This window comes from Populus alba, chromosome 11 (genome assembly GCF_005239225.2).
Source record: "Populus alba chromosome 11, ASM523922v2, whole genome shotgun sequence".
NCBI classification, from domain to species: Eukaryota; Viridiplantae; Streptophyta; class Magnoliopsida; order Malpighiales; family Salicaceae; genus Populus; species Populus alba.
In genome coordinates, this window is record NC_133294.1 from 19,098,168 (window position 1) to 19,169,802 (window position 71,635).

The 71,635-nt window shown below is 33.7% G+C and overlaps 6 protein-coding genes across 7 annotated transcripts; 3 read left to right on the plus strand and 3 right to left on the minus strand.

Annotated features, from left to right (window-relative positions):
• Positions 1-5,488: 5,488 nt before the first annotated feature.
• Positions 5,489-7,047, minus strand: LOC118031528 (uncharacterized). The gene is made up of 2 exons (XM_035035959.1): positions 6,232-7,047; positions 5,489-6,148 (listed from the first exon to the last, which is right to left on the minus strand). The coding sequence occupies exons 1-2, from the start codon at positions 6,406-6,408 to the stop codon at positions 5,597-5,599; spliced, it is 729 nt and encodes a 242-aa protein (XP_034891850.1). The 5' UTR covers positions 6,409-7,047; the 3' UTR covers positions 5,489-5,596.
• A 117-nt stretch (positions 7,048-7,164) lies between these two features.
• On the minus strand, positions 7,165-8,983 carry LOC118031527 (trans-resveratrol di-O-methyltransferase). The gene is made up of 2 exons (XM_035035958.2): positions 7,903-8,983; positions 7,165-7,721 (listed from the first exon to the last, which is right to left on the minus strand). The coding sequence occupies exons 1-2, from the start codon at positions 8,674-8,676 to the stop codon at positions 7,419-7,421; spliced, it is 1,077 nt and encodes a 358-aa protein (XP_034891849.1). The 5' UTR covers positions 8,677-8,983; the 3' UTR covers positions 7,165-7,418.
• Positions 8,984-10,728: 1,745 nt separating this feature from the next.
• Positions 10,729-12,190, minus strand: LOC118031665 (trans-resveratrol di-O-methyltransferase). The gene is made up of 2 exons (XM_035036152.2): positions 11,302-12,190; positions 10,729-11,199 (listed from the first exon to the last, which is right to left on the minus strand). The coding sequence occupies exons 1-2, from the start codon at positions 12,130-12,132 to the stop codon at positions 10,897-10,899; spliced, it is 1,134 nt and encodes a 377-aa protein (XP_034892043.1). The 5' UTR covers positions 12,133-12,190; the 3' UTR covers positions 10,729-10,896.
• An 11,023-nt stretch (positions 12,191-23,213) lies between these two features.
• LOC118031641 (syntaxin-61) lies at positions 23,214-26,227 on the plus strand. Its single transcript, XM_035036127.2, has 8 exons — positions 23,214-23,348; positions 23,811-23,890; positions 24,054-24,167; positions 24,482-24,595; positions 24,866-25,056; positions 25,415-25,505; positions 25,661-25,726; positions 25,836-26,227. Exons 2-8 carry the CDS (start codon positions 23,837-23,839, stop codon positions 25,944-25,946), a joined length of 741 nt encoding a protein of 246 aa, XP_034892018.1. The 5' UTR covers positions 23,214-23,348; positions 23,811-23,836; the 3' UTR covers positions 25,947-26,227.
• A 4,945-nt stretch (positions 26,228-31,172) lies between these two features.
• On the plus strand, positions 31,173-34,494 carry LOC118031640 (uncharacterized). The gene is made up of 4 exons (XM_035036126.2): positions 31,173-31,513; positions 31,647-31,781; positions 32,606-32,692; positions 33,971-34,494. Exons 1-4 carry the CDS (start codon positions 31,385-31,387, stop codon positions 34,124-34,126), a joined length of 507 nt encoding a protein of 168 aa, XP_034892017.1. The 5' UTR covers positions 31,173-31,384; the 3' UTR covers positions 34,127-34,494.
• A 13,127-nt stretch (positions 34,495-47,621) lies between these two features.
• On the plus strand, positions 47,622-52,832 carry LOC118031278 (transcription factor VOZ1). Of its 2 annotated transcripts, none has more exons than XM_035035630.2 (5): positions 47,622-47,786; positions 48,649-48,909; positions 49,078-49,227; positions 51,055-51,577; positions 51,713-52,832. In XM_035035630.2, exons 2-5 carry the CDS (start codon positions 48,682-48,684, stop codon positions 52,279-52,281), a joined length of 1,470 nt encoding a protein of 489 aa, XP_034891521.1. In that variant the 5' UTR covers positions 47,622-47,786; positions 48,649-48,681; the 3' UTR covers positions 52,282-52,832. The 2 variants fall into 2 exon arrangements, with proteins under 2 accessions (XP_034891521.1, XP_034891522.1); XM_035035631.2 differs by lacking the exon at positions 47,622-47,786 and adding an exon at positions 47,808-47,962.
• The last annotated feature ends 18,803 nt before the right edge of the window (positions 52,833-71,635 follow it).

Here is a 71,635-nt window from a genome sequence, read left to right on the forward strand (position 1 = left end):
CCCCAAATCTTGAGTTGGTGGGAATTTTCTGTCCACATATATCATGATATCAGGCTGCGATATGCTGGGAGACTTTAGGCTGCAATGTATCGACGTTTTTCAATTATTTATTTTTTAAAATTCAAGTTTTATAAATTAATCAAATCCAACTTTTTGCCTGATTGAACATTTGTGTTTTTTTCTTTTTTAAACAATCTTAGGGGTAAATTAGAATTTCCATTCAAATATATACATATTTTTAAATATTTTATATTTAAAATTAATTTTTTTTATATTTTTAGATTATTTTGATGTATTAATGTTAAAAATAATTTTTTTAAAAAAATTATTATTTTAATGTATTTTTAAGCGAAAAATATTTAGAAAAACAATCATTACTATATTTTCTAACACCCTTTAAATAAGCTCTATTTTATAATTATAGAAAAAAAAATAAACAAAATACACATGAGAATTAGTGTTGGTTCTTGTAAGGGGAGAAGATACACATAAGAATTAGTTCCGATGATAAAATCATATAAACATAATATTAATTTGGCTTTAATTCATAGTTTTGAAACCTCATTTAGCTCGGCGGGTCGATCTGGAATCTAGCTGACCTGAGACTGGAACCAGGTCGGATTTAAAAAAAATAAAGGAAGTTAAAAACTCGGATAACCTAATAAGACTCGATCAAAAACTCAGTTGCAACCTGTTGAATATTTATATTTTTTAACCAAAACGATTTTATTTTAATTTATTTAAAAAAATTGGGATTAATTCGAATAAAATTCATGATTCAAGTTTTAAACTAGATCAATCATATGTCGGGTTTAAAAATTCTGCTTTAGATTATGTTTTTTCCTTTGGAATGGAATACATTCAAGATGGTAGATATGTTTCGGGCGTTATCTAGCCAAGTTTTACGAGGCGGGTGAGGTCGATCGACAAAAAGATGCAATTGAATATTTTTCATTTTTTTTTTAATAAATCCAAGATATCCTGGCCATTCCGGCAGAAACAAAATGAGATTGAACCTCCCATCTGGAGAGGTGTGGCTGCGGATCAAACTGAATTTACAATGTATCTAAATTTGCTTTTGAACAATTTAATGAGCTGAATCATATAATGTGCAATGCGTCTCGAATGTGTGTGTGACTCAATATCAACAGTATTCCTCAGATTTTTCCTCAGTGGCGAAGCCCTTTTAGACCTCCTTGCTCCCCGGAGGCCTATGCTAATTCAACGGAGTCGAATTGCTGCCAAGGAAATGGAGGATCATCACCATCATAATAGATCAAACAAACCCAAAGTATCAAATTAAGAGCAAAACTTAAAAAATTTAATGAATATACGAGATGATAATGAATAGACACTTAATATAAAAACTTAAAAACTGTATTGCAAGTTACACTCTTGATTTAATTGTATTTTAATCGGAATTGTTTCTGTTGAAAATTATTATTCATTATTTTTTTTAAAAAAACATTTTTTTCCTGTAAGAAATTCTACCTATCTTATTGTTACGTACTATTTATATGAATTTACTACTTAAATCCTCACATTATAAAAACATATAAATCCACATAATTTATTTAGCATCATTTATAAATATTTTTATCATTATAAAAACTTATAAATCGCATAATTTATTTAGCATCATTTAGAAAAATTTCTATAAGGTAGTATTCACGATTGATTGATTATGTTGTGTTATAATGATGATTTTGTTATATTAATGTATGATTTGTATTTTAAGTTTGTTTGGAATTCAAGGAAAAATGAATTTAATTTTTCATTTAATGAAATTAAATGTGATTTTATAAATTAGGTATGTTAGAATTGATGAAATGATGAGTAATTTAATGGCTATCAAATTATTATTTTTTGTCAAGTTTATGGTTAAGATAGGAATTTAGAGAAAATTAATTTTGTGTGGAGTTGATAATGATGTAAAGGTATTAATTTAGGTTGAATAAGTTTGAATTAAAAAAATGATGGATAATTAGTTGGGTCCCAATTAAATTTTATCAATTATGGATTTTGTTGAAAATTTTAAAAATAAATTAATTAATATATGCCAAAATTTTGAATTACATTCATTGTTTTTTTTTTTTTTTTAGGAACCATGTATTCAAGAAGAAATAAATCCAAGTCCAACAAAAGCACTATCGCTTCATTAAGTAGTAGAGTCAATGATCGTGCTGTGAATATACAAGATGATCATAAAAAGACACTTAATATATAACCTAATAACTGTATTGACAAATTAAATTATTGATTTGATTGTATTTTAATTGGAATTTTGATAGTTTCTGTTGAAATTTTAATGTATTATTCATTATTACTTTTTTTTTTTAAAAAAAACATTTTATGTAAGAAATTCTACCTATCTCAATGCTATGTACTATTTATATGAATTTGCTATTTAAATCTTCCCATTATAAAAACTTATAGGTCCACATAATTTATTTAGCATCATTTAGAAATATTTATATGAGGTAGTATTCATGGTTGATTGATTCAACTATTTTTAATTTATTTTATTAAATATAAATAACATCTTTATATTTTTAAATTTAAAAAATGGTATCATAAAACATATCCTTAACATTAATGTATTTTTTTTATTAAAAATTAATTTAAAATCGTATCCGCGGCTTTTAGAGCTAGATGGAGCTAAGAAAGTTGCTGCTGATGCGTTGCATGCAATCACAATTAGATATGTACGGTCAACATCCTTGTCATGATCAGCCTGCAAGTATCTACTAATTTCATTTAATAAAACAACATTAGAATAATCTTAGTGACTACATTTTATTCTATATAATAATGTGGTAGAGGATTGGATCCTACTAATGACCAATTAAAAAAAAAACAAAGGGTAAAGGCATAATTATTTGATTGTAACTAGTTTTTGTGTTTTAAAAATTAAAAAAAATTAATTTTTTTTTCTTTTAAATTAATATTTTTTTGGTGTTTTTAAATTATTTTAATGTATTAATATTAAAAATTAAAAAAATATTATTTTAATACGTTGCGTGCGTGTGTGTCTATATATATATATATATATATATATATATATATGATTGAAATGGGAAATTAAAGTCCTTTGTCTTTGTTTTCAATTTCTAAAAATGACTTTCAAGGAGCAAAATTAGGCAAGTCGGTGGATAGAAATGCGGTTTGCGTACATAATAGAATGATGGAAAAACAAATTGATGACTGCCTGCTGCCGGCCAACAGCAAAAGACTTTCAAATTTAAAACATTGCTTAGCGTGATAGAAATTGGAACTAATATGTCTTCAGCACGTCTTTGCCAACGCAAACCGTATACATGAAATTCATCTCGAAGTTCGATGATGCCAAATGGCGATTTATTTATTTATTTTTTTTAATGATTTGGCTTAAAATTAATACTTCAAAAAATAATTGAACTCCTTGCTACAAAAGTAATTACCTAGAATAAAAAACTGTAGCACAACGTTAATTAATTTTTGTGGAGGACTTTCCAAGCAGATTAATTTTGATAGGATGATTTTGTTAGAAAACCATCTCAATTCAATAGCTTAAGTTATTAAGTGAGGTTTTAAGATATAATTTATATTATTTTTTAAAACACTCCCTCAAGTGAAAGTTTTTTGGGCTTGAAATTTCTACAGATCCATATTATCTTGTGCTTGATTTTTTTATCAAATAAATAAGGATGACGAGATTCGAACTCGTGACCGCTTGGTCATAAGGCTTTGATACCATGTCAAAGAACCATCTAAATCCAATAACTTAAGTTATTAGATGAGGTCCCAAAATATAATTTATATTATTCTTTAACAGATTTATGTCATAGTTGTTAGATTTGATTCAAGAAATTACCTGGAAAAAAATTTGAATCATCAAGTTATTGAGTTAATTCATGGGTCATCAGGTCAACTTGAATTAATTACATTTTTTTTTATGGTTGATTCACTTATATTTGAATCTTGTTTGACTAAATTTATCAAATTATTAAAAATTCAGTTAGGTAAAATAAGTTTTGTTAAATTAATATTTTGTCTAGTTAATTAAAACTCGGTTGTGGTTAGGATCCAAGTTTCAAATTTCCTAGGCCCTTCTTACTTAGTTTATGTCCCCCTGTATAGATAGAATAATCCTAATATGAATGTGTGCTAATAAATGAATGAGCATACTTATATTTGTTGTCCAAAAAACTACTAGAGAACTAGACAAGTGAGCATATTTATTTAGTTTAGTTTATAATCATGTAATATAATAAGAATGTAGTACCTTACAATCATACAAAATCCAGCATAAAGCCAGCATGCATGCTTTATATATAAACTTGCATAAAAGATTAAAACACAATCTTAATATGTATACTAAACAAGATAGAGTTTATATGTAAACAAAATTAATTTGGGATACTTGTGAAACTCTAAAAATATAACTTATCTAAAATTTTTATTATTGTCAAGGATTAAATTTTTTTTTTAAGGTTTTATCATTCCTCAAGATTTTTTTTTAATAAGCATCCCTGAATTTTAATAATATCACCTTGTTTGGTTGAACTCGTAAACAAGTTTCAATAAATCAAGAAAATATTACTTAGAATCTCTATACCAGAACTGATCCTCAACTCTAGACTAGAAAGAAAATAAAGAGAAAAACAAGATCTTGCTATTGAGGAGCAAAAATGAAAATATTGGGTAGAAGAAGAGTAAAAAATTCTGCATCAATATTGTTCAAAACAATGTAGAAAAACCAACCAGAAATTTTAGAAAATTTTAGAAACCAAATTGATGGAATTCCCTTGACTAAGAACTTTTATTAACCTCTATAAAATAAGAATTAAACATGACAATTTTCATTTTTATTTTAAAGAGTTACAAAAATTATAAAAAATTATTCAAGTTATAAAAAGTAGTTAATTCTAGAAAACACCGAGGAAGCTTTTTCATACTTATTTCATCGGTTGAATTAAACATTGAGTTGAAAAAAATAATTTTTCAATTTAATTTTAAATTGATAAATTTTTTTTTATAGTCCAAAAAATTATTTTATAATAAGCCTAGGCACAAACACCAACATGAACGGGTGTCCTCTGCCTTCTAAAAGTTTAGATGATATTTGGATCAAATTTTAACCTTTCACTTTCTCAATAAATAAGCCATTAGGAAAGTTTATGTGGGGTAGAAACTTTTATAGGATTTTGAGTTTTTTCAAAACATGTTAATTAAACTTTTATAAGGAAACAATAGCAACAAGCACCAGTGCACGATAACTACATAAGAACCTGGTCTGTGCACATGGCTCTAAAACGCAAGACAACTGTTAAAGCCAAGAAAACAAAGATTCACCATGAAGTAAATGCAAACTGGAGGTGGCTTAACATGGAACCAAACCTAAGAAACAAGATGAAAAATGCAGATGAAACGAAAATATGAGGTAGACAAAATTGATGATCCTGAAGTTCCGATAAATATAATTAAATGAACAAATTGCAGTACTTGAACATGTGACCATATAAATTGCAGTACTTGAAGTCGATTGTATGGCAATTCAATTGGGATAGATGAACATTCGGACTGTAAACTAATAACCCTGTACTTGTGACCTTTCTCAATAGCTAAAGCTGCCACTGGCGCCTTGTGCCCTGCTCTTCTGACAATGTAGCTCACAATAGAGATCATGCAATAAAACTGTATGAATGTCATGGTAATATAGGACTATCACCATAACAATAGAGGCAACAAACATGGGTATTGGACCGAAAAACCAAAGGAGCATGTTAAGAGCAAAGTAAAGAGCTCTGAGCCCGAAAAAGGAAAGTTCACCTCCTTTCCTAACCGCAAACTCAATTTTCTTCGCTGCCCTCTTCTTGTCCGGGGAGCTCAGTAGATAATTTGCATGAACCAAGTTCTTTGCTGCTTGAACAAAACATGAAAAAGCAATAAGAAAAGCGACGAGGAGGCAGACGTTCTTGATGAAAATGGTGAATGGCCTCGTGTCACCGTAAATTCTCTTGCTTTCAAGGATATTATTATTAGAACTACTTCCAAGCCAAGTTCCAATAAGAGAACTGAGAGTCAAAGAGACGGTGGCTAAGTAAGTCGCTATGTTTGTGTCGCTCGAAATCACAGTTACAGCTCTGTTAATATCACTTTCAGCACCCTGCACACACCAAAGATCAATAAGAAATGAGCTAATTTTGTTCTAAGGAAAGTAGGGAAACAAGAGGGAGAGATCACTCTGACCTGCAGAACTCTTTGAACCCAAAGTTTCTTGTCCTCGTTCTCCAGGTCAAAGATGGTAGTGCCAGGATGTTTGTGGTATCTGTAAAGAAGGAACAGATGATAGGCAAACATGATCAGAAGCCCACAGGGGACTAAGACCAGATCAAGGTACTCCTTATGGAAATCTATGCTTAACATTCTTTGTTTGAATTTCTGAATCACTCCATTTAAATATAAGTTTAAATTTAAAGATCCATCTAGCTTTTATTGATGTTGTTTCATATGAGAACGTGCTATCTTTTATTTCCCGCTCACATGGCCAAGTAGACGGATCATTGGCGTCACGAGTTGGAGAATGCTTAAAGAAATGTTATTTGTTGAAGAGTAACTGCCAAGAGGATATCCAATATGCCTTGGAGTCTTGGACAATTAAAAACCGGCCTCCAAGAAAATGGATTAAGCCACTCTTTCTTGTTTTTCTAATTATCTTCTAATAAAATATAATCACAGCCATAATTTTTAATTAGTCATCTACATCTGTTTCTTATCATTTATCTCTAAGTTTATGGTGTTCAACTTCCCTCCCTCATCTCTACTAGACATGGTTTCTCTCCATCATTTCTTCAGTATCTTTAATTTATCTTTGTTTTTCCAGCCATATTGCAGAATTTGGCGGAATAATTTATCTTGGCATTAATAAGAATACTTTCAGTTTTCTTTCTTTTATGGATGACTGATGTAAGCGATTTAGATGTAATGGAGTCACGTATTTCTGGTAAGTCATAAGCAGCAACGAATTTTGTTAATTTTTTCTCATTCCTCTTCCAATTCTGTGACTTGTAAGATACGGAAACTACGGTAATTTGATTAAGTAGGTATTTCTGTAGACACGCAACATCAAAAGTTCCCATTGTCTTAAGCTAGACAAGATGATGAGACAAAACATATACCAAATAAGAAAATAAAAGCTGTTTAGCCACTGCTTTCCGGTTTATGTGACAATAATTGAGAATGAGACAGTAACACATAGCCTTATCTAAGTTATCTTGGATGCCTTATTGTATCGTGCTGTAAATATTAAGTAGGAACCCAGAGATATGAAGTTCCTAGGCCACAGAGATCATGGCATCTCAGAGCTAAAATTACACAAACTAGAACACATTCTTGTAGAAAAGGAGAAAATAACATCCCGAGTTCGGTACTACTACTCAAGGATACACCTCAATAATAGAATTTAAACCAGAAGTGGCTGTGATTTTGTAGTGACCAAAGCCAGCCTCCAGGAAGAGTTTCTTCCATTCTATCTCATTTCTTCCCCTTCCGTTGCATAAGAGCATCATTTCCATGTCAACAAAGAGCCTTGTTTTGGTCAGTTCCTGTTCATCTTTCTGGTCGTTAATCACCATTTCTACGAGCACAAGTTTTCCTCCATCATCTTTGCTTGGGATTGCTTCTCTGCATCGCTTCAATATCTTTATGCAGTCCTCATCACACCAGTTAAGCAAAACAGACTGCAAGGAGTTCAATTTCAAGAAGAAAACTGAAGAGATGAGAACGGTTTTAATTTCCCCACTTGTCCTTCAAAGATTTTATACCATCAGAATATTTTCAAACTTCAATGCTCTCAATTAGTGTTAATTGATCAAATTAAGAACCAAATAATGGCATTGAAAAACTTGGCATTTATTATACCTTGATGATAATTGCATCTGCAGAAGGGATGGACTTGAACATGTCACCTCCAACAAATTTCAAGTTTTCACTTTCTGGCAAGTTGGCAACAACTTGTGGGAGGTCCAAGACTGTGCATTTCATATGGGGGTATGCATCAGCTATGCTCCTAGCAAGAGTTCCAGTGCCACCCCCTACATCAACCAGTGAATCCACTGACTCGAAAATTTCCTTATGCTCTTTAACAACCAAACTCACCAATTTGGAATCACTAGTCATTCCTTCATTCAAGTTGTTGATAAATTTGAAGTTTCTCTTCCCATATTCCCCAAAGCTCATTCCATGGTAAGTTTCAAATGGTGTACGCTCCTTCCCTTGGATCCACTCGCCTAGAGAAAACCATGGATTCATCAACACAGGATCTAGCATTGTGAGAACAACTGGGGACAGGCTGATGGGGCTATCTTTGAGCAGGAGCTTAGAAGAAGAAGTGAGAGCATAACCTTCTTCGACTTCTTCTTGGTGATCATGGATTTTGATTGTCTCAAAGAAACCGGAATGCACCAGTACGCGCATAAGGCGCTGCAGGAAATTTGCTTTTGATTCAGGAAAATTTAGGGCTGAAACCAACTGTTGAAGGGAAATGGGCTGGTTGTTTTTTTGGATCACATCAGGTATGCCAAGCTGAACAGCACATTTTAGTGACATTGATTCTATGAAGTAGTAGATATGTTTATAAAGGTGACATTGAGCCTTAAACAGCTCACTGACTCCATTCCCTTGATCTACATCCATCTTTGTTTGCAGGTCTCTACCTTATTTGCTCTCAAAACATTCTGACGCGGTTGGTTCTTATAATGCAGTCCTGAGTTCTCTTGGACGGTGCATCACGTGGATGATAGGCCAACGAGGAAATTTCATTGTGTCAGAAACTACTACTTGAACAATTAAGACCGCTAAACTAACTTGACAGTTGGATATTGCTAGGTAGTTTAAAAAAATAGGCGTAGAAAAAGGAAAAAGTAGAAAACAAAGGGTAGGTTGAGCTTAAGAAATGGCTCTTGACTAACCAGAACAAAGACTGGAATCATGGAGTTAATTTCTTGTTCCCTTGATCTAGTATTTTTATCATTCTAAATATACAAAGGATGTTTAATAAAATCTTCTCAGGAAGAATCACTTGTGATAGTCCCGTAGAAAACGTGTTTTGCAAAGTCCACAATTTAGGCTTCAATTAAACAGGTTTTATTTGATAACTTGGCTTCAATCAAGACGCAAGCAAGAATAAAAAAACAAGGAATAATCATTCAACAAGCCATGTTTTTCACCAACTTTCGTGTTATACATGAAGAATTGGTCGAGAACGTTTCTTTATTCAAACATGGGAGTTTCCATGATCTTGTTGATTTCTTAGAGCTGCAGGATTTGACTGCAAACGTTACTTGTAGCGTGGGGCGTGTGGTGTGGATTCCCATTTCGCATTGATGATGATATTTTCTAAGATGCAACAAAGGATGAGTCCTGGACCAAGCAACCGAGGAAACAAAATTACAGATGTTCGGTGGAAAATATATTCAGAGTTGCCCTAGGTTGACTAGCATTGAGTTGAGTCCCTAAATTCTCGATTAGGTTTTGTATTCTGAGGATAATTCTTTGTAATCTCCAAATAGGAAACTGGCCGGCACTCAGTTTCGTTGCAGATCTAAAAAGAAACTCGAATTTCACGACCCCGTCAAGTCTAAGTTCAAGGCCATTGGATGATAGGTCTATTTTTGTTCTCTTTAGCCATAACCAGATCAGGACTAAAGACAAAAATCTTCAGCTAACTGTGTTTTTAATGGTTAGACTTTCTGTTGTGGGGTTAGTCAGAATACAATAAAGAGAAGCAACGGACACAATGCTGGCCTTTTCCTCTGACATAACAGCATCTTAATATTTGTGACAAACGAGACTGCTAAATACCAATATATTTTTTTATGAACGACAATATATTCTTTATTATGTTTTTTTATTTAAAAAAATTAAGGTGGTGCGACCCATAATAGTTAGGGTGATAATGATGATGATAATAATAAAAATAATAATTGTGATGATATAACAACAATGATAGTTTAGATATGTCGAGGAGGTGGTAAAATGATTATAGTGTTAATTAAAAAAAATAGTAATAAAGTGATTATTGGTGTGGAGGTGGTTCTGGAGTGATTATAGTGGTGTAGGAGGATGAGGTGTGGTGATATAGCTGTGGTGGGGGAGGAGATGGTTGTGAGGTGATCATGGCAATAATAAAAAAAGATGTAATGTTGGTGAGATATAGGTGATGGTTAAATTAATTTTATGATATTATAAGTGAGTTGTTATTCATAAAATATAATTATATAAAATTTTATAAACTGAAGATACTTTTTAATAAATAAAACTAAGTTTAAATATTGATTACAATATAGATTAATTTTTCACTAAAATAATTTACTTCAGGAAAAATTTTAAAAATATTTTTCTAATAAAATATTTTTACATTGAATTCCTCCGCTATTCATTAACAGGACAGTGTTACTGTTAAAATCATTTTCGTAGAAGTTTTAGGTGGGTCATTATAATTTAATGTAGAGGCATACATAATTTTTAATAACTTATTGATGGTGTGGTTGTGGTTGTTTAAATAACTTTTCGTATTAAAATACATGTTAATAATATTTAAAAAAAAAATATTTTTGATATCAATACATTAAAATGATTTGAAAATACTAAAAATATATTAATGTGAAATTAATAAAAAAATTTCAATTTTTTTATAAAATATTTTTAAAACACAAACAAACAAATCCTAAACATGATCAACCCTTGCAAGCTCAACGATTAATCTTTGAATTAAGGCTTAATAAATCAACATAGAAGGTTGGTGCTTGGACTTGTGCCATCAAAGCAACTTCTCAAGCAGGATACATAAATTTATTCAGCAATCATACTAGCTAGTAGCTAGCTATATAGTTTACAATACATAGTTTCTTCGGCCTAAGGATAAACTTCAATTAGGGACCTGAGACCAAACAAGGATGTGATCTTGTAGTGACTGAAACCAGCCTCCAAGAACAGCCTTTCCCATTCTCCGACACTTCTCTCTTTTCCGGCAGCCACAACCATCATCAGCATGTCAAAAAGGAGCTTTGTTTCGGTTAATTCATGCTCATCTTTCTTCTCATTTATCACCACGTCTACGATGATCACCTTTCCTCCCTTTCCTTTGCTTGAAATAGCTTCTTTGCATTTCTTCAGTATCTTCACGCAATCCTCATCACTCCAACCATGGAAAATTAACTGCCAAAAATTGATTCAGCATTATGCAATACAATAAACATGATCCAATAATCAAATTCATAGATGGAAGAGCAGTGTTTGAGTGCAGAGAGCAGCATATACCTTGAGTATGACGGCATCTGCAGAAGGGATATTCTGAAACATATCTCCTCCAACATATTTCAAGTTCTCAGTGCCTTCCAGGGTGGCAATGACTTGTGGAATCTCAAGTACTGTGCAATTCATGTGAGGGAATGTCTCGGATATGATCCTGGCAAGTGATCCAGTACCTCCTCCTACATCAACCATTGAGTCCAACCCCTCAAAAATTGGCTTACAGTCTCTAATAACCAAGTTCATCATCTGAGAATCACAGGCCATTGCTGCATTAAAAAGGCGATTGAGTTCAGGATTTTGGTTATTGTACTCCCAAAACGCCATCCCATATGCCTGCTGAAATGCAGTTGGCTCACTCCCTCGAAACCAATCTCCCAAGGAATGCCATGGTGTCACAAATGCTGGATTAATCAATGACATAAACGGTGACAAGCAATTGGTGTTATCTTTGACAAGTAGCTGGGAAGGTGGTGTCAGAACATAGGCTTCTCCTCCTCCTCCTCCTCCTCCTCCCTGGCCAGTAACAGCTTTTGTGGTGGCAAAGAAGCCTGAGTGCACCAACATGCGCATGAGCCGGTATATGCAACTAGTTTTGTTTGGTGGAATGTTAAGTACTGAAACCAGTTCAGGTAGAGTGATGGGCCTGCCATGGTTGTGGATTATGTCTGGTATGCCCAGCTGAGCTGCACACACTAGTGACATGGAATTTAAGTAATTGAACATTTGGCCATACAAATGAGTGTGAGCTTGAAACAACTCTGTTGCTTTCTGCTCTTGAATGGGATCAATAACATCGCAAATCCCTTCACTCCTAACAAATGTGTCTTGCACCATCATGCCTTCGAGGTGGAAGAATTCTCCTTTCCTCTGTATGGTGGTAAGAATCTTGATAGCAACGGGAAATCTCGCCCTATTTAAGGTGATCAGCTAGCCCACATCATTTACCTGATTATACGTACTAAGTTGATAAAAGTATAGTCAATAACTTGGTCACCTACACTGGATGAACCTACACGGAAAGAATGTCCTTGTCATCGGATCTATAATAGTGAGTCTTCGTTCCAAGATGATCAGATTTTGAATCACAAGTCAAGAGAAACCAAAATTATAATGAACAAAGAATTGCAGCCAAAGACCTTTGAAAAATGAAATGTTTCAAAGCAAGCATACACAGGCAGCTTTTGGTGCTTGTCATGACTCATGACTTCAAACGTGTCGTCGTTGTAACTTTCAAACGGGGAACCTAGCTATTCCAATTCCTGTCCTTTTCAATTGTAGTTGCTTGGGACCTGCTTGGTAGCCTGAAAAACAACGTTATGATGGTCATGCTTCAACTGAACATCTGACTACATCGAAGTCACAATTAATGTCAACCAAGATATTAATATCAAACAACCAATTAATTTAATAATTTAATAATTTAAATTATTAAATAATTTATTAAAATTTAATTTATATTATTCTTTAACACATCTTCTTGAATAAAAAGTCTCCTGGAAGAACGTGATGACAAAGAATTTTTGAAATCTGCATAATAGGTCTCAAGTTCGAGTCAGGATGTGCATCTTTTGTAAGAGCCTGAGACAGCTAGGGTTTTACTCGCTCACCTGGACCCATAAAATATGCTTTTCGGGAGGTAAAGTTTCTTCAAATCTAAAAATAAAAAAATCTTCTTGAATAAAAGTTCTTTATACTTGAAATTTATATAAACACATGCTATCTTACATTTAATTTTAATCAGATAAATATAGATATTAAGTTTCAAACTTGTGATTACTTGGTTATTAAAATTTTGATATCATATTAAATAACTATTTTAATTTAATAACTTAAATTGATAGATGATGTTTTAATTTATATTATTTTCTATTGATATAGAAATATATCACGTACTCTTGTTGTTTTTTTGTAGCCATTTCTTACTTGTTGATAAAAAAAAAAAATTAATATCAATCAATAAACCATTTCTTACTCAAACTTGCGACTGCATATTTTATCAAATTCATGTCTGACTATTTATGCACCCTTTCATACACAAGCGTGTCTATGTCTCCACCGACTGATTTCGGGTCTTTTCCTGCATGGTTTTAGGGCCAACTTGACCGGTGTTGCTTTCTTGAATCCCAGTCATTTCGTAAGAACACCTTTCCGAAACATGCGAGCCAAAAAAAAAAAAACTTTGAAAATATATGCTTCTACGATGTGATGCATGGGTTTACTATCGATCGTGTACTTTGAATTTGTCTTACTTCCTCCGTAAGTAAAACAAGGACTCAAGCAACATTTATTTATAAAAAATATTATGTTCCTTTTCTATTGAGGTAAACTCTTGCATTTAATATTAATCAAGCAAATTGCAGAAGCACTAAATATTCAAATTCGTAACTTTTAATTTTATAAGAAGGGTTGTAATCGATTGAGTTGTACAAGACCCTCAAATTAGATTAGATGGTGTTATTTGAGTTAATTTTGTTATTTTTTATCTTGGATTTTTAACTTATTTTAGATTTTGTGTTATCTTTTCTATTTAGTTTAAAATTATGATCTTCTTAGTCTGTAAATGTTAATTTTAGTCTATTGAAAAAATTATAAACGTTTTTTCTTCTTAAAGAGATGGAATACATAAAGAAAAAATAGACATCAATCGCTAACATTATTAATTCTACGTGTAAACAGTAAATGATTTTGATTTTGTACACGATTTCTAGCCAGCTCTTATGCGTAATCTTTTCTTTCATCAAGTAAGAAGCATGCCACATTTCTTGTGGTTATTTGGTAAAAGAAAAAGAAAGAAAAGGAAGTTGGGATTAAAACTTACTTGATCGCTTAAACAACTGCAATAAGAATATGAGTTTGCATATGGTACATAAACAAAATGAAAAGAAAGAAAGAAAAGGAAATGAAATATGGCATGCTCATTGAATTTTCAATGTCTCTAAATGGATTTCTATGTCTCCAATAAAAACATCAATCCCTAAAACATATTCTTGCACAATGTTCTAAGAGAAAGCTTTCTCTACTTTTTAAATAATAATGCTCTTTACTTAAAGATCAATAAGCTAATCAAACCCTCATATGTATGAGTCTATCCCCGATGACAAGGAATGACTTCAGAGAAGTTTAGTGGGATTCATAGCCACAGACGTGGACTATGCTCACCTTGAGCATATGGTGCTAAAAAATGTCAAGCAGACAGTTAGGTTTTGTTTTTTGGGAGCAAGCCAAGCAGTCATCACCTTTACAAATGGAGAATCTATGGAGAAAGAGCTGGTAAATGGATCCTCTGTTTTGGAAACATCATTCTTTCATCTGAAACCATGGGAAAAAGGAGCTAAAGCCATAGACAGATTTGTGTGGGTGTCCATATTAGGATTACCTTTGATAGGATGGAATCGCAGATGTATTGAATCCATTATTGAGAAAGCAGGGAAATGCTTGGATATGACATTACCAGCGTGAGCCAAGGATCTCTCACAGGAGTTAAAGTGCTGCTGAGCACAACCTCATTTGAGACGTTAAATGAACATGTTTTGTTGGTTCTAGATGGCGACGAATTCGAAATCTCAATCATGGAAATGAAACCGGATTTTAGTCCCCTGCTATCTACAATCAAACATTCAATGGGTGCAACAGGTATTCAAACATTAGATGAAGAGTTATACAGTGAATTTGCAGCTTCAGATGAGGCACAAAGATTACTGACACTGACGGTGATCATTGTGCAACAGACATTATTCTAACACAGTAACAAAAGGCGGATACGAATAATGATTTCTCTCTCATTCTCTATCAAGGGTACACTGGACCAACAAACAACTTGGATCATACTGACACAAGTTCAAAAATAGCCTGCCTTTTTTCTGAAACAAAAGAAACACATGATGAAGGGGCAACCGACAGTGATAGCAACACAAATGTCTCAGCATATTCAGTTACAAGAGTGGGCCTTGTAAAAAACAGAATCACAGGCCAGGTGAAAGGAACAAGGCTAATCAACATGGCAATAAACTCATGTAACTCATTCTTTGATTTCATACGTGACCTGGCAGAGCCCCAAGAAGTAGTGGAAATGGAACTACAGGAAAAAAAAAGGAAAAAGCTTAGACGAACCAGAAGACTTGGCCCAAAATATACATACGAAAAAGGGAAAAAGGGGAAGAAAAACAGGCATGCTTTGGCTCTTAATGACACATAAGATATTGTTCCTGACTCATTCAGAAACACATCTCTAAAAGAAAACGGCTCACCCCCTGCTATTAAGTCATCTATTGATCAACATGAAGATATTACCTCTAATCATGCATCCATGGATACAAAGACCAGTGATACACAGGCTCATCTACCAACCCTTTTGAACTCTCAGTGCAGCCAAGAGGCCTCCTCAGAAGCGATCAACGAAAACAACAGGAATGCTAGAAGCAAATCCAGGAAAATAAAATTGTTGCAAGCTAGTGGTAGTGTAGCTAACACTACTGAGAAATGTGTCTCTTCTGATTCCCTCAATTCGGGAATTAAGCAAGGCAATGTTCGGTTCCAGACAACCTGTGAGAATAATCAAGCTGATGGTTTTGATATAGATAAGGAAACCCAGGAAATGTTACATGATGCAGCGGCTCTAGGCTTGGGAACATTCCAAGATCTTATAGGGTATGAAGAGGGAGTTCGGGGGAACATTGACAGAGAAGTAGACGAGTGGAAATCAGTCAATCAGTTGTAAGTTTCTTAACTTACTAAGTTTTGTTCTGTCATGGTTTTGATCTACCTATGAATATTTTTTCTTGGAATAGTTGTGGGTTGGGTATGTTGAACAAACGCCATTCCATCCGGAATAGGTTGCTCAACAGCAATGTTGATATCTGCTTTCTATTAGAAACAAAAAAAGATAATTGTTGCGATTCATACATCAGGAATTTGTGGAATGTGGTAACTGTTAAATGGGCTTTGCTAGATTCTGTAGGCAAATCAGGAGGGATAATTGTGATGTGGGATAGTTCTATCTTTGAGGTTAATTCCATAGAATTTGGGGGGCAGTGGATCAGCCTAGGCGGTAAACATGTTCATTCTTCCTTTAACTGCATGGTAGTTGGTGTATATGCTGCATCTTCTGTGCAAGATCATGTTAAGCTGTGGGAAGACATCACTACTCTGAAGTTTGCCTATGAATTACCAATGGTGGTGATAGGTGATTTCAATGAAACTCTTCAAGCTAATGAGAGAAGTAGCGGCTACATTAATCATTCAGGGTTAGCTGCTCTCCGTAATTTCCTGTCTGATTGTGCTCTGATTGAATTCAAACTGCAGGGCAACCGTTTCACTTGGTTTAGGGGGGGTTTTATGAGTTGTATTGACAGGGCTTTCGTATCTCCAGAGTTCCACCTCCAGTTTCCATTCTTATCACTCTACCGCTATCCTAGGGGGATGTCTGATCACTGTCAATTGCTTCTTCAGGCACCAAAGGTAGATTGGGGATGGAAGCCTTTCCGCTTCATAAATAGTTGGTTGTCACACCCTACATTCTCAGCTGATTTTGAGATCTTCTAGTTTGATAGTTGCAAGGAATTTCCCGGTGACTATAGATTGGTAAAGAAACTAGGAACTTTGGGGAAAAGATTGAGACAATGGAACAAATCCACCTTCGGTAATCAAAATTCAAAACTTGCAGACATTCAGAACTCCATCACAACCATCAAAGACTTAAGCGAGGTACGCCTCTTGTCTGAGACTGAAAAAAACAAAGCTCAAGAATCTGAACTCTGAGCTTTGGGAGGTTAGTAGGAATGTCGAGGGCATTTGGAGGCAGAAATCCCGCCAAAACTGGTGCAAAATAGGGGATAAAAACACTCGGTTCTTCCATCTTTCGGCAAGTTTGAGGAATGGTTGGAACCACATTAGCAAGATTGAGCAGAATGGCAGATTTTTAGACTCTCCAAATGACATCAAAGAGGGTGCTGTCAACTTCTTCTCAACTCTGTTTGCCAAGCCACAATGCAGAAGAATTGAAATGGGAGACTCAGGGTTCTCTAAAATTTCAGAAGAAAGATCAGTTTGGTTAGAAAGACTACCTTCATTGGAGGAAGTGAAGCAAGCCGTATGGGATTGTGATGGTTCAAAAGCCCCCGGTCCTGACGGGTTCACCTTCTCTTTCTATAAAAAGGAATGGAATCTTATCAGCCCTGACATCTTTGTGATGGTCACAGAATTTTTCAGAACAGGTAAATTACCAAAGGGGATCAGCTCGTCCTTCGTGACTTTGATTCCAAAGACCAAGAGGCCGAGCACTTTCTCCCAATTTCGCCAATTAGTTTGATTCATGGGTTATATAAAATAGTGGCAAAACTCTTGTCCACTAGGCTCCGAAGCATTCTACCAGATGTGATAAGTGTAAATCAGTCTGCTTTCATTGTCGGGCGTCAGATTCTAGATGGGTTCATGATAGCAAACGAGGTTGTCCATAGTATTCGTAGCAAAAAGGACCACGAGTTTTTGCTAAAGGTAGATTTTCATAAAGCCTTCGACTCGATTTTATGGGAGCATATCGATTCTACCATGGGTTATATGGGTTTTGGATCTCACTGGAGGAAACTGATCTTTGAATGCATGTCCACTTCTAAATTGGCAATCCTGATTAACGGCTCACCAAGCAGAGAATTCAGTATGGAGAAGGGTCTCAGGCAAGGGGACCCCCTCTCTCCTTTCCTTTTTGACATAGCAGTTCAGGGGCTAACAGTTCTATTCAACAGGGCATCAGATTCAGGTTACTTTAAAGGTTTGCAGACTTCGCAAGGACATCACATAACCCATTTGCAATATGCAGATGACACTCTGATTTTCCTGCCGAATGATTATACCTCTCTACTGCATGTCAAGAGGATCCTCTGCTGGTTTGAGATCATTTCAGGACTGAAAGTTAATTTCTATAAAAGCTCACTTATAGGAATTAATTTGGATAACGAATACACTTTAGGTCTGGCTAACATAATTTTCTATCGCAGTGACTCCTTCCCAGTCAGATACCTTGGGTTGCCTCTTGGTGCTAACCCAAATAGGCTCTCCACTTGGAAACTGGTATTGTCCACAATCAGAGCAAAGTTAAGCAAATGGAAAGGGAATTTTTTGAGCATGGCCGGAAGGATATGTCTTATTAAATCTGTCTTAAACTCTCTACCCCTATACTATATGTCGGTCTTTACTATGCCAAAGGGCATTGCAAAAGCAATATCCTCAATCAACCGCTGTTTTCTCTGGAAGGGCTCCTCAAATTCACATGGTATTTGTAAGGTTGCTTGGCATAAGGTAATTAAGAGTAAGCCACTTGGAGGTCTCGGGCTTGGTTCTATTCACAGTAAAAATCTGGCTCTGATGTTTAAATGGCTTTGGAACCTTGACAAAGGAGTGGCAGGAGGTTGGCAAGAACTCATCTTACGAAAGTACCAGCCACATTTTACAAATGGCCTTCCTGTGTTTGCAGGTTCTTTATCTCCAACTTGGCGTGGCATGGTATCTGCATTTTTCTTAAATCACAACATAGCCGCTCCCATCCAATCCAATGTTGGGTTTAAGGTGGGTGATAGGAGAAACATCAGGTTTTGGTTTGATTCTTGGCTAGGCTATGCAGCCCCTCTCCAGGTCATGGTCCCTACACTCTACAACCTCTCCCTCCAGCAATCTTTAAGCGTTGCAGACGTTCATAACCCAACAGATAACTCAATCAATCTTTCTTGGAGAAGACCCCTTCGATCCCGAGAACTCTGCATGTGTGAAAGCTTGATAGCAGAAGTGGAACGTGGCCTAGTCTTCTCTGATGGTGAAGACAACAAGATTTGGAAACACCATATCTCCAACAATTACACAGTCTCCTCTGGGTGCCATCTCTTTGACGGTTTAAATGTTTCAGGACATCTTCACTCCCCTGCTTTGCTTTGGAAATGGTTTGCGTCTCCAAAAATAGATGTGTTCATATGGCTTCTTTTCAATGGCAGTGTCTGCACAAAGGGTTTCTTAGCTGAGAGGAGAATCATCAATTATGAAGAAGCTCTTTGTCCTTTCTGCTGCAAGGAGATTGAGACTACACATCATCTCTTCCATCTTTGTCCAAAATCATGATCTCTTTGGGACAGACTATTTAGTTGGTTTGGGTGTGTAGGTTGTCTGCCAAAAGAACCATATCATAACTTTCAGGAATGGTCCAACATGGTAAAAGGAAAATTCCAGCGTCAGGCAATTACCCTTCTCTGTAAAGGATTATACTGGTCAATTTGGATAGCGCGCAACCACATGATCTTTGACAACAAAACTCCAGACTGGGATGTGATTTTTGACCTCACCTTTCATCGGTTGGCCTTTTGGTTGAAGTCCTTTGTTAAAAATTTCAGCTACACAGGCTCTGATCTTTATAGGAATCCTGAATGTATTATGAACTGGACTAACTAGTCAGGTCTTTAGATTCCTTGTTTTCTTAATGTATTTTTAATTTCCTATGTAATCTTCCTTAGCAGCCCTCATCTCCTTAATGGGGGCGTATTATTTATAATATTCTCGATTACTATATAAAAAAAATATATATTTATCAAGTAAACACGTCTCTCTTGCAGATAGGCAAACACTCATCTCTTATAGGTAAGTTAATAAAAGCCACGAGAAGATAATATGAAATGCATTTTTTTTTTGTTAAATATTTCAAACTTGAATGTTTAAAAGATTTGAAGGGCAAATAAAGATACATAAAAGTTCTAGTCATTTGGACCACACCTAAATAGAAAGGTAAAAAACCCCTCAGCCACTTGGGTCAAGCCCAAACAATTAGCTTTCCTTTAAGGATTCTAAAACCGTGTAAATTCTCACGTTGACACATAAAACTAAATTATATTACAAGTTATAAATTGCGCACCTTTCATTATTATAAACTTGCGCTCCTCAACACACCCAAATTCTTTTTTCATAGAACTACTAACCACCAACCCGCTAATTAATGGCAACACCAACCTCTTCACTACTAGTACAACTAAACTTCATATACCACAAAGCACCTATAATTTTACGGTACAACTAAACTTCATACACCACATAGCACCTATAATTATACGCACTATGAGTTATTTACAACACTACTTTTCATATTTCAAGAAATAAGCTGACATGATTAAGGTTTATAAATATTTTGGTCAATAAATAAGAAAGTGGACTCCAAATTAGGGAAAGTTACGCAGTCCAAGCTAGACAATCCCAAACCAAGTAATTTAAGATTGGCAATTTTGTTTAGTAATTCATACTAAGCAATTCAAGCTAGGCAATTTAAGTAGGGGTTACAGACTAGGAGATTACAAGTTAGGTAAATTCAACCCATTTAATAATTTAAGAGCAATACATTCATTCACAACATAAGAGCTTATATCCCTTTATGCATACATTTTTTTCCTCCTCCTCGTATTATTGTTTTGCTCTATATATATTACTTCTTATCCTATATTTACTAAATTAAGCATAAGAAGATCTCCTATTTTATAATGTACTTGTTTTTTAAATAAGCATTCACTTGATTATGGTCAAGCTCAATCATTTCACTAGTTTAAGATTACAACCGTAAAAAAATCAATCCAAAAGTTTTCATGATTTCATCAATATCAATTTTTTTTTAGACACTTTACTAAAAACACATACAATTCATAATGATTATTTTTTTATAATAATCGATTTTATTAAAAATGTGGCTATTTAGACAGTAGCCATAAAAAGAAGACAAGGAAACTTACATTGAGATATGAAAACGGAAAACAGTCAAAACAAATAAAAAATAAAATTAATAAGTCCTACATTGGTTTGTTTAAAAACTTAATATCATCTGTATTGATTAAATGATAAGATCTCAAATATATGAATTGGTAATTATAGGACTTCAACCAATAAAAGAAATGATTTGCAGTACTCTCTTGGAGGATAACATTATTTCGAACTAGCCATATACTCTAGGTTGTGCAAAATGATAAAAGCTTTCAAGCTTTTTTTAATTTAAAAAAAAAATTCCAGTAATTAACCTAGACAATTGATATAAAATGTCATCCAAACAACTAGAAAAACATTTACTAACTACTCACCAAGATAGAATTCTCATCCAAATATTCCAAGCAAAATCATAATTAATGAAAATGTGGTTAGTATTCTTAATAACTATGCTATAAAGGTTTTAAGTTGCTTCAGCCTTCGATACTAAACAGCGATGAAGCAAGAAACTTTTCGTGTTGAGTTTATTTTGAATAGCTAGCCTAATGAAGCATTGGATTTTTTAGGGCAATTCTTTAACCAAACATCTGTTGAAAGTAAAGATCCCCTCTATTTGTAGTTTGTTCGATCAAAGCACAACAAATCTTCATGGAAAAAGCTGTCATCACTGTTGGCTATCCTATGTTTTTTTGTTCATGACCACTGTTACTCACAGCAACTAAAGTTGGCTAGGAGAGAATTGTTTTTGCTGATCTGTAACTTGTTTCTTCGGGATCATTGGGTATCAAAGTATATATGAGGTCCTTTATTTTACCTCAAACAATTGGATGTTCTTTTTGTTAGTTACTTAATGAGGTTGAAACAAGTTTCCATCTTGATGTAAGATTCCTCCTGTTGCTTCTTCTTGTTCAACTTGTTCTTCCCCTCCTGTTTTGGTTGGTGTTGTTTCTAGTTAATGATTTATGAGTTTCCCATCGGTCTAAGATCTTGATTCCTGTCTAATTTTTGTTACAGGTTTGTCCATTGCCTTGAGCATCATGTGGCTTTGTTACTATTTTTTTAAGGAATGCCTTTTCCCCTTTCTTCTTACAACCTATTTTCCCCCGTGTCTGCTTTTACTGACCCACCACCCTCTTGCATTTTCTTCTATATGGAAGCTTGTTCTTCTTTACAACATGTTTTTGCTCTTTTTTTTGTTCTTGGTTGCTTCTGTGTTGACTTTTTCTAATTATATTTGCATTACCTACTCTTTTTATCATATGCTCCTTGCTTTGCAGCCATTCGTATAGGGCTGTTTGGGTTTAGGTTTATACATATGGTCTCCTTCTCCATGATTGTGGCCTGGTCTAAGCTTTCTACAACCTCTAAAACTCTTTTTTTCTTCCTCCGAATGTGTTGAGCTTTCTCTGTGTTTCCATAGTATTTTGTTGACTTTCTTGTCGTCTATTTTTTAGATGATCTTGACTTTGTCTTTGTTTTTCCATTGCTGATTGCTATTTGAGGTTGTTTATTTTGGAATCACAGGTGTTGACTTTTATGGTCAGTTGATTTTATCATTTGTTTTTTTATTTTTGTTTTTTCCTCATTCATTAACCTAGGAAAAGTCAACATCTCAAAACACTAATGACAAAAAAAAAAAAAAAAAAAAAACGAATCTATCTTGCTGCCTTTTCATTTTTTTTACCCTAACCCGAATCTGTCTTTGATTCCGAATCTGTCTTTGATTCTTTTACCACCCTTCATATTTTCCCATCTTTTTCACAGGCACTACTCTTGCTCCTTCAGCAACCCCAAGCCCCCCCGCCCCTGCATTTCTTTCTTTTTCACAGTTCTTTAAAGGAACCCTTTTCTTTTTTCTTTTTCGTGTGAAAGACATGTGAGGGTAGTAAAGCCCTATTTATTTTTATATTTTAAAATTTTTTTAATTTTAAATTAATAATTTTTTAGTGTTTTCATGTTATTTTGATAAAAATAATTTTTTTAAAATAAAAAATATTATTTTAATATATTTTTAAATAAAAAATATTTTAAAATATATTTACAACTACATTCCCGAATACAAAATAAATAAATCCTCGAGAAAAAGATTTGTATCTTAAGAGGAGGAAAAAACAAAAATGGTATTATGGATACAAGCAGGCCCATTGGGGCATTATAAAATGTGGGCTAAAAATCTTCTTTTCATTTTCAGTGCGAAAGCCCAATACTTCTTTAACAACCCAATAAACACCACAAATTACAAAAACAAAAAACCAAGTATAGAAACTTTCCTTTGAGCCAGGAACTCTCCTTGTCGTCCCAAGCTCCGTACCTGGGAAACCAGTTCGATCTCTGAAGTTAGATTTCATTTCATTTGAATTATCTTTTCATTTAATGCAATCGAATTATTCAAATGATGGATTGTTTTATTTTTCTTGGATTTTCTTATATTTTTTTAGATTTTTCTGTTAATGAATAATTAATTTCTGGGTCTCTATTTTTTTAGTGTCAATCCATTTCTTTGTTAATCATATTCTTCGAACTGCTTAAAAGCATTTAGATCTGCATTTATTAATTAAAACCCGTTAATTCGAGTAACATTTGCTTTTCAGTTTTGAGTTTGTTTAAGATTTGAATTGCCTTTCATTTTCGATTTCGTTTCTGGGTTTTTATCAAATTGTTTATTTACGATGATTGTGTATATATTTTTTAAATTAGTGACGTAATTTGATCATTGCTGAAAGCTCCTTCTAAAGAAAGTAAAGTTTAGTTGAGTTCAGAATGCATTTTGCTGATTTAACTTTGTTGTATTAATGTAGGTTGAGTTATAGTTATTGTTTGTAACATGTCATCTGCGCAAGACCCGTTTTATATTGTGAAAGAGGAGATTCAAGAATCTGTAAGTTTTTCTTGTTTTATGATTTTGAGGTTGATGGGTTGTTTTGTTAGGTCCATGAGTGTCTGAATTTGATATTCCGTTTGTTGTTGTGATTGTTTGGGACTTACATTTATAATTAGACTAAGTCTGTTGTAGTAATATTTTTGGGGCTCCCCTATGTTAGATTGACAAGTTGCAATCTTCTTTTCACCAATGGGAACGGATTTCTTGTGATATGGGAGACCAAGTGCATCTTACAAAGGAGCTGCTTGCTGCTTGTGAGAGCATTGAGTGGCAGGTATTATAATTTATATTTTTATACTCGTAGCTGTTTCTGTTGAAGATTTTAGTGATTTTCCCCCCTGTTTAATTTGCGGTGTAGAGAGTTTGGCTAGATGAGTTTGGCAAGAATCATGAGCTAAGACACTTATTCTCTGATTGTTCCTTATACCTACAGAAGAATTTCATTAACAATAAAATAAATTCCCAAAAAAAAAAATGATCATTAATCTTCCAAGCAGCTAAGTTAGCTACGTGTTTCGCATGAGTTTTTGTATTTAGTTGAATACGATTCCTGTATGCAACTGATGAAGCTTTCTTCTTGATAGGAAGGTGGATGAATTGGACAAAGCAATTTCTGTAGCAGGTAGAGATCCTTCTTGGTATGGCATTGATGAAGCAGAACTTGAAAAACGGAGGAGATGGACCAGCACTGCTCGCAATCAGGTACCATGTCAATAGCAGGTTTCTTTTTCAGGATATCACTTTATTATAACTGAAAGGTTTCTGCAATGTGAATGTATTCCCCATTTTAATTTGTAAAAATGTCTATGACAAACTTTCTCCCAGTATATTGACTATCTTAATAACTGAATTGTTTATCTTATACATGTCATTTAGGTTTTGTAATGAATATTTGGAAGTGTAATAGATAGTAAGCTGTAAGCTGTAATTTTTCATTTATGCGTTCCCCGATGGATTGTGTTGCTTTATTAGATGGGCAATGTGAAGAAAGCAGTAGTAGCTGGAAGAGAGGTGAATATTAGTGGAACTGCTAGTGTGAGTGGGATGCGCAGAGAATTAATGAGGATGCCTAATTCTCAACAGGCTGACAAATCCAACCAGTATACTCAAGATAATGATGATTTTATACAATCAGAATCAGATAGACAATTGCTTCTTATAAAGTAAAGTTTTTTAACTCCTTACCTTATTCTTTGAGATGAATTTGTTGTGTTAGTGTGCTATGCTTCAATAGATGTTTACACATACAGATATTTCCTTGTATGAGTTAATTTTTATATTTGGATATTTCTGTATTCAATCTAATGGCGAGTAGTGGTAGTTCCCGTAATGCAATATTTTCCTTCATTATTTTCCACAGCTAGAGCCTAGAGCAGACAATTTATTGAGTTAGCTGCAGCATGGTTGAAAGTATTAGGGTTGGATTGGTTTAGCTTAACTTCAGGATACGTCTTTGAGATTTTCATATATTGTTTAATCATTCTTTGCTCATTTTGCCTTTGTATTGTATGGTGGATGCAGGCAACAGGATGAGGAGTTGGATGAGCTCAGTGTAATCGTGGGGAGATTTGGAGGTGTTGGCCTTACCATACATGAAGAGCTCCTTGCACAGGTTAGGATCTTGTAGGTTGATGTTCCTTGCATTTATTTTACCCCAACCCCTCTGCCAGAAGCTTGCACAAGGGTTGTATTAACTTTGAAACTGACTAATCTAGTCGAGTTTGATATTGCTTAATTTTGGGACTTAATTTGTCCTTGGTGCTTCAGGAAAAGATCATAGATGATTTGGGTATGGAAATGGACAGTACATCGAATCGCCTTGATTTTGTTCAGGTGATTTTCTTTCAGTGGCTATGTATCAAATACTACTTTTCTACACTTTTAAATGATATGATATCACCATTTATTTTTCTTGTTCTTTCTTTCTTTTTTTCACTTGCAGAAAAAAGTTGCCATGGTCATGAAGAAGGCCAGTGCAAAGGGGCAGCTTATAATGATATTGTTTTTGGTAGTTTTGTTCATCATCTTATTTGTTCTCGTCTTTCTGACCTAACCTATGGAAAAACCAATCTGAAAATGTCCGTACATAAGATACAGATGCCATCTATGGGAGCAAGCATAAGGGTGACAGAGGAACACATAAGAAGATGGGAAGAACCTGAGGTGTTGGGAGTTTTAAACCGTTTTAGACTTGTTGAGATTTGGTTTTGAGCAATTTTGAGTTATAAATTCCATATATGACAGTTTCATATAATTCTCACCTTCATTGCATGTGATTTTTGTTTTGATGGTCTCTGTTAGAAACCTTGCCTGCATGAAGTTAGGTTTTTCTAATTTCGCCTGTAATTTTGATCATTTCTTCTATTTCGCATCCCCTTATGTTCATATCTATTATTTTCACTCATTCTTATTTTACATATCTACATTTCCTCACTTTTCTTAAATATTTTGGACAAAATCTGTTTCTGATTTGATTTTTACATGATTGCATCCGTGCCTTTGTGTCTTCAAACACTATCCATTGTTTCATCCGTGCTAATGACTCAATTATACAACTGAACCAAAAATAGGTAAGAGTAAGTTAATCCACTTAAATCTAGAACATTGAAAATTATAAAAGAAATATACAATTTTTTGAAACTTCGAATTATTATTTTTATTTCTTAAGATTCTTATTTTTCCCAAAAAAATAATAATTGCTAGGACTTTTATTTTGATTTTGTTTGAAAACATGTTAAGAATTTAATTTTTTAGCAATTTTGATATTTTTATTTCTTATCATTTTAAAAAATTATATTCTCTAAAAAATTGTTTATAAATTTCTTAAACACTTTCAGAAATTTTAATGGACGAGATATTTTTAATTCTTTAAATATTTTCAAAAGTTTAAATATTTTTGTTAAACAATTTTTTTTTTAATTTCTAGATCGTTTTTAAGAATCTTGATGATCTAATATTGAGATTTGATATTTTAAAAAATATTTTTGAAAAATTTTATTTTTTATAAAATATATATTTTTTAATTTTAAAACGTGTCAATATATAAACAATAATAAACTTACAATTTAATTGTATTGGATGAATTGATTAAATTATACAAATACATGATAAATTTGAACCAAATCTTTTTTAGATGAGCTTATTTTGGGTTGTTGGTACTTTCATTTGGCAAGCAAACCCCGTAAACGAAAGATAATTAAACATGGAAAAATACTATATACATAACTATTTTTACTATTCCATTGTAATGGTAATTTTGCCATTTCAAAAATCAATGTTAGAGGTATGTAGATCTTTTCATAATACTCATTATTTTTATATTTTTTTAACCATGATAAAATGACTTAATTATCCTCAAAGTTAAAAAATTTATAACTAATAAATAAAAATATTTGTGTCTTAGTTTTTACAGTACAAAAAAAAAATAAAATTAAAACATGTGTCTAGGGGCCTTTGATCTTTTCACAATCATCAGTGTATGGGTCTCACCCACGCACTTCAAGTAATGTATGCAGTGCCTCCTTACAGTCAAAAATTCCTTTCTATCGTGTCACTGGAAGTATCACCGCATCCTTTTCCTGTTCGTGCAACACGTGATGATGATGGGGTGGTTTGTCATCAATGAGCTTTCTTTTTTATTTTTTTTTTCTTCTCTCTCTTGTCTCTTGAAAAGTATAGTTTTGTTTTATTTATTGTTGGTATTTCAACCTCAGTCCTTTATATTGTAATTTTAAATTTTTGTTCTTGGTTCTTTAATAGAAGTTTTATTAGTTTTTAATTTCATCATTCAATCTTCTATTTTCATATATTTGTTTTTTCAATTTGATCCTCATTGTTTTGATTTTTTTTTTTTTACCTTTTGTTCAATTGATTTTTTTTAATTTCACTCTTCAATTAAAAATTTGTTTGTATTTTCTATTTTAATTTTAATCCTCATTCTTTTGATTTTTTTTATCCTTTTGTTAAATTAAATTTTATTTTCAATTTAGTTGTTTGGGATTGCGATTGGACCGCGCTTTTGAAAATGTTTTATTTTTTTTTAATTTGAGATTATTATTTTTGTGTTTTTGAATCGTTTTGATGTGCTAATATCAAAAATAATTTTTTTAAAAAAAAATTATTTTGATGCATTTGTAAGAGAAGAACTTTGAAAAACAACCTCTACTACACTCTCAAACATACACTTCACCTTTAATTGGAGATCAAATTTATTTTGTATTTCGATTTTGATTCTTATTTTTTTAATTACTATTTTTAAATCATTTTATATTATTTGAAATTCTTTTTTCAATTTCATCCCTCAACATATTGATTGAGAATTGAGTTTTATGATTTTTCTAAATAGGGTGTTTTCGATCTAATGATCCAAGTCATAGATTTGAAAAGTTAAAATTTGTTGACATTGTTTTTTTTTTTTTTTTTTTAAATGGGCTTTGTGATTTTCATAGTTTTTTTTTTCAATTGGGTTATTCTAATCTTATGATCTAGATCATGGGTTTAGATTGATAACTCAGGTTGAATTGGTCCTGATTAACGGGGTTATAAGCTTGTCATGCTAATCCGGGTTGACTCAAACATGTTTTTTTTATCCAATTTCATTATTATGTATTTAATGGGTTGAGAATTGTGTTATATCATTATTTCCTTTTGAAAATATATTCTTAGATTATTCTGATAATTTGTTTTTTAATTTGGTCTATTTGTTATTTTATCTCTTTGTATTGTCTAATTAAAACCAACTTATTTGACTACTTTAACCCAATTAAATTTATAACCCAAATCATGAATTTATCTCTCTTTTTTTAATGCATTTGCAACATATGTGTATTATTAGTCCATTGGCTCACGCTCCACTGCGGGGCAAATAAATTCTTTAAAATGTAAAAAAATAATGTTAAGAGCATGAATAATTTTTTGATGTATTATTAAACTTGGCTCAATGGATCAATCTTGAAATTTCGATACCTAATTCTTTGCATAACTTGAGTTTCAAACTAAATTGCGCAAGAGTTGGTCAAAATTAAATTGCTTGATTTCATGGATCAAGATGTAATCTTGATGACTTGTAAAAATATGGTTTAACTTTCAACTAAACTTCAAGATGATAACTTTTTTCATAAAAAACTATTGAAATAATGACAGATGTTGGATTGGACAATCCCCAAGCAAATCGTGTTATGGAATATATGGAGTTTAATAATTTGTTTATATATATAATATATTCTTTTAATTATATGATAAAAATATATGGTCACAAAATTAAATGCCAACCTAAAAAAACTTATTTGAGACAGTGATAACTCTAAAAAAAAAATAATAAATAAATAAATAAATCATGCAATTTATTTCGCAACCAATCCAATATTGAAGGATAAAATTAATAAAAAAATTATTGAAAACAATTAACAAACCAAAAACCAAAAAATGCATATCCGGCTAGTGAGTGAACTCATCAAACCTATGAATCGAGTAACTAGGGCTAACACGCTAAACCTGTAAACTAGATTATGGACTCAGTGAGATTATAATTTTTTTCCAAAATTAATTTTTATTTAAATACATGATAAAAAAAATATACGATCACAAAATAAAATACCAAATATAATACTAAGATTATGTAAAAAAAACTTAAGTGATATGAAGATCAAAATATTTAATATCACAACACGAGTAATTTACCTTGTTGTGTTTAATGAATTTCTGCATCAAAATAAATTTGTAATAGAAAAAAACATAAAATTTGTAATAGAAATTAATACAAAAAAAACTTATCGAATAAAAAAAAAATGCAAAGTTGCACATATGAAAAATCTTATAAAAAATCAATATTTTAAAAAATTTAATCTATATAAAATTAAGAAAAAAACACAGATGAATCATATATACCTCTTTAAAAACTAAACACATCCAATATCATTAAAAATAATTACCAACTAATTAAAACATAAACCCAAAATCTATTTGAAAAAAATATCAACTAATGCATTATTTTATTAAAAAAAATCAAAATTAAAAAATAAAATAAAGAATTAGGCTATGCCTAACGCTTAGCTCAATGAAGTAACGACCTGCCTTTTTTTTTAAGTTTAATGGGATACATCAGTAGATAAAGAGTTTTCTGTTCATCTCCAAAATTCAGCCACTACGGTGGCTAAAAAAACAAGGCCCTTTGGTTTTTTTACCCAAAAACTCATTTTCAACCTATTTTTTGCTCAAAACACTTAGGAAACACTATATAAATCTTGTTAAATCAATTCACGGCCACAAAAAACATAAGAAAACCACCCTAAAACTTAAAATTCACCTGAAAAAAAAAAAAAAAAAACCTTCTTAAGCTCATATTGATTTTTTATGTGTTTTCAAGGTAAAAAAAAAAAAAACATAATCTTAACTCCCCTCGTTATATGAAACCATTTAATACAAAAAATAACCGTTTTGGCGGCCAAATTCCTCACCAATAGACAATTTCTCTCTTTAAACTAGAATCCAACAACTTTTTTTTTTCTACTCCAACCAAAAAAAGACTGAACAATGAGTAAAATGAAGTTTGGTATCAAAATTAAATTTTGTAAAATTCAAGGGACCAATTATTTAATAGCTAAAAAATATGGGAGACTCAAATAAATTTTTGATCAAAATATTTAATCCGCCATCCTATGTTATTTATGTTTTTCACTTCAATCTCTTTTCTTTCAATTTAACCCTCCTTAAACAAAAAAATGCAATTAGACTCTAATTTATTTTAAAAGAGCTCAATTATACAAAAAAATTAACTTGAGGATTATATTGAAAATTTTAAAAAAATTACCTACAATATAATATAAAAAGAAAAATAATGTTTTTATAAACAATAAAAAGATCAAATGTTTTAGCTGTAATAATACATTTTTATGGAACAAAATTCAGTTTTGCAGGCTAGTGCATATCCACCCCTAGAGCAGCGCAAACCTACACCAAGGCTCCACGGTTGAAATTACGTTTTTTTAAATTATTAAAAAGAAATTTTGTTAATTTTTTTTAATTATCAGATTATTTTAATGTGCTTATCTAAAAAATATATTTTAAAAAATAAAAAAAATATCATTTTAATATATTTATATATATATAAAAAACTTTAAACTACCCTTATAAATAACCCAAGTCAACTTCTTAAAATTAGCACCCTTCGAGTTTTACTTTAGAAAAAAAAAAGTTTTGTCAAAGCAGAAGCACAAGAATTTTTTTAAATAAAGAAATAATAATAATTTCTCATAAGTGGACCTCAAGAAATAAATAATAATTCAGAAATGACTTTTCTCCGCCCCTCTGAACTTGCGGTTTCGCAACAGCAACATCGGCAGCCATTTTATCGTCTTCGCCAAGAAATTCTCTATTACATAACCTACGGTTCTAAAAGAAGACCAAAGACAGAGATCAATCCGTGTTCTTGTAATAAAAGTTAAAGAAGATTGCAGAATCAGATCTCGGAAGAACTCAAGAAAAAGAGTTATTATGGTGCTGCCATTATTGAAGTTAGGGACATTAGCCTTGAAAACATTGAGTAAACCATTGGCCAGCAGGCTCAAACAACAGGCTGCTATTCACCCCAAGTTTCGTCAGTTCATCATCAACATTGCTCAGGTACTCTTTATACCCATACATTTGACTTGATCTTTCATTTTATCAGATGGGTTTTGGTGACTTAGATTGTTTTTCACTCTAGAGGCGATAAAGGTTGAAACTTTGATTGTGATTGTTTGAATTGAATTACCAGGCTAATCATCGGATTACAACTAGAACGCAAAGAAGAATATATGGTCATGCAACTGATGTTGAGATAAGGCCCTTGAATGAAGAAAAAGCTGTCCAGGCTGCTGTTGATCTTATTGGGGAAGTCTTCGTTTTCACGGTATTGTTTTTTAATCCCAAGTCGCTCTTCTTGATGTTTGAAGAATTTGTTTTGAGTCCCTTAGTTTTGCTTCTCTTAATGTCTGAATTTGTTGATACCCAAAAACTCTACTTATCCTGTACAATTTGCAATGTCTTTTGTGCTGTGTAAATTGTGGGTTTGTGTGCTTACGCTGGTTTTTGTCCTTGCATTTACAGAAAGAGAGAGAATAGTGTAGCTAATTTGGTGTCTTTTTAGTTGGCAAAGCTAACTTAACTGACTAAAGTTGTGTTTCAAATTGTCAAGAATTCAATTTTCTGTACAAGTTTAGAGACTTGCCTATGCGGAAATGTTACTGTATATTTGAGGTTTCATAAGAAAAATGTTAAATAAGAAATATTATTAGTTTTAGATTGTGGCGTTAGAATTCTGTTATAAAGGAAAATTGTTTATCCCTGGTGAATGTAAATGAAACTCTTATGCATAAATTGAATCTTGATGGATTTCTGAGCTTTTCACTCCTTCTGCAAGACTAAATAGATGGGAGGGTGATCATATTTACATATGTACACAATTTACATCTGGCTGAATTTCTTATTCCATCAATATGATTGTAGAAATGGGAACCAGTAACACTAATTTAATGCACTCTAATTGATTAGGACAAAATTTGGTCTGGATTTAGGAGATGGTGGAGTTCTTTGCTTTGACACCATGCTATATGTACTATTATGCATGAAAAAAAATGAATCTGATATATTTTATGTGCTTATTTCACTACGAGACAACTATGAAGATTATTTGGGTTTACAATTACTTAGTGCTCCATTTTTCAACATGAATAGGTGGCAGGAGCTGCTGTGATTTTTGAGGTGCAGAGAAGTGCAAAATCAGAAGCCAGAAAAGAGGAAAAGCGAAAGCAAGAATTGGAGGTAAAATAATCTTCTTTGTTTGCTGACATTAAATCTCTTTGCTAATTTTGTTTCCCAGGTCCACCTTGGAATGGCTATTATTTACTTTATGCAAAAGCTGTTTGATAAGATTCTTCGGATGTCATTAGACATTATATAGTTCTAGGTGTTCTGCATGGAATAGTTTAGCAACAGCTGCCATGTGCAGAGCTCCTGTTCTTCAATGTCCTTCCCTTTTGGTAATGAAGTATTTTCTTTATCATCAGTTATCATAGCATACTAAGCAAGGGTTATATAATTTTTTTTTTCCTGGGCACGAGGAGCTGAATTTAATGAATATTGATTCTGGGACGTTTTCACTGGCCCAACAAGATTACAACTTCCGCTTGGTATAACTCTTGAAGAATTTTAGTTTCACACTTATGTGTCAATAAGATAGATACCCACTCGAATCTACAGAAGCATAGTAAGAAAAAAGAGGAGAGAGAAGAGAGGGGAGATATAGATCCTTGATAGATTAGGGTCCTATACATATTGGCATTTCCAATCCAATGGACTTGCCAATTAGAAAAGGAGTTTCTTTAGGTTAGTTTGTTTGCACTATGATGGTTGGTGCTATCATTTTCATGACGATGTGAGCCATGAGTATATGTGGTGCCCAAATGACGGTAGGGGGGGCACCCATGGACCACTTTCTAGAGAATAGCTGAACTGATCTTTTGTACGATCAAAAAAGGAAATTGCAATATTGTGAAATGATAGTGTTTGAATAATCAATAATAGAAACATGTCACTCCTTTTCTAGCAGAATCAATCCCTATGTTCCTCCCTACTTTCAGTATTGGTCATTTTCTAATGCAATTTTATTTTCTACTAAAGAGAAGACATGATGATTGAAAATTCCAGATCGTAATATACATCACCACACTTTCAAGTTCTCAAACTGATCTCTTTAATCTGTTTTAAGAAATTTGTAGCGGCCTTAAATGATCATATTTCGATGCATGTCTGTTGTTGATAACAATAAATTGAAGCAGACTCTTCATTGGCACCTCCCATCTCGTGTTTACTTAGATGAAAATTGAGGGCCTCTTGATGGCTTTATAGCGTTTTTTTTTCTTTTTCCTGTTTTCTTTGTGACATTGTCATGTTTAATGATAAGGCTTGGTCAGCAGAAATGTACCATCAAATAACTAATACTTCATTGCAACCTCGTCTCATAGCATATTATCAAATTGATAATTGACATTTATTTCCAGTTTCCCAATTCATGGACACTGTTATTCACTTTGTTTTTAGGCAATGAAGCAAAGAGATGAAGACTTGGCAAGAGAAGTGGAACTTTTAAAGCAAAAACTACAAGAAATTGAGCAGCTTGCCAAGGGACGAGGTCTTGGTGGTATTTTCCAGTTCAAACATTCAGCTGCAGAAGAAGAAAAAGCAGCAAAATCATAGTAGTCTAATTATGCAGTGCATCAAATTGCACAATTTCTAATTCATTGAAGGGCTCGCTGCTAGTGAGAAGCGTTCCTCTTTTTTATTCATTTCTCCTTCTATCATATTTTCAGAGTGATTCTGACTTCGACTGCTTCATTCATAACAATTACCATCAAAATTGAGGTTCTCTTTGAAGGAATAAAATCAAATAGAAGGGGTGAATACATTACGAGTGATTGGTCTCTGTATCCAGAGAACCTGGAAGTGAGAGGTTTGCCAACCTGGGGTGAATACATTACTGCTTCATTCATAACAATTGTTGGAAGGTTGCATCATATTTGTACAAAACCGTCATTAGCATGTTTAATGGCCAAACTAGACGTGTACCTATGCTTGCGGAGTTGAATTATTATTTTTAAAAATGATGTTTGAAAAATATCAAAAATTCTTTTTCTTTTAAGCAACCTTTAAAAATATTTAATTTAACATAAATTTCCGGTATAGAGGATTAAAAAACTTATTTAAAAAAAAACAATGTTAAATAATGAAATTAAATAAGAAATAAGAAAATAAGTAAAGAAAAATAATCTTAATTTATATTAGCTTTTCAAATAAGTAACTTAGTTTATTTGACTCAAAGCATCTCATCTAGAAAAATCATAAAATTCAATTTTGAAAAAATAAAATAAATTAAAGGACTACTGAAATCTCTTAAATGAAGGGTGAAACTAAAACAATCAAATATTAAAGAATGAGATTGAAAAAAAAAAACTATACAAAATAATCAAAAACAAAAATAGTAATTGAAAGAATGAGGATCAACATAGAAATAAAAAATAAATTCGAGGAAAACTATATTTTTTTTATTAAATAATAAAATTGAAAAGAAAAAATAATTTAACAAAAGAACAATTATAAAGAATGAGGAATCAAAATTGAAAACAAAAAATAAATTAGAGAACTACTACAAGGATGAAATTAAAAAGAAAAAAATAATTTATCAAAAGAATCCACAAAAAATGAAATGAATGAGGACCACCAATTTGTTAAAAAATAATATATCACAAATTGAAATTCAATGATGAAATTGAAAACAAATTACAATTTTATAAAAGAGCCATGAAAAAAAATTAAAAGAATAAGGACCTAAGTTAAAATCTCAATAACTTAAGGGGCAACTCTAAAGTTTTGCATAGCTAGCACGAATATCAATGGGAGGAGAGAGAAAAATAAAAACAAATTATCGTTGACATCACATCGTCACACCAATACTGACACGGGTTGCCCTAAAAGGAAAAAGGACGACATGACACTTCCGACGACATACAAGAAGGGAGTTTTTGATTGTCTGGAAAAACTGCACATATCGCATAAAAGGGTGGACACCTCTCACATGCTAGCACGCGTGTTGCATGCATCATCTACTTTATTTTTTAATTATATTTTATTAACAAGAACTAATTGAGGAGAGAAGATCATTATTCTGCTTCTCATAAAGTATTGTTCATTGGAACAATTTTTTTTTTTTAATTTCATCTTTTAACTTTAGATTTATTGGGAATTGAGCTTTATAGTTTGTTTTGATTTGTTTTCTATGAGATTATTTTAATCTTATGACTTGAGTCATGAGTTTTGTGAGTTAATCTGGTTGACTTGGGTTTTTTTTAATCTTTTTTGTCATTGAATTATTTTTTTTTCAATTTCATCCTAAACCATATGCGTTGATTGAAATTAAACTTCATAATTCATTTTAGTTTGTTTTCTATAAGGTTATTCTAATCTCATGACCTAAGTCAAGGGTTTAATGGGTTAAATAGGGTTGACTCGAGTCTTTTTTTTTTTAATTGATTTTTTTTCAATTTCATCATTGAATGTTGAATTGATTAGGAATTGAGTTTTGATGCAACCATATTATTGGATAGTTTCACCCATATTTAACTAATTTTTTGCATATGTTTTATATATAAAATGCATTGATATTCTTTATTTTATGTTTTGAAGGCATTTTTGGATGAAAGATGCAAAAAGGAGTAAATTGAAGGTAATTGGCAGATTTGACGTTCAGTCGATGTTTTGTGCAGAGCGTGAGCTCTAAAAGTCGAAATGAAGTGATTCTAGTGGCATTAAAAATATAACATCCATACCTTTCTCGACATCTAAGGCAAGACAATAAAATAAGGAAGAGCATGGAAATCGCAGCTTTCAAAGTCAAATCTCGCAATCTGCCAGTGTTAACCTTCGGTCATTCCGACTTGAATATTTAGAGCTACAAAAGTCCAATTGATGCAAACTCAATTGTTTTGGATTCCTGACTCAAAGGAATATAAAAGATCCAAATTTAAGCCAAAAACGATGTCATATGAGGGAGATATGATTTTTCAAAGATGATAACTAAATTCTGCCAGCAAATAGGTTTCGTGAAGAAACGAGTCCAAATTACGTTCCGAAGCATCTAAATCGACATCCAAGTTTTTATTTCAGCAATGTAGCTCCTCAAAGTCAAAGCTTGAAGATTTCATGCAAAGCTATTTCTCCTTTTTTAGGAAAATAGTTATTGAACTACTTAAATGTAAATTGTCTACTTAAGGGAGGACTATTTTGTAAAATAGAGATTAGAGTTTCCTAGCATATAAAAAGAATGAGAGAAGACAGGGGGGGCAGCCACCCAAGAGGAGAAAAATGCCCCCCTCCTCTAAGAAACCCTAAATCATGCATTCTTCCATCTTTTTGATTAGTTGTTTAACAAACATGCAAGGCTAAACTCATTTTCTTGGTTGCAAGGACATAAAAACCTTCAGATTTCAAGAACTGTGAGATTTATTCTTCAATTTATTTTCAGTTTGTATTATGAATGAGTATGTTTGTTTTTCTATGCATATTTCCTATGATTGTTTATCTTAATTTGTTAGAGCGGACTCTAAGTTATTATTGTGAACAATCTATTGCTAAGTATGATATCAAAACTGGAGTTGTGGTATATAAACTTGTGAAGCAACTAAGTTTGATAATTGTAGCGGAACTATGTTATTAAATTAGGGAGAACATTCAATCAAAGCAACATAAGCAGACAACTTAGTTGTTAAGATTAATGAATTTATCTAGATCTTAAGGCTGCCATTGGAATAAATCATTAGTGCGAACACTGTGATTATTTGTTGGTTAGGGTTAGTTATATGGCGGATCCGTTAATTAACCAACGTTAAGAAAAGATAAAAATTTAGAATATAAACTGGAGTTTCGTTTCAAGGATCAGTTCTGATTTCTATAAGTGGATGTGTGCTTGCGACTAAGGTTTGTTCTTTTAATAATTTTTTGATTTTATTAAATTCTGTTTGATAGTTTTCTGTTTTATTTTGCTTTAGCCTATATAACATCCAACCCCCCCCCCCAAATTGCATAACGTATAGCATAAAAATCTGAATTAAATCTTCCTCGTGAGATCGACCCCTTGCTTGCTCTATATTATCTTGTGTGTTGTGTTTTAAGTTAGGATAATTAATTTGTGCGACCGCGACATCGCAAAAAGTTTCATAATTTATTTTGATTTGCTTTCTATTAGGTTATATTAGTCTCATGGTTCGGGTTTGATAGGTTAACCCGAACTCACTTAAGTTTTTTTTCTTCTTTTTTAGTTGATGTTTTTCAATCTCATTCTTCAACATTGCTTTGATTAATAATTGAGCTTCGATATGTTTTTTGATTTATTTTTTATAAGGTTATCACGGTTTAATGACCTAGACAGATTCAATATGTTATTGTCTCAATATATATATATATATATATATATATATATATATAAAAGGTCATTTTAAATTTTATTAATCACACTATGTTTTTTTTTTTTTCTTGTTGTCCAACTTGTCTTTGGATTTGCCAAGTTAATCGGGTGACATCGTATCAATCTCTACACGGTTAAAATATTTTTCTTGTTGAAAACATATTATCAAATACCTGGATATTTTTTTTTAAAAAAAAATTTATTTGACCCACAACTTAGCACAAATAAATGATCTAGTATTTATTCAAATACTAAATTGCTCCTAAGCCAACATGATAATAATAATAATAAAAAATAGTATGAAAATATAAAAAAACCCTAAATGCTGGTTCTATTTTTTTTTGTTTGAAGGGTAATTGAAGCCATTTCATTGTGCTAAAAAAAGTATGAAAATACTGAATTATCTCCAATCAATTTAATAAAGACTAATAAACCTTGTAAAAAGATATCATTGCCCCCAATAATTAGTTTAACATTTTTTTGTGAAAAGAGCAAAATTGTCATTATACTTGAGTTGAGTCTAGGCGAACAATGTTTTTCCTAGGGGTTTTAGCTTTTTTTAACAAGTGAGATTTATTAGATGGCAAAACATATTTTTTCCTATAAAAGATCATGATCAAAACAGGTTTACGTGCCTATGCATGTCTACAGAGGGTAGTGAGGTTCTTATTAACAAAGCAATGAAAGAGCTAAGTATAATGTTGTTCACTCCACTGTAGTCTTCCACCCAATTACACTATAGATTCACATAATGTAATTTTTTTCTTCTAGTTATGTAGTTTTTTTTTTGGTTATTTTACTTTTATTTTATTCAATTTTGGTCTTAATAGTTTGTTTTGATGATTTTGATGTGGGCTTTTGTAGAATTGAAAAAAAATTCCATCATTGGGTTGGCACATGATTGTTTGAAAAATCATTTGAATTTTTTATTTTTCAAAAGATTAAAAATAAAGAGATAACAATGGAAAATAAGGAAAAAAAATGCAAACCATTTTGTCACTATAAGGAAGATGAGAAGAAATCAGACATGAAAAACAAGGTGATGAGAGAAAAAAAAGAAAGATGAAAAGATTAAAAAGAAAAATGGATCGTTGAAACTATACCGGTTATAGTTTTGTTTTGTCACCGTAGAAAGATGTAGTTAGTTTATGTTGGGTCAGGATCGCAAAGCGCAATGCTAGTTTTGCCTTAAATAAAAATGCATGGTTACTTGTCTACCGATGACTTAAAAATTTGTGTTTTCCCTATAGACATGCGTCAAACATATCAATGTTGTGAATTTAAAAGATTGCAGATTGTATGGAATGAAGAGTTATGACTGTTACATGTTTATGCATACACCCATTAATTCTATTAGCTTACCATGATTTATTTCCAATATCAGATGCTCTCATGGAGATCAATAACTTCTTTAGAGATATATACTCCAATAAGTTGCAAACAAAACATATGGAGAGGCTTGAAACGAATATTGTCAAACTTGAGATGATATTTCCTTTATTATTTTTCAAATCAATAGAGCATATACCTATACATTTATCATTTAAGGCAAAAGGTGGAGGCCCAGTCCAATATAAATAGATGTATCTATTTGAGAGGTTAAGGATTACACATATATCGTAATTAAAATTTTATTGTCTTTCTTTGTATATTTCAAAACATTCATTTAATTTCATACAGATATTTGTTCAACATTAAGAGAAAAGTAAAAAACAAGTGCGTGTTGAGGCTTCAATATGCGAGGCCTATATTGTTGAAGAGATTTCAATATTTATCTTGTACTATTTTGAGGCTCAATTGAGAACAAGAATCAATGGCGTTCCAAGACATGATGATGATGAGGAAGTGCTTTCATGTGAGAAGTTGTCAATATTCTCCCATCTTGGATGACCCGTACCAAAAGATATTGTGTAGGGAAGATATTTGTCAAAAATAAAATTCAAACAAGTATATAATTATGTGCAATTTAACCGCGATAAACTAAGATTTTTTATTTAGTAAGTATACTATTTAACATGTCGATATTTTCAAATAATTTATCTCTTATAATATCATAAACTGTTACATTGTTGAATTCTTCGCAGGCAATATCTTAATATTTACTGTCTTAAAACTCACAGCTAATTGAATTTTAAATATTTTGATTACAGGATGAACAATTTTCCATGTAGTTCAGAACACATATAAATACTATATAATTATTCTTATCTCCCAGGATACTTAATTTCATTATATATTTCTCGTTAATTGTTCATGGTTGTACTTCATATACCAGGTTTTTTAATTGGAAGGGAATGCTAGTGTTACTTTGTCTTTACTAAGTTTTAGTCCTAAAAGAAAGGTGAAGTGCTACAACAAGTATTTCATCAGTGGACATATGTTTCATATTGAAGAATATGAGCAGGGTAAAAAGAAATATAACGATGGAGTTTGTATTAAGGGATTGCCTTTTAATGAGTTGGAAGTTAACTATGATAGGAAGTTGGAAGAGGTCAATGAATTGAAATATTATAATGAGTAGAATAAAGTATTTTTATTTAAATGCTATTGGTATGACACCACTAACATAGGAATCATAGTAGATCCCTATTATGATTTAGTCAAAATTAATTTATAGACTAGACTCCGCAATGTCGGCAATGTCTTTGTTTTTGTCAAGCAACGCTAGTAAGTTTATTACATATACATTTTTTCTTTAGAAAGGATCGTTCAATAATTGATTGGTTATCCGTAGTGAAAGGGTCATGTCGAAGTTGTTCAGGATGACAATAATGAATTAATTATGAGAGATAATGTCTTTTAACTTCGTATGTTAGTTGATCCAGATCAAGTTGTCTTGTCTAATGACTTAGAAGAAAATTCAAATTTAAGAATATTTTTGCTAATGTTAATGCTGAGGAGTTGAATGATGTTTTGAGCTCCCGTGGACATACACAAGTTGATAAAGGTGATGACAATGAAATCAACGTAGAATATTGCGATCAATTGATATTTCTGATTAATTTGCACAACCCGAATGTTTAATGTCATAAACTATAAATGTCAAGAAATCAGAACTTAAAGATTGTTGTTACGCGCAGGTAACCCATTTGTACAAGTTGGCTTCTGTCATCAATCTTTTTCCAAGTTTTACTGCCACAGTGAGAAGATTTGTTCTCCTTCCTAAATTCTGGAGAGGGCTATCCCTTTCAGCAAACAAATTCAACAGCTTTGTATGGCTTGAAAGATTCTGTCCATCACTTCTCTTTTTCCTGATGAAATGCATGTAGACATTCCCGATCACTGTCTTGTTTTCTGCTCATTTTTATCACGAAAGATCATCAGAACACGAGTTTTCTCTGACGAACTATCCGGATTTGGTGTATCGGCGGGCATGACAGAGAGAACGAAGAAACTCTCACAGGCATAATTATTACAATTTGTCTCCGTTTTGGTGTCTTATCCCACAGTAAATTCTGAAATACTGATAATAATAAGATACCGACCAAATTTATTGACATAAGATGCTAATTGTCTACATTAGATCGACCTTTCTGCGACTAAGCACCTTTTAAGATTCTATATCAATCACGATCGGAATCTGTGGATGATAGTGGACGTGCCCTTTATGCCTTTCTTTCATCACTCATCTCTAGCTTTCTCACCCTCCACAGAGAGAGAGAGAGAGAGAGAGAGAGAGAGTTGGCTGGCTTTAATTTCCCCCCCTTTCCTGATACATAAAAGTGAGTGTCGTTGGCTGGTTTCCTCCATGATTGACCAATAAAATTGAGTACATACCAGGACGTTGATAGGGTCATTTGACAGAAATTGCCTGTGTAACTTCTTGCCCAAGAGGGAGGTGTTCATCAGAAAAAAACAGAAGTTTAGAAATTGATTCCATTGAGAAAATTGCGTGCATGCTCTATTTAGAAAAACTTGTAGTAGCCGCCACAACAAAATCAGGAAAAAAAAAAAAATAAATTGAAGCATACAAGTCAAACAAAACTAGTGGGATATGGCAATGAAATTATATGCAACTTGTAAGCAGAAAAAACAAAATCATGCCATAGCTAGTCGGAATTAATGAAATTTTTTTCCTGTCCTCTATTACTTACAGAGCAGTGGGATGAAAATTATGAATGCTTTTAAGATGGACTCATTAGAGAATGATTTTCATTTTTTTTAATCTATTCGTAATTCAAGTTTCTTGAAACATTCCTAATAACTTGTTCAATTTTACATTTTTTTTTTAAAATACCAGTGACAATTTTTTCTTTTACAAGCAGAGTATTTTTCTCGTGTTGCAGTAGTTATAGTTCGATGTCCAAAAAATAAGCTAGTGAGAATAAATATTTAGTTCATCATAACAATTTAGTTTACAAGAATGCAATGTTATACATCAATGTAAACTTGCAAATAACACATACCTATATCATACTATGCATACCATGCATATATCCAGAATAGCTTAAGAAATTAAAAAAGAATCCTTACATGCATACTAATGTATTAGATTAAATGATACCACAATAAGTTATTTATTAAAGCACTTTAAAGAAAATCATCAAGCTTTGTTTTTATCAAGGATTAATCATTTGTCCTTAAATCTTTATTTCTCATTACTTAGTATAAAATGATGTTTACAATAAGTTTCCCAAAATTCCAACATCACCATCTTATTTAGATGTACATCTAAATAAGATTAATGGAACAAAAAGATTTGTAAATCAAATATTTCTCTATGAAGACTAAACCTAGCTTTTAGATTGGAAGGAAAACCAAAGAAAAAACTTTACTTCAAAAAAAAAAAAAAAAGAGTAAGTAGAAAATAAAAGTGAGGAGGAGTCTATAAAATATAGAAAATCAGTGTAGAAAGCTCTTCCTTCAACCTTTTTTAACAGTGGATTTTGGAACCAAAACAGATAAATAATTAATTTGGATAATTATTAAAATTAATTTTTATTATTACTAACTTTGATTACTTGTCATAAAACCATAATTAAACTTGAATGTTTTAACTTTAAATTTGATGTTTTTGAGCTGAAAAGAATTGTAGAGGTTTGCAAAAACTCTTGTATAAGAAAATTGATTAGATTCATAGGCTGGATTGGACAAAACTATAAGCTAGTAAAACAAAATCTTGATAGGCCAAAGAATTATTTTATAATAAACTCAAATTTAAGACCAAAATAAGTTGGAAAAAAACATTCAAACCCATGCCTAGGATCTCAGACCCGGAACCTAAAGCATGAGGTCTGAGATCTAAAGCCAGAGCCTAAGGCCTAAAGCTCATGCTCAAGCCCGCGTGTGTGGGTTAAATTCATACTACTTTGCTTAGGTTTATTTATGACTCTTCAACTTTCCACTATATAAACTACAAGAAAATCTATTTCTTTTTCATGTGGGATAGAAGATTTTGAGTTTCATAAAATATATCAACTTAGCGGTTTTTGAAATTAATTTCTCATTCACCTTCAACTTATTTTAATCATGTTAATGTTTCATATTCAAGAGCTTTTGTTGGAGAAAAGTTTTTAACAAAGTTTTAACTCTAAAAATGAGTATACCATATTTTGAATTTGACCTCAAATATACTCATTAACTATGTTTCAATAAAACAAATTGCAATAATCCTCCACTTGAATGAAATTTTCTTTACTAATATAAGACTTAAAGATTTGTAAAGAGATACTAATTTGGTGGACATCAAGATAGGTAGCTTTTGACTTTAAACACTTAGAGATTTCTTCTGATTCTCACTATTGTGTTTATTTTAGTTTTGAATAATTTCTAGATTCATAGGTGTTTCAAAGAATTCAACATTTATCAAAATTCTCAAAGAAACATCCACATTTCATAATCCAAGACAAAACAAAACAAAACCAAACCTATGCCTAAGATCTAAGACTAAGAACCTAAAGCCCAAGGCCTAAGGTCTAAAACCAATACCCGAGCACGTGCATATAGGTTAAACATGTACTACTTTGCTTAAGTTTATTTATGCTACTTCAATTTCTCACTATATCAACTACAAGAACATCTCATTTCTTTTCTATATGGGATAGAGGATTTTAGGTCCTTAAAACATGCCAACTAGGCTTATTTGAAATTAATTTCTTATTCTCACATAATTTGTTTTAATCATGTTAATCTTTCATGTTAAAGAACTCTTGTTTAAGAACAATTTTCAACAAAGTTTTAACCTTAAAAGTGAAGATAACCTATTTCAAATTTGACCTCAAATGTATCCATTAATTATATTTTAATAAAATAAATTCCAACATGGTTGCCATCTTGTATTGATAATAAGGGGGAAAAACCTTAAAAAAATGAACAAGGATAGACAATTTAACTTGAACTCGATGGATACCAAATTAAATGGATAAGTTTTTTTGGATAGTTATTTTACTCAATATAAAATAGATATAATATGGATATTGTCAAACCCAATTCAAAAATCTAATTCAAACCTCTTCCAAGATACATTCATATTTCATATTATATATATAAGTATCATTATTCATATGAACACATTGATTAAATAAATATATGGTTTGAACATTGACTTGATATTCAAGTGAATGTGCAATGTGTTATTACTAGACAACATTTATTAAATTATCTTTAGTGCTGAAAGTTTGTCCATCTATCAAATTAACGCTACCAACTAAATTTCTATAATAAATAGACCAATAATTACAAATCATGTCATCAACTTTTGTATCATAATCAAATCCTGTAACAAAAGGCCTTATTATCTCATCATTGTCATTTGATGTCTTAACTAAAGCTATGACACCCTCATCTTCATTATCACTAAGTTTGGAAGAGTAATAGCTAAGTTGATCATTGTATACAATTTTAATCCTACTTGTCTAAGTGATCACAAACTTTTATAAATGTATCTTTCACTGTCCTAAACATACCAACACCAATAAAATATGATGCTTATCTAAATGGTCAAGTAGATATGGGTAAAAATATAGTAATATATCCATGCTCTATATTATAGAAGCTTCTATGTTTAGGTCAACTAATTATATACAACTCCATTATGTTTGATCCATTTTGGATAAACAATTCTATAAAATTCCCAAAATCAACATCACAAGCAATTGGTATAGGAAAATATTGATGTTCTCCAATAAGACACCTCTAAGTAATATCTATTTTAACATCATTATGATTCAACCCAAATCCTCCATATATAACTTGTTTGGTATCTTTAAATGACATGCCTCTTCCATTGACATTTAGGTGCATAAATACATTGTAATTGAATAAATATTTGGTTTGAATGTTGACCCAATATTCAAGTAAATGTGCAATGTGTCATTTCTTAACAACATCTATTGAATCATATTTAGTGATGAAAGTTTATCTAACTACCAAATTAACACTACCAACCTGATTCCTATAATAAATAGACCAATCATTACAAATCATATCATCAACTCTAGTATCATAACCAAATTCTAGAACATAAAGCCTCATGAATTATCTTATCATTATTATCTAATATTTCAACTAAATTCATGGCATCCTCATCTTTATTATCACTAGGTTTTGAGAAGCTATACCTACGCTAATCACTGTATATAGTGTTAATCCTATTTTGATCACAAATTCTCATAAACATATCTTCCACTGTTTTAGATGTGCCAACATCAATATAAAATGATGCTTGTCTAAGTGGTCGAGCATATGTGGATACAAATATAGTAGTGTCTTTGTGCTTCAAATTATAGAAGCTTATACTTTTAGATCGATTAGTCATATACAACCCTATCATGTTTGATCCGCTTTGGATGAAAAATTTCATCATATTCCCAAAATCCATATCACATGTAATCGATACAGATGTTTTCCAACAAGACACTTCCAAGTAATATCTATTTCAACATGATTATAATTCAACTCAAGTCTTCCACATATAATTTGTTTGGTATCTTCAAATGACATGCTTTTAGTAGCATTCAAGAACTCAGTACTTTTATCAATATAAGTGATACTATTATTCATACAAGGAATAATAGTATCACTTATATTGATAATTCATACAAGGAATAATAGTGCCACCATAATAACACAACATAAGAAGTTAAAAGATATAATTTGTAAAATAAAAATACAAATTTCATAAAAAAATAATTAATCTCAAAATTCAATGCAAATCATAATTGCTATTATTTTGACTTTAATAATATCAATGAAAATATATCTAATTGCATTAATTAAAACCTACAATAACTTAGTTGAAACAAAATCCCTAATTACAACAATTTTTACTAAAATTTAATGCAAACTCTAGTTGCTATGATTTCGATTATAGCTTTATTAATAACATTAATTGATTGAAAAACTAACTAACTACATCAATTAAAACAAAATTTATCTTAGTTTAAAAAATATTCTCAAATGTGGCAAATAACCCAAAAATTCAACTTAGACACTAATTTCTCTAATTCAAACCTAATTGATTCCATAAATAACATCAATTGCATTAAAACACACATAATTGCAAACTTAAACCCAAAATTATTTTAACATCATCAAAACACCCAATTATCAAACACCACACAAACAATTATAAATCAAAACTTAAAATTCCTTAATTCAACAATGAAACCCATAAACTAAGAGAAAATGCAACTATTCTACTTTGACTTTTTTATGGTAGGGTGGTAGTTCTACTGATTATCGTGGAGGGGAGGTTGTAAATCGCAGATTGGGTCGATGATTTACAACAAAAAAACATTAAAAAGATTTGTAATGATGAGAGGAGGATGGTTTTGGTGTTTCAATAGAAGATTAAAGGCGGTATTTGAGTCATCTCAAGACCATTGGAGGCTTATATGGTCGTTAACTTTAAGGTCCATGAGATTAATCAAGGTATGCGCAAGCTAATCTAGACACTCATATTAATAATAATAAAAAAAAAAAATTAAAGGTTGTTTTTAGCGATTGAAGGTTGTTTTGGTGGTGGCTTTTAAGGGTTTAGATCTTTTTTCTTTTAAAGGAGCGACAAACATAGAAGGTTATAGAGTTTTTATACTCATTATAATCGTGGTTGTATTTTGATTATTGTAGTTTAAAATTGATGTTTTGTTTTAAATCGTGATTCTAATAACAAATATATCTAAAGTATATTATTTTTCTAATACTTTTTTAAATTATATTATTTTACTAAACTTTTATACCGTGTTTCCAAACTTAGTTAATGAACATGAATGTAGAAATTCAATTAGAATTTTATCAGGAATTTAATAAGGACAGAGTTCTTAAGAGGCTTGATCAATAACCTCGGTGTAACAAAAGTACTTATTTATGGTTTGCTAGAAAAAATAATAAATAAAGAGTGGACCAAAGATTACTAGGTATTTATAGTGTAATACTTCATTTATTTATTTTTAAATAATTAGAGTTGATTTGACCAGAACTTATCTAGATTTAGTCAGATTAATTAGATCTACTTGAATTATTAGGTTAACCAAATTTAATGGGATTAATATTTAAAATAATTTAAAAAAAATCAATTATAGATTTAGAATCCTTAGAAACTAAGATACACGAGTTTTAATATTAATTATGTACACACGTCAGGAGGGGTCCAAACCTATCTCCTCTACGAGCACAGGAGGTCAAACCCACAGGGCAAAGCTGCAATTTACTTTAAACATAAGGGTAACTCCAAACTATAACATCCAAATAAGTAGTATAAAACCACCACCTAATGAGCTTCTGCCGCGTACGCATACATACATTCCCTCACACCCGCACCGAAAACATACCATTGTTAGAGACACACTATCTTATCCATAACCCACGCACTTTCTCTTTCTACAAAATCTCTCTCCCTCTAGAAAAAGAAAAAAACAAAGAAAATGGGAAAATAATAAATGTAGTACGCAAAAAAATAAGGTAAAAAAATCAAGACGAATCTCTGCTGCTTTTTGTTTCTGGAATATATTTACTTATAAAGAGCTTTTTTTTTTCCCATTTCTTTGACACGTTTCATTGCATAAGAAAATCTCTCTTTCTCTCTGTTTTGTATTTTTTGCTCTCTCTTGGTGAGAACTGAAAGAAAGGTTTTCGTAGTAAGTTTGTGATGATCAGTGATTAAAAGTTTTTTTTTCTTGGATTTTATGTTATTTTTATGTCAATTATTGTCTGTGTTTGGATTGTTATGGTTTTGTGTCAGTGATTTAGTTTTGCTTTTACTGATTTGCTAATTTAATATTTATAGAAGTGTGCATGTTGTTTAGAATTCAAGTGCAAAAACTAATGATGAAAAAAGATGGGGGCATGTTGGATTTTCTTGAATTGCTGATTTAGTTACGATTCTGTGCTATTTTTCAGCTGCTTTGATTTTTTTTATTTTAAAAAATGAATTCTATTATTGATCATGCTTTCAAAGGGTTCTATGGACAATTGGTTTTCTTTCTTGAGGTTTAACATTGATATTTTAAACCTTTTATTTGTTTATTTGTTTATTTTGGTGGAGAATACCAATTCTTTGAAAACATGATCAGTCGTAGGTGGTGGTTTTTTCGACCGAATATGTTTTGTCAGGATATTTTATTGGTTGACATTTAAACTGAATTTATTCAAATATTTTCTTTTTTATTTTATGGTGGTTATTGACAATAATCTAATTGGGATTTTCTTGAATGGCTAGTATGGAATTATTTTGGTTTAAGCTAAGTTTACTTGAAAATGTGCTTTATGTTCATTGTTGATTAAATGCTATTGTGCCTGGTCTTAAGTGGAATTTTGGTTGTAGGGTTTTGTGGAGAGTAACGGGAGTGTTATTGTGATGGGGAAGGGTTCGAAGATCAATTGTAAGTCAGCATCTCATAAGCTTTTCAAGGACAAGGCGAAGAACCGTGTTGATGATCTTCAAGGGATGTTCTTGGATCTGCAGTTTGCAAGGAAAGAAAGCCGCACGGTTGATGTGGCTGTCCTTGAGGAGCAAGTTCATCAGATGCTTCGTGAATGGAAAGCTGAGCTCAATGAGCCTTCTCCAGCATCTTCTTTGCAACAAGTTAGGATTGAATATCTTATCCCATTTATAGTCCATGTATATCTTTACATACCATGTATGTATGTGAGAACTTGGCATGTATTTAGTTCATGTGATGAGAATGCATGATATTTTGTTTGTACTGGATGATTATCATAATTGTGAATTGCAACCTTTGTGGGATTATAGGGTGGTAGTCTTGGGTCATTCTCAACAGACATATGCAGGCTGCTGCAGCTTTGTGAGGAGGAAGATGATGCCACTAGTGCATTAGCAGCACCAAAACCGGAACCTAATGATCAGAGCTTGCAAGTTGGAAACAATGTTGTCTTTCAAGAGGTAGGTTTTTTTTTAACCTTGTGCGGTTATTTTGTGAGGTTTAGTGTGAGTTTGGTAATGCGGTGTAGATTGCTTTTCAATTGAAAATGTATTAAAATGATGTTTTTTTTTTTTTGAAATCAGCACATCAAAACTATTGAAAAACACCTAAAAAAACATCAATTTATTGCATAGTTTGAAAATCAAATTCAACCACAAAAACAAACAATCCCTTTATAGGCTTTGCTAATGAAAAAACAGATTGGAGATCTAGAATACGATTGCTGTTTTTTGTCACAAGGTAATTGAATTAAGCATGTGTTGGTAGAAAGTTCAGCTCTCTTCTCCCTTTTACTGGATATAGTTTTTTGCATGTATCGCTTTCATATTTACAGCATTGATTTGCTGTCCATGGTTATCAATCAAATCACTAAACAAGGTTGAAAGCCAGACTTGAGTGCTCATGCAGCTTAAAATAGGGAATCTTGAGAAGAAATATTGACCCTTGTTTGGAAAGTCAGGTTTTTGGTGATTTCAGTTCAGTTATGTTATTAAGCTGCACTCTTGTGGGTGGAAGGCTTGATTTGGTAATGAATTGAATTTTAGAGCTTTATTCCAAAAATATGAAATCTGATCCAGTGTTCAGATTTCACGTAGAGTTACATAGAGTTGGCCATTGCATGGTAGGGTTCATGCAATGTTCACATCTTCTTTTAAGGAGTATTTGCTTTTCATATTTACTTGCACATCCATTATGCCCTACGCTAAATGACAAAAAAGAAAGAACAATTAAGAGATTTACACTTAAAACTAAAAGGAAAAAAAAAAGATTATCTTAATTCAATTCCACTAATTTTGGATTTTTACCCAACAAGTGAATTTATTATACACTTCAAGACAACTTTGTTAATTGATTTTAGTCCAACTCCTCCCTCAAATTTATTATTGGAGGCTGTAAAGAAAACCAAGGAATCTAATTTCCCCAAGAAATCTCAAGGGCTGGAATAGTATTGGTAGAGAGTGGAGAAGAAGATTATTGTAGGGTACTCTGTCTGTTGTTTTGTGCTTATTGATTCAAAGGTTGCCCATGATGACGTTTGACTCTTGGAACCTAGTCAGAGTGCAAGTTAAAAAAAATAAATTGCATAGACAAGTATTAAATGGGTTTTGGTGATGGATGAGGTTTGGGGGATACAATAATGCACTGCTATAGGCCATAATGCAAAACTTGCTTACTCTACGCTCGCTTGGGATATTAATGGAAGATTAATGATGGATAATAACCTTCTACTCTTGGGTGCCAGTTATTTGCAGTTCATTGTGTCTTATTCTATATTCATTTCATCTTATTTCTAGTCCGAGCCTGTCTGATGATTTGCCTTCTGAGTTAATAACATTTGAGCGATTTTCTTGAAATAAAATTTCATCTCAAGTACCTGCTCTATAGGTTATAAGTAGAAAATGTATATTATCTCAGCAAAAAGTTGGTATATTTCTGGTGTATTCAGATCATAAAATTTCCTTACTTTTGTATGTTTCTGCAGTTGTCTTGCTTAAGAGTAAACAAACTATGAAAAGATGTTTAAAGTATGTTTTTTTTTTTCAACTTATCCTCTTCGCTTAGTGACTGCATGGTGATTTAGTTTTTGACTGTTTGTAGTCCTTGTGTTTGTTTGTTTTGAGATGTGAAATGCTTTTACTTATAGCTTAAAATGGCTTAGTTTTACGTTGTCATGTTTTGAGAATGTTGCATATCTAATTTGCTTTATTTGCATAATTGCATTAACTTTCGTGTGTGGCTAAAACTGAAAAGGATGCTCACAGGTGATTGTGGTTTATTTGATTCAGGGATATGGTGTGAATCATGATCAGCAAGAGCATGTCTTCCCATTTGTTGATCAATGCAAAGACTCCCTGTCAGGAGTTCGTAGCATGGTGATTAATAACATTGAAGGGGTTGCTCAGTTGGAATACCATAATTTTGATTTACTTCAGAATTCTGAGCAAAACTTTTACACTGGTTTTAATGGCATGGATTTGGGTGAGGTTGCTACCCATCTTGTTTCCAGCTATCTGCCAAGCATGTGTCCTCCGCCTTCAGCTTTCTTAGGCCCAAAATGTGCCCTTTGGGATTGTCCGAGGCCTGCTCAAGGAGGGTTGGACTGGTACCAGGACTATTGTAGCAGCTTTCATCATGCAGTAGCATTGAATGAAGGGCCACCTGGACTGAGTCCGATTCTGAGACCTGGAGGAATTGGTCTGAAAGATGGTCTTCTATTTTCTTCCCTTAGTGCAAAGGTTGAAGGAAAAGATGTTGGAATCCCAGAATGTGAGGGAGCTGCAACTGCGAAGTCCCCATGGAATGCACCTGGTATGTTAATATATGTTGCTTTATGTCTTTGGTGAGCAGTAGCTATTTTATTATTTCTATTTGAAGCAGAATATGTCTTCTGATAAATCCTTTGCAATTTTTGTATGTTGAATTAATTTTCTTCTAATATCACAGAGCTATTTGATCTTTCGGTTCTCAAGGGTGAAACAATTAGGGAATGGCTCTTTTTTGATAAGCCTCGCAGAGCATTTGAAAGTGGGAACAGAAAGCAAAGGTCATTGCCTGATTACACTGGGCGTGGTTGGCATGAGTCAAGGAAACAAGTTATGAATGAATTTGGAGGGTTAAAGAGATCATATTACATGGATCCACAACCATTGAACAATTTTGAATGGCATCTTTATGAATATGAAATCAATAACTGTGATGCTTGTGCATTATATAGATTGGAATTGAAGGCTGTTGATGGAAAGAAGAGTGCTAAGGGGAAACTAGCAAATGAATCAGTTGTTGATCTGCAGAAGCAGATGGGGAGGCTCACTGCTGAATTTCCCTCTGACCACAAGCGTTCTGTCAAAGGACGGACCAAAGTGAATGCTAAGGCCGGTGTCAGAAATGTTTATTCAGGCGCAACCCGGGCAGCACCAACCAATGAAGCATATGACTATGGGCCAGGTCCGCATTATGATTATCTCGTTGAGGATCTAGGAGACTACTATCTGACACAGTTTAAGAAACCATGATTTATGTGGAAACAAGCATTGTTTGTCGTCTAGTTGCATTAGCTTAGGCAACTTTTCATAGTAGTGATGCATGGGTCTTTAGTTTTCCAACCTCAATAACATGAGTTCAAGCACCTTTTTCACCACAGAATTGTGCATAGTTCATTCACCTGAGCGCTGCCTGCATCACTGTTGTGGAAGCTGAAGCGTCTTCTAACTTATTGAAGGTGAAGAAAAATGGCTGTTTTTCCTCAGTCCATTTTTATATAACTGATATGATATGCTGATTCACCCTGGAAAGTGGAAAATCACCAGAATAGCAAGTGGTGGATGCAAACAATTGCTAATATACTAATATACTTAACATTTTTTTTTTGGGAGGGGGGATTTAAGACTATGCTACTAATAGCTGCTGTTTTCTTGCTAACGGAAGATACTTTTTCATTAGGACTTTCCTGCCCTCAAGTATATGATATTGTCTGTTTAAATAGTTATGCTCTCGACTCTTTCTCAGGGATTTGTAAATATTATTTCGAATTTTTACAAATCTAGTTTGCAATTCCCATTTTCCAGTTGTGTTGTTCTTACTCTGGCAGCCTATTGTGATACAAGATTACAGTGATTTTTCTGGAAATATTCATAACCTACAATTATTTCAACTTCAGCCCACTCATATTAACACAAACCGCGCAGGCTTTATCACATACCTGTGACAGTAGTCCTGAAGCTCTCTTGATATCATGAAAATATTTCAGTCAAAGCTTGGCCATTTAAAAACAACACAGGAACACTGTTTTGAAACCAAAATTTGATATCTTTCTCAAATATAATCTCTAAAGTCACCAACTCATCCTCTTCATTTTCCCAAATTTCTTTTCTCAAACCTGATATCTTTCTCAATCGATCCCAACTAGACTTGGCTGCTTTCAATGACCTGGGATACCAATTGAGTCAAGAGTCAGCGAGTTATGATCAATCCTGGTCATCATGTTTTCCTAATTTTCTCTTTGCTAAGCATGGACCAAAACAACACAAATTCAAAGACTTCAAAAACCCAGAAATACATCTCTTAATAAAGCTTATTCACCTACAATGCCTACTGGGGCTGGGCTTATTATTATATTCAATTTAATTTTTTTTCTTTAAATTAATATATTTTTAATATTTTTAGATTATTTTAATGTACTAATGTAATAAATAATTTTTAAAAAATAAAAAAAAATATTATTTTAATATATTTTAAAATAAAAAATAATTTAAAAATCAATCTTTACCATATTTCTAAACATTCTTTAAATAATATTGTACCAAACGCTACGGTATCAAATTATATAAACGAATCTCTTTCCACTTGCTAATAAAGCTTATGCATTTCTACTACAAGAAGAACGATGATGTTCCATCCACAATTCTTTCAACACTCCATCAACTCATACGTGGCAATCAGCTATGACAGCCTTCTGTACTCAAATAAAAACCACAAACCAAAACCAAAATAACATTGTACATACTGTGACAGGTGGCCATAGTATTATTGCTGAAGGCATCATAAAAGAGGAAAGGCTTTCCACCAACAACCATACATATATTTATAGCTTCCAACAACCATAATACATACATGTATGTATGGTTGTTGGTGGAAAGCCTTTCCTCTTATATGTGTGTGTGTGTGTGTGTTGAATATATGTTTTTTTTCTTTTTCTTTTCCAAATTATTTTTATCAATTTTATTTTTTAATATTGAAATGATTGAGAATTTAGCTTTATAATTTTTTTTTTATTTTATCTTTTTTATAAAGTTAGCGTGGTTAGCGGATTTATCAAAATAACCCGAGTTACCTTAGTTTAGGGATTTGGTGGGTTTTTTTTTAATTAAACTTGGTTTTTTTATAGTCTTTTTTTTTTATATTGTAAAAAAAATAGTTTAAAAAAAAAACCATGTTATTAAACTTTATGAAGTAATGAAAATTAAAGAATGCGGAGGAAACTATTGTTCACCTAGCACCTATTGTACTATGGATTACAATAGTAATCCACAATGTTTTGGTTTTTTTTTTTTAAAAAAAAAAAATTTATGATTTTTTTTCAAATCTATTTTTTGTTGATTTCATTTTTTAAAATTGATATCGTTGAGAATTTAACTTTATAATTTACTTTTTTTTTTTTTGCCTTTTTATGAGTTTGTCAAGGTAATCCAGGTTACCCTATTTTACGGGTTTGGTACTATTTTGTCTTTTTTTCAATTAAATTTAATTTTTTTATGGTCTATTTTTTTTCTCATTTAGTTAAAAAAATAGTTTTAGAGAAAAGTCATGTTATCGAACTTTATAAAGTAACAAAAATTAAAGGGTATAATGAAACTACTGTTCATCCATACACATTACACTGTGAATAACAATAAATCCACAATGTTTCGCTTTCTTTCTCTTTTTTTTTTTGAATTTTTTTTATGATTTTTTTTTCAATTTTTTTTTTATCGATTTCATCTTTTAATATTGAGATAGTTGAAATTTGGCTTCATAATTTATTTTTTTTTATTTTTTTTCTTTCTATAAGGTTAGTATGGTTTACGGGTTTACCAAAATAACTCGAGTTGCCTTGGTTTACAAGTTTGTGGGGTTTTTTTTATTAATTGAACTTTACTTTTTTATCGTTTATTTTTTCTCATATAGTTAAAAAAAAAAAGTTTCAGAAAAAATTATGTTATTAAATTTTTTAAAGTTGATGGACCTATTCATAGGTTTGGCAGGTTAACTTGGATTGTGAATCTGGTAAGTTTAACTTTTTTAAATTATTTTTTTTTTCATCCTTAAATGCTGGGTTAATTGGGAATTCAATTTTATAATTGGTTTCGTTTTGCTTTTTATGAGGTTATCACGATCTAAAAAAAAATCTCGATATTAGGTTGGTGTTTGATTTCACAATCATCTATATATATATTGATTAATCTTCCAACTACGGGAAACCACAATGGAGAAAACCAACCGAATAGTGGCTTACTTAATGATAGAACTAAGAGTCTTAAAATAATCAATACCTTCTTGTCAAGTAAAACGTCTAGCAACCAACTGAGCTTTATAGTGCTCAATGCTGCCATCTACATGATGTTTTATCTTGTACACCAAATTACCATCAATAACATTCATCAAAGGATGAAAAGAAACAAAAAACCACGTGCCATTGAAACATAACATCTGAATCTCATCCTTTATAGCATCATGCCAAGCCTCATACCTGTCACCATCAGAAAATATAATCGGTTCATTGCCATAAGGAGAGAGTACTTAAGCACAGACCAAAACAACACAAATTATATAAACGGATCTCTTTCCACTTGCTAATAAAGCTTATGCATTTCTACTACAAGAAGAACGACGATGTTCCATCCACAATTCTTTCAACACTCCATCAACTCATACGTGGCAATCAGCTATGACAGCCTTCTCTGCTCAAATAAAAGCCACAAACCAAAATATCATTGTACTTACTGTGACAGATGGCCATAGTATTATTGCTGAGGGCATCATAAAAGAGGAAAGGCTTTCCACCAACAACCATACATACATTTATGGCTCCCAACAACCATAGTACCATAGTACGAACATTTATGGCATATGTAAAGGCTTTCTACCAACAAGCATACATTTATGGCCATACATATGGCTTTCCACCAGCAACCATACATATGCCTTTCCTCTTTTATATAGCTTCCAACAACCATAGTATGAACATTTATGGCATATGTAAAGGCTTTCTACCAACAACCATACATATGCCTTTCCTCTTTTTATATATATATATATGAAAAAACTATATTTTTTCTCATAAAGAATGAGATTGCTATAGTAATTTTTTATATATTTTTTTTAATTGAATACATGTTTTTTTTTTAAAAAATTATTTTTATCAATTTTATTTTTTACTATTGAAATGATTGAGAATTTAGTTTTTTATTTTTTTTGTATTTTATCTTTCTATAAAGTTAGCATTGTTTGTGGTTTATTGAGGTAACTCAAGTTGCCTTAGTTTATGGATTTGGTGGGTTTTTTTTTTAAAAAAATTAAACTTGACTTTTTTATAGTATATTTTTTTTTCTTATATTGTAAAAAAAATAGTTTTAGAAAAAAAAACCATTTTATTAAAATTTATGAAGTAATAAAAATTAAAGAATGCGGAGGAAACCATTGTTCACCCAGCACCTACTGTACTAGTAATCCACAATGTTTTGCTTTCTTTTGTCTTTTTTTTTTGAATTTTTTTATGATTTTTTTTCAAATCTATTTTTTTTTTATTTTATTTTTTAAAATTGATATCGTTGAGAATTAAACTTCATAATTTACTTCTTTTTATTTTGCCTTTATATAAGTTTGTCAAGGTAACCTAGTTTGCCCTATTTTACGAGTTTGGTGAGTTTGTCTTTTTTTTTTTAATTGAAATTTATTTTTTAATGGTTTATTTTTTTTCTCATTTAGTTAAAAAAAAATATTTTAGAGAAAAGTTATGTTATTGAACTTTATAAAGTAACAAAAATTAAAAGGGTATAAGGAAACTACTATTCACCCATATACATTGCATTGTTTAATAACAATAAATCCATAATGTTTTGCTTTCTTTTTTTTTTTTTTTCTTTTTTTTTTTTTGAATTTTGTTATGATTTTTTTTTCAATATTTTTTTTTGTCTATTTCATCTTTTTAATATTGAGATAATTGAAATTTGGCTTCATAATTTATTTATTTTTTATTTTTTTCTTTCTATAAGGTTAGCATGGTTTACGGGTTTTACCAAAGTAACTCGGGTTGCCTTGGTTTACAAGTTTTGGTGGGTTTTTTTTTTATTAATTAAACTTGACTTTTTTATCATTTATTTTTTTCTCATATACTTTAAAAAAAAAATTTAGAAAAAAATTATGTTATTAAACTTTTTAAAGTTCATGGACCTATTCATAGGTTTGGTAGGTTAACTTGGTTCGTGAATCTGGTAAGTTTAATTTTTTTTATCCTTAGATACCAGGTTAATTGAGAATTCAATTTTATAATTGGTTTTGTTTTGCTTTTTATGAGGTTATCACGATCTAAAAAAAAATCTCGATATTGGGCTGGTGTTTGATTTCACAATCATCTATATCTATTGATTAATCTTCCAACCACAGAAAACCACAATGGAGAAAACCAACCGAACAGTGGCTTGCTTAATGATAGAACTAAAAGTCTTAAAATAATCAATATATTATTGTCAAGTAAAATGTCTAGCAACCAATTGAGCTTTATAGTGCTCAATGCTGCCATTTACATGATGTTTTATCTTGCACACCAAACTACTACCAATAACATTCATTAAAGGATGAAAAGGAACAAAAAATCGAGTGCCATTGAAACACAACACATGAATCTCATCCTTTATAGCATCGTGCCAAGCCTCGTACCTGTCAGCATAAGAAAATATAATCAGTTCATTGGCATGAGGAGAGAGTACTTAAGAGATAAGGTTGTTAGACAAAGTTGAAAAAGCCATCAGATTTGCTATCTTTGACAACTGTTGATAAAGAACCATATGATGTTGATGAACCACATAACAAGAGGCAAGGAAGGCCAAATTTGTATATTGTTGTAGAGGATAGGATGTGAGGTCAAAAACCAAATTTAACCCAGTAGGAGATTCAGATCGTGACGTTGGACTGGTAGCAGCAAACTTAGATGAAACAATAGTAGAACCAAGAGAACCATTAATATCAGACCTGAAAAATTACAACTTTGAAGGAGGAAAACCTGTATCTAAAGAATTATTATTAGATAAACAAGCATATAGTGACAAAAAAGCAAGGCTATTGGGCTATTTGAATATGGAAGAAATGGTAGGTAGTATAGGTGGTGGAGAGGCCATAGGTGTAGGGCAATGAAAAAACATAGAGAATTAAGAAAATTAGACAAGTAGGTAGTAGTAATATGACGGGAGAGGTGTTGTGGGGCTATGTCATCTATTCAAATTTGTCAAAAGAAAATACTTATTCATGAAAACGAACATGACGAGGAAACATTTGGAAAAAGGATACATTGAAATATGAGGTCAAGATAATGATAACCAAGATGAGAGTAGATATAGCCTAAGAACATATATGGAGAGAAACAAAAATCCAATTTATGAGCATGATATAGATGCAGAAATGGAAAGCAAAGACACCTAAATGTATGCAAAAAATCAATATTATAGGTAGACCATCAAAGATAAAGCACAACAAACCCCTAGCAATTCAAGACAAAACCAACGATGCAGTCTACCTTAGGTAGAACGCTTAAGAGGTGGTCATACTTTCTTTTTGCATAACCAGTCTCGTACCATAGAATCCCTGCTAGCCAGTTAGGGTTTTTAATGACCATAATACTAGGTAGCGACTCCTTTAACGAGACCTTTCTTCATCAAAGAACAAAATGCCAGAAATATGTTCTTTAGCTTTTAATAATGATTTTTAAGGCCACCGCAATGTCGGATGCGGCAAATGGAAGCTGATCGAGTCCAAACACTTAGTAAGAGATAATAATTATTATACTTGCTAACATACATTATAAGATATGTGATTATGACTGCACAAAACAAGGTATAAAACAAACAAAGATATTCCAAAGGTCATAAATAGATGATGAACAAAGGGGGTATGCATATCAAAATAACATATCATACTACTGACATCCTACTTGTCAACTAGGAAACATATATATCGTAGGGGGATCAATTCGTATAGTACTGACATCCTACTTACCAGCTAGGAATTAGAATACCTTGTGCACATAAGCTAACTACTCTCTATTAGCATGGAGTAACTAACCAACCTTCATTTGAAGTTTCTAACAACAGTCTAAATGGGGTTGTTGTTACCAATATTTGGGTTTCAAAAAAAAAAAGAATATATATATATATATAATGCAAAAGGGTGAAATTTGACAATATTTTTTTTTATACTGATGAGAGCCCCGTTGATAAGAAAAATTCAATTTGAGGAAAACAAGTCTTAAATTAAATGTTTATGGACTCAATTAAAGTTAATCTGAGGTTTAATTGAATTTATGGAGGGTTTGATTGCAAGAAAAATAGATTTTTAAGTCAATTTAGGCTTTTATTGGAAGAAATTAAAGTTTTGGGGTCCAATTATAATTTTAAAGAGTTGATTTGGTAAAATCAGACGCTTAATTGCATAATTATTGAAGTTTGATGGCCAATTAGAGACTTTATTGAAACAATCCAAAACCAAGGACCAAACCGGAAAATGCGCTAAAATCAAGGGATCCAATTACAATTTATCCGGGGGTTTGATTACAAAATTGCAAAAACATCCAAGGACTAAATCAGAAATATGCATTTTGAATTAGAAAACAACATGATTTCCTTGAAAATTGTTTATCACCTTCTTTGTTCGCAACAATTTCGACAGTAAATGAGCGCTATCAATGGAGTCGTTTTAGTCTTGGGGGGCATGTTTCACGCCACCGTGATGCACGCTTGCCATTACCAAGAAACACCTGCATCCTCTGGCTATAAAGCCCAAGGAGGAACTGCACCACAGGAGGGGGGAAAACGAAAGAGACAGGAAATAGAAGGGGAGAAGGAGAGAAAAAAAAAAGAACGAGATAGTAAGGAGATCGGGAGAGGAGAAAGAAGGAGAGTGAGAGAGAGCAGGGGCAAAAGAACACGGGGAGAACATAGGAGGAGAGAATGTGAAAAAAAGAGAAAAAAATAGAGAGTAGCCGGGAGAAATAAGGAAAAAGAATAGTGGGGGAGGGAGAAGATGTTGCGATATTGCGGTCACACAAATTAATTACCCTAGCTTTAAACACAACACACAAGATAATATAGAGCAAGCAAGGGGTCGATCCTACAAGGAAGGTTAAAGTCAGATTTTTATGCTAGATGATATGCAATTTTTTTGGGGGGGTTTGGACATTATCTAGGCTAAAGCAAAAGAAAACATAAAACTACCAAACAAAATTTAATAAAATCAGAAAATTATTAAGAGAACAAACATTGGTTGCAAGCACACATCCACCTATAAAAATCAGAACTGATTATGAATGTCACACCCCCACAAAATTTTTTTATAAAGGCACGACATCGGCTGGCGATTTTCGTGGTGTTCTAAGGATTTGGTTCTTTGGAGTCGCCACCTAGTATTTGGTCACTAGGAACCCTAACTGGTCTTTCAGAGATTCTAAGGCAAGGGACTGGTTGCGTAAAGGGAAGGTACTAGCACCCCTAGTACGCCCTACCTAAGGTAAGCTGCTTGGTGTTTGGTTTGCTTTATAGTCTATGGTGTTGGTGTTTTCTAATCCCGTCAACTCGTAAATCGCAAGGATAAGAGAATAAAAGAATTTCACAATTCTTAAAAAAAACAATTACTTTTCACGACTCGTAAACCGTGGAGAAAAAAAAAAATTAAAATTTTGAAATGTTCTCGATTGCAACCAAAGCTTCTTTCAAACATGCGCGTTGATTTATTACTCCCGATAATATTTTGGATGTTCGTCCTTTTAAGGATTTCTTCATCCAAACATTAAGCGGTGAACAATAACCACAACTTCTCCTCCCAAAATAAGATTTTTATAGTTTTTGGAATATTGGCCAATACCCTTTGGAGTTTTACAAACAGGTTGTAAAATCCACAAATGCAAGAAAAATGATTTTTTTTTGTGTTTAAGAAATCTATGCGAAAACACATTTTCAAAACTTCCAATATTTTTTTATTATATATATAAAGGACATTCAAAACATGCTAGTGTATTGGCCGTATGCATGAAAACGAAACATTTTTTTTTATAAACTCTTTTTTTTTACGAAAACAGGTGTTTTTTAAATACTGAAATTACATCCCCATAGTATAAAAAATTGCAAATCAAAATATACCAAAAACAACAATATATTTTTTACTTTTCAGAAATTTTTTATATTTTTTTTATATTTTTTTTTGAGAAAAAAAAAATATATATACACATATACACACACATGCATAATATAATAATATAATAATATAATATAATATATTAATATACTAACTGGGCTGGGCCGGTCCAACTAAATGGGCCGGCCCCAGCTTGAAAGCCGTTGGGCCGAACTCGGCCCGAAAGGGATTGGGCCGAGTTCGGCCCAAAAAAACTACATGGGTCTGGGCCGACACCGGCCCAGACCGCCGGGTTGGGCCAGAATCCTTCTGGCCCGCCCCACATATTTCTGGGCCAGAACCATCTGGCCCAGAGAAGTAAAAAATTACAGCACGGGGGGAATTATTTTCCCCCCGCGCGCCTCCTGCATGCAGAACGATTCTGCATGCAGGAGGCCAACCGAACTCAGCTTCGGAAGAAAAAAATGCACGGGGAAAAGGATAGTGTACCTGGCGCAGCGGAGACGGCGGCTTGCTGGCGGAGCTGCAGTGTCGTGGCTTCACGGACGGCGGCTCCAGGGCGGCGCTGCGGCTGTTTTCCAACGGTTCGTCGTCGTTCAACCGGCTCGTTCCTTCTGTTTCAGCTTCTTGAGTTCCCTCTCAGTTTCAACTATCGCAAGCTTCTCAACTTTTTGGGTTTTCGGTGACTGTTTCTTGAGTTCGTTGGTTTCTCTCTCTTTCGGTTCTTCTCTTTCTTTTTCGGGTCCTCTCCTCCCTTTTTCTTTCTTCAGTTTTCTCTTCTATTTATAGGGGCCGAACCGGTGTGGGGGACCAGTGTTAGTGCGCCTTGGAGCGGGTTTCGCGGGTGGCTGGTCGGCCACCACCCGCGACAGCAAGGTGCCGTTTCTTTACTTTCGGCCGGTGGTCGGCCAATGCTTTTCGGTCGGCGGTCCACGGTGTGGGGGCTTCGGGTTGTTCGGTGGAGATGCAAGGGAGAGAGAGGCGGGAAGTTTATTTCAAAAAACCAAGCTTTTTCCTTCTGTTGCAGGTGCGGGGGAAAGGAAGAAGAAAGGGGAACAGTGCCGTTCAAAACGGCACCGTTCGGTCCCTTTTTTTTTTTTTTTTTTTTTTATGCATGAAACGGCGTCGTTTTGGATAAAACGCGCCGTTTCATTTAAAAATAAAGGCGCCAGAACATGTTTCGAATCAGTCCTTAATCATCTTTGTTTAATTCAATTTCGTCCCTGCTAATTTCAGTCCGTCCCCATAGTTGGCCGCGTTTTTCACTTTGGTCCTTGGCCTCTGATTTATGCAATTAAGCCCTTAATTGATCAATAAACTTCCAATTTCTTCAATTAAGCCCCTGAAACAATTCCAAACAGCCCCCCCTATCTTTGCGCCTTCTCCAAATTGGTCCCTGGTTTCGGATTTTCACAATTAAGTCCCTAATTGGCCCTTAAACTTCAATATTTATGCAATTAAGCCCCTGATTTGACTTAATAAAATCCTAAAAATTATAATTTAGCCCCAGAACTTTAATTTCTTCAATTTAAAGCCCAAATTGACTTAAAAAATCAATTTTCTTGCAATCAAATCCCCTATAAATCCAATAAAAAATCAATTAAACCCATAAACATCCAAATTTGGGCTTCTCTCCTCAAAATTCAAAATTTCCTTCTCAATAGGGTTCTCATCCTTCAAAAAATATTTTGTCAAAAATCCAATCTTTGTATCTTTATACTCCTTGACCAATTTTCTGACCATTTTTCCGAGCGCTTCTGCCTCTTGTCCTTTTTTCTAACCTTCTTTGGCTATCTATTTTATTTTTTTAGCGGGGACCCAAAAAATGGGTTACAACAGATGCCCCCTCTTTATAGAGCTTACGGAGCGAAGGTTTTGCGCAGTAAGTTTTATAAAGATAGTCCCAACTAAACTCCCGAAAACTGATCTGGTCGAAGCTGGATCGATCTGAAACTCTTTCTTTACAACAATCCTCTTCGGCCATCGGAATCCCATCTGGAAATTCCCTTTAAAAAATGAAATATGAGGTCCCTTCTGGCGACCCCTTTTTGAAAAATATCGAAATGCGAGATCCCTTCTGGCGATCTCCTTTAATCAAACTTATAATCCCATCTGGGATTCCTATTAACAAACATGAAGTATGACGTCCCATCCGGCGACCTCCCAAAATAGTGAAATGCGAAACCCCTTCTGGCGATTTCAAACAACCTGGAATCCCATCTGGCGATTCCTTTTAACCAACATTAAGTGTGAGGTCCCATCTGGCGACCTCCACAATAGTGAAACACGAGATCCCTTCTGGCGATCTCAAACAACCTGGAATCCCATCTGGCGACTCCCTTTTAACCAATGTGAAATGTGAGGTCCCATCTGGCGACCTCCACAATAGTGGAACACGAGATCCCTTCTGGCGATCTCAAACAACCTGGAATCCCATCTGGCGACTCCTTTTAACCAATGTGAAGTGTGAGGTCCCATCTGGCGACCTCCACAATAGTGAAACACGAGATCCCTTCTGGCGATCTCAAACAACCTGGAATCCCATCTGGCGATTCCTTTTAGCCAACAAAGTGTGAGGTCCCATCTGGCGACCTCCACAATAGTGAAACACGAGATCCCTTCTGGCGATCTCAAGCAACCTGGAATCCCATCTGGCGATTCCCTTTTATTCAAAGCTGAAATATGAAGTCCCTTCTGGCGATCTTCATCGAAAAACGAGATCCCTTCTTGCGATCTCTTTTAACCAAACAACTTGGAATCTCATCTGACGATTCCCTTTTACCAATTGCCATCGATGTCGTTCTTCCTGTTGGCAGGGTCTGAAAAATATTATCTTCTCTTTTTTTCTGTTCTAGACTCAACTCAATAATTCTTTCTTCGTCCACAATCTCGTTAGAATGCACTAAGATCTCCTCCTGTAACGATAAAAAAAACATACGTGCAATGACTTTATGATTAGATGCAATGCATGCATGCGTACCTGGTTTTGAAACATAGGCCCCCATCCTCTTTTCTATGTTCATGAGACTTCCTCGTAACATGAGCGTGCTTTTGAAGTCGTACGCCGGATTCATCTCTCGTGTTGCCTTTTTTCTTATCATATTCTTGGAGAAAAAGTATTTGACTTTCCTCAAGTAGCCCTTTTCTCAAAATGTAAGACTTGTTCTTGCTTTTATGTCATTGCTTTTATCAAATGCTTTAGCTTGGTTTTCAAATCTATAGGCTTCCGTAAAAACTTTTCATAAAACATCTTGTATTGCCCCCAGTGTAGAGGTGTGATCCTAGTTTGAGCTTTTATATAGAGAAGAAATTCGTTCAGTCGATGCTAAACTTTTTAAATGAGTGAGGAGATGCACTGTTGGGATTAATGCAAAAAATGATTTGTTGTGAGATCAATGCACAAAAGGAAAGAAATCAATGGCCAAACTTTGCTTTATTAATTTAGGGAACTACATCAAGCGTAATATCTTTTTACAGAGTCAGAATTCACAGGCCGAGCTAGATCTTCTCCATCCATTCTAGCTAACTTCAACGCTCCTCCTGAGAATGCCTTTGTTACTACATAAGGACCCTCGTAATTTGGTGCCCATTTGCTTCGATCATCTCCTGGTAATGACAATATTTTCTTCAATACTAGATCCCCTTCTTGAAACATACGCGGTCTAACATTCTTATCATACGCCTTAGCCATTCGTTTCTGGTAAAGTTGGTGATGACATATTGCGGCCATCCTCTTCTCACTGATCAAGTTCAATTGCTCGTATCTCACTCTAGCCCACTCGGCCTCTTCTATCTCAGAATCTATTAACACTCTTAACGATGGGATTTCCACTTCCAAAGGCATCACTGCCTCCATACCGTATACCAAAGAATATGGGGTAGTCCCTGTTGAGGTTCGAACTGCGGTGCGATATGCATGAAGGGCAAATGGTAACATCTCATGCCAATCCTTATAGGTGACTACCATCTTCTGAACAATCTTTTTGACATTCTTGTTAGCAGCTTCTACCGCCCCATTCATCTTTGGTCTATATGGCGAAGAATTGGAATGCTTGATTTTCCATTTAGTGCAGAGCTCTATTATCATCTTGCCGTTGAAATTCTGGGCATTATCAGTTATAATCTGTTCTGGGGGACCATACCGACATATCAAATCTCTCTCAATAAATTTCTTCACCACTTTTTGTGTCACATGAGCAAATGACCCGGCTTCTACCCATTTTGTGAAGTAGTCAATAGCCACGAGGATAAATCTATGACCATTGCTCGCTTTTGGGTTTACAGGTCCAATCACATCAATTCCCCACATCGCGAAAGGCCATGGAGATGTTAAGTTAAACAGAGGAGCTGGTGGCATATTGACCTTATCACTGTAAATTTGACATTTGTGACATTTTCTGACATAGTTGATACAATCTTTTTTCTAGTGTCATCCAAAAATAACCAGCCCTTTGGATTTTCCTTGCCATCATGTGCCCGCTAGCATGGGTTGAGCAAATCCCCTCATGGACCTCTCTTAATGCCTTTCTAGCATCTGCTTCATCCAAACACCTTAACAGGGTACCATCAAATGATCTTTTATATAAAATCTCTCCATCTAAATAGAAGTCTATAGCCAACCTTCTCAAGGTTTTCTTATCCGTTTTAGAAGCTCCCACCGGATATTCCTGATTCCGCACAAGATTCTTGATATCGTAATACCAAGGTTGTCCGTCCACCTCTCCTTCGACTAAACAACAGTGCGCTGGATCATTTCTAATATCAATGTGTACCGGTTGTACCTTGCATTTGAGGTCAATGGTAGTCATAGCAGCTAGTGTGGCCAAAGCATCCGCAAAATGGTTCCCCTCCCTTCCTAGATGGGTGAATCTAATTTCTTCAAATTCCTTTGCTAGCATGGATAGGTATTCCTGGTACGGCCTCAACTTTTCCTCTTTGGTTTGCCATTCCCCTTTGACCTGGCAGATGATCAACATTGAATCCCCATATACATCTATCTTCTTTATCTTTAACTCCAATGCCGCTTCTAAACCGAGTATACAAGCTTCGTACTCAGCTGTATTGTTGGTACACTCAAAATGTAGTTTGACCGAAACTGGGTATTGTTTCTTATTAGGAGAGATTATTACCGCCCCTGCCCCGTTACCATGTACATTTACTGCCCCGTCAAAAAACATGGTCCACCAATCTGTCTTCTCTTCTTCCTTTTCTATTGACGATATATCTTCATCAGGGAAATCAAAATCCAAAGGTTCGTAATCTTCAACAGCATTATCGGCCAGATGGTCTGCAATGGCACTCCCTTTTACGGCTTTCCTTGTCATGTACACTATGTCATATTCTGCCAATAAAACCTGCCACCTTGCAATTCGACTTGAGAGAAAAGGCTTATTACAAAATATACCTCAGAGGATCCAATTTTGAAATCAACCAAGTGGTATAGTATAACATGTAATGTCGCAACCTCTTTGCCGCCCACACCAATGCACAACACAGCTTTTCTATCTCCGTGTATCTGGACTCACATTCAGTGAATTTCTTACTCAAGTAATAAATAGCTCTTTCCTTCCTTCCGGTTTCATCATGCTGACCCAATACACATCCCATGGCTACTTCAGTTACGGTTAGATATAATACTAGAGGTTTCCCTGATACAGGAGGTACCAGTAAAGGTGGATTTTGTAAATAATGCTTGATTTTATTGAATGCCTCCTCACACTCCTCATTCCAGGTTCCCGGGTTCTTTTTTCTTAGTAGTCGGAATATAGGCTCGCATGTTGTTGTTAGCTGAGCTATAAATCGAGCAATGTAATTCAACCTTCCTAAGAATCCTCTTACTTCTTTCTCCGTCTTAGGGGATGACATAGCTTGAATGGCCCTTACTTTGTCTGGATCCACCTCTATGCCTCTATCGCTTACCACAAATCCCAACAGCTTGCCCGATTTAACTCCGAATGAACATTTTGCAGGATTAAGCCTTAGTTCATACTTCCTCAACCTCTCAAATAACTTCCTTAAAACTTCCACATGATCTTGTTCCTTTTTAGACTTGGCAATCATATCATCTACATACACCTCAATTTCTTTGTGCATCATGTCGTGGAATAGAGTCACCATTGCTCTTTGATATGTTGCACCCGCATTCTTTAACCCAAATGGCATGACCTTGTAGCAGTAGGTCCCCCACGGTGTGACAAAAGTTGTTTTTGCCTTATCCTCGGGAGCCATTTTTATTTGATTGTATCCTGAAAAACCGTCCATAAAGGAATAAGTGGAACTTCGGGCAGCGTTATCCACTAAAACATCTATGTGTGGTAGAGGAAAATCATCCTTAGGACTAGCTCTATTCAAATTCCGAAAATCTACACAAACTCTAATCTTCCCTTCCTTCTTAGGCACCACAACAATGTTAGATACCCATTGCGGATATCTAACTACTTCTAGAAAGCCAGCATCCCATTGCTTTTCGAGTTCTGCCTTGACCTTGATCCAGACGTCCGGGTGGGCCCTCCTCAGTTTTCTGCTTGACTGGCTTATACCCTTCTTCCAACGGTATCTTGTGTTCTACAATACTTGTATCCAAACCGGGCATATCTTCATATGACCAAGCAAAGACATCCGAATATTCTTGTAATAGGGTGATCAGTTTTATCCTTTGTTCAGAAGTAATTAAGGTACCTATTTTCAACTCTTTCCTGAGCTGACCATTGCCCACATTGATAGTTTCGAGTTCCTCGGTGGCAGGCTTCCAAGTCTGTTCCTGTTGTTCTACTAGCCTGGTGAATTCACTGATATTGCTTTCATCCCACTCTTCTTCTTCCATAGATATTACATGCTCGTTCAAGTTTGGCCATTTATTCTTGATGCTAGATGTATGTGATGTTGTAGGAGATCCGCTTTCAGGATTCCTGAAAGCGGGAAGTGCTTGGTGTAAATGCATATATAAATAATCAATTTTTTGAAAAAGTGCATGATCTCACATTTATTCAAAGGGAAAAGGTGGGCTCCATGACAAACATAGAATCTAGCTGACATCATGAGCCTCGATTGTCAACTAGAGAAAATAAAGCAAGCATAAGCAAATGACAAAAACATTCTAAGGCAAACAAAGTTGGTTTACATTTTGAAAACCATTGGAGCTTCTTGGGTCACCCAATTCTGGAACTTTTCACCTTGAGCCAACTTGCGCACAAAGGTCTTGGCGGAGACTTCTTCTAGTGTATGGATCGTCAGTTGTGGCAGCACTTCATCTTCTTTTCCCGCTATTTCTTTCGCATCACCTTTTTCCTTCTCCTTTCCCTCCAAGGTGTTTATGCTCATTTTTGCCAACTCTAGACCCAGGCTTTCAGCTCCCTTATCATGTTGCACTATGTATGCAGCTCTTGGGAATGATACGCTAAGGGGAGGGATTTCCAGCTGTTCTTCTTCAAGATCTCTTCCTTTAATTCTAGCCATCCTTCTTGTCCTTCTCCGATCAGCAGCCCAACGATAATCCTCTTGGTTAGGTTGATATCCTAGCCCAAATCTTTGATCAGCCTTTCTCTTCCTTGTCGGATTAACCCCTTCTGGTATTCCGCAAGCGAGGTTATATCGACGTGGGACCCCACGGTTTAAGAAACATAGACTTGCCATCCTGGCTGCTTCTGAGATCCTTGGTCTTCTCAACACGGTGTTTTCTGGTACCCAGTCAGTGTTCACGATCTCAAAAGCATGGATATTGTTATCCTTGCAATCCCCCGCTTCGATGAAAGGCACAGCCACATTCTTTGTCATGGCTATTGCCTCCTCAGCCCTGACGGTTACTAACATCCCATTCATGATGTACTTCAAACATTGGTGTAATGATGAAGCTACTGCCCCCGCTGCGTGGATCCAAGGTCTTCCCAACAACATACTATAGGAAGGGTGAATATCCATAACCTGAAGTGTCACTAGGAACATCTGCGGTCCCACATATAGCTCCACTTCTAAAGTCCCAAGTATTGGCCTAGGTGAGCCATCATATGCTCTAGCCATCATAGTACTTGGCTTCATATGAGATTCATCAATCGGCATTTCTTCTAAAATGTGCTTTGGCAATACGTTCAGGGCCGAGCCATTATCGACGAGCACCTTCCCTACGAGGCAGTCTTTGCACCTAACCGTGATGTATAAAGGCTTGTTGTGTCCGGTACCTTCAGCATCAAGCTCATCAGCCGTGAAGTAGAGGTAATCAGTTGCATGGATCCTCCCCACTAAATGCTCCATAGTTTTATGCTCAATGTCCTGAGGTACATATGCCTCATTTAATACCTTTTGCAAGGCATTTCCGATGCGGCTCAGAGCTGAGTATCAAGGACATAAGGGAGATCCGAGCTGGAGTCTTTTTTAGTTGATCCACTATGCAATATTCGCTATGCTTGATCAACTTCAAAAATTCATTTGATTCCTCTTCCGTTACTGGCTTATTAACTTCTGGTGCTTTGTCCAGATCTACCACTTCTTTACCCTTTTCCTTCCTCCATTCTTCAGGCGTAAAGCAACGACCACTTCTGGTCAAACCACTTATCTCCGTTTGGAACAAAGGAAGAGGAGCTCGAACGTTGGAGGCATACCCATAATTGTACGGCATGGCATTGTGATTCTCTTTTGTGCAGGACGGTTTAACCAAGATCAGCCTTGGGGCCCGTTAGCAGTCTGTTGAACCCTGCAAACTCCTGCCATCTGATCTTGACCTTCCGTCATACTTACTTCACACCTGCTCTCCATTGGTTCAATCCTTAATTGTCCCATCCTCAACATTTTAGCAATCTTTTCGCAAAACTCGGTGCAATCCTCAATGTGATGTCCTTCTCTTCCATGGAACTCACAGTAGTCCCCCCTCTCCAATCGGCTTACCTCCTTCACCGCTAGAAATCCTGATTGTACTAACATGTCGTACAACCTTTTCATCGGCACCTTCAACACCTTGCATTGATTTCCCACTTCGATCATGCCTATTCCGCCACTGTTTGGAACATGTTTAGGCAATGGGTTTGAATTAACATTGGGCTTGTCTTCGAAGGATACCCATCCTAACTTAATAAGCTCCAATAACCTCTTCTTGAATGCATAGCAGGTTTCAATCCCATGCCCAGGATTACCCCCGTGGTACTCGCAAGTCAAATCGGGCTTGTACCAAATTGGGAATGGTGGTTGTAGCGGTAGTGTAGGGATAGGAGCTACTTGCCCAATGCTTAAAAAGTTTGGCATACATGTCCTTCAAAGGCATGGGTAATGGTGGCAATTGTTCTGAGGTGTATCCTGAGTGGGGTCTTTGGTAGTGATTTTGATAGTTTGGTTGGTTATTTGTTCGGTTAGGTGAAAAAGATTGGTTAAAGTTTATGCGTGGGGATTGAGAGGTAGGTGCTTGTGGGCTGTGGAAATTTACTTTCTTGCCTTTATATCCGCCTTCCAAATTGTTAACGTCCCCTTCTCTTTTCCTTCCCATAAAACCTTTCTTCTCTAAAGGCTCTGCTATGCGCCCTGCTTTAATTCCTTGCTCGATTCTTTCCGCCACACGTACAACATCATAGAAATGTTGAGATGAGCTACCCATTAAATGCTCATAGTAAGGTGCCTTGAATGTATTGGCGAACAAAGTCACCATCTCCGTTTCTATCAAAGGGGGTTGCACGTGCGTGGCCTCGTCCCTCCATCTTTGTGCATAAGCCCTCACTGACTCTTGGCTTCTCTTTTCCATCGACATGAGGCTCGTTCGATCTGGAGCAATTTCCAAATTGAACTTGTATTGCTTTAGGAAAGCCTCCACTAAGTCCTTCCATTTCTTAATCTTGACATTATCCAGCCTCATGTACCAACTTAGCGCAGATCCCGATAGACTGTCTTGGAAAAGTAGATCATTAACTTATCGTCATGAATTACTTCAGCCATCTTGTTGCAATAAGATCGAAGGTGAGTGTTTGGGCATTCCAAACCCAGTATACCTTATAAACTCTGGTATCCTAAAAATCTTTTGGTACCGTGAGGTTAGGTACCAAGCATATTTCCGACGTTCGCAGGGGGTCAAACCAATCATTTCCCTCGACTGCTCTTAACCTTTCTTCTAATGCTGATATCTTGTCATCATTCACAAAACCCGTGGACCTATTATCGGAAGGCCCCTCGGCTGTTAAATCTACAGTGATATGAGCTTGAGGGGGCTGAATGGGAATAACAGGTGTAAAGTGCTGCCCCGTTGCTGAATCTGCCCCCATGTTCTGAGATACCCCCGGGACAGGGGCCGACGGTGCTCCTATAGGTGGTTGGGTAGATGTTCCCTCCCCATTCTTGGCTTTTTAAAAGTTGCTCAAGCAGATTGGTCAACCGGGAAACTTCATTTTTCACGGATTCCAACTCGGTCTGGTAGTGTGACTCTAACTGAGCTCTTTCTTCGTTTTCCATTCTTGATCTGGACCGGGTTTGGTGGACTCTGGATGTGGGACCTATGTTTCACGATCTGGAGATGCATGC

Bases quoted from the DNA above. Each gene is read 5' to 3' on its own strand.
- LOC118031528 (XM_035035959.1), bottom strand. From the start codon at position 6,408: ATGTTAAGCATAGATTTCCATAAGGAGTACCTTGATCTGGTCTTAGTC. The intron at 6,149-6,231 runs GTCAGAGTGATC...TGGTGTGTGCAG, and splicing joins GGGTTCAAAGAGTTCTGCAG to GGTGCTGAAAGTGATATTAA.
- LOC118031527 (XM_035035958.2), bottom strand. From the start codon at position 8,676: ATGGATGTAGATCAAGGGAATGGAGTCAGTGAGCTGTTTAAGGCTCAA. The intron at 7,722-7,902 runs GTATAATAAATG...AACTCCTTGCAG, and splicing joins CAGATGCAATTATCATCAAG to TCTGTTTTGCTTAACTGGTG.
- LOC118031665 (XM_035036152.2), bottom strand. From the start codon at position 12,132: ATGATGGTGCAAGACACATTTGTTAGGAGTGAAGGGATTTGCGATGTT. The intron at 11,200-11,301 runs GTATATGCTGCT...AATTTTTGGCAG, and splicing joins CAGATGCCGTCATACTCAAG to TTAATTTTCCATGGTTGGAG.
- LOC118031641 (XM_035036127.2), top strand. From the start codon at position 23,837: ATGTCATCTGCGCAAGACCCGTTTTATATTGTGAAAGAGGAGATTCAA. The intron at 23,891-24,053 runs GTAAGTTTTTCT...CCCCTATGTTAG, and splicing joins AAGAGGAGATTCAAGAATCT to ATTGACAAGTTGCAATCTTC. The intron at 25,057-25,414 runs GTAAAGTTTTTT...TGGTGGATGCAG, and splicing joins AGACAATTGCTTCTTATAAA to GCAACAGGATGAGGAGTTGG.
- LOC118031640 (XM_035036126.2), top strand. From the start codon at position 31,385: ATGGTGCTGCCATTATTGAAGTTAGGGACATTAGCCTTGAAAACATTG. The intron at 31,514-31,646 runs GTACTCTTTATA...TTGAATTACCAG, and splicing joins TCATCATCAACATTGCTCAG to GCTAATCATCGGATTACAAC. The intron at 31,782-32,605 runs GTATTGTTTTTT...CAACATGAATAG, and splicing joins GGGAAGTCTTCGTTTTCACG to GTGGCAGGAGCTGCTGTGAT.
- LOC118031278 (XM_035035630.2), top strand. From the start codon at position 48,682: ATGGGGAAGGGTTCGAAGATCAATTGTAAGTCAGCATCTCATAAGCTT. The intron at 48,910-49,077 runs GTTAGGATTGAA...GTGGGATTATAG, and splicing joins CAGCATCTTCTTTGCAACAA to GGTGGTAGTCTTGGGTCATT. The intron at 49,228-51,054 runs GTAGGTTTTTTT...TATTTGATTCAG, and splicing joins ACAATGTTGTCTTTCAAGAG to GGATATGGTGTGAATCATGA.